Source organism: Chanodichthys erythropterus, chromosome 15, assembly GCF_024489055.1.
Source record: "Chanodichthys erythropterus isolate Z2021 chromosome 15, ASM2448905v1, whole genome shotgun sequence".
Taxonomy (NCBI): domain Eukaryota; kingdom Metazoa; phylum Chordata; class Actinopteri; order Cypriniformes; family Xenocyprididae; genus Chanodichthys; species Chanodichthys erythropterus.
The window spans coordinates 23,370,930-23,443,018 of NC_090235.1; the positions used below are offsets into that span (position 1 = coordinate 23,370,930).

Genomic DNA, 72,089 nt, shown 5'->3' on the forward strand with positions numbered 1-72,089 from the left:
CATTTTTGACATCAGCGTAATTACCTTTACAAAAACTGACTTTCAAAAGTAAACCTACACTGAGAAATAATCAGTGGAGTAAAATTAGTTGCAGTGTGTGTGTGTGAAAAAAGCAGAAAGAAGAAGAGACCTCAATGAATATAAAGGAGATCAAATATTCCACAGCCTCAATCCACTAGACTTCATGCTGCATTCCAAACCGTACTAAACGGCCTAGTGGCTTTTTAAAACCTCGTCTCTACATCTCCATGACTGTCAGTAACTGGCAGTATTAATTACCAAGGAGCTCTCATTGGTGCATGAGGCACAGTATGCTTAGGGCAACTAAAAAGTGATCAACTCCTTTATTAACAAAACATCTTTTCACCTGAAGAACCCGCTAGGAAAACATGAAAGACATAAAATCCAAACAGCACCATTTTCATAGCTAAGATATTGCATAAACCAAAATGGAGGAGTCTTCCATTACATCAATATTGCAAACTTGATAGTTGGCGTATGTCACCAGTGATGCCGCACAACAATGTCTTGAGGTTCCAGTGAATAATTCATCAGCCAACAACCGTTAGGCCGCCATTATCTATTTAAATCCCAGTGCAAACTCATCCCAAAGCCTGCATGTGGTGCTGTCATGGCCTGGTTAGAAAACACGGAGGGAGGCCAAGGGAAAAGACAGGAAATTAAATGTTGAGCGAGACTGCAGCAGGATCATCTTGGGTCTGCTCCTTTCGATCATTTTTCCCATCTCTCCTTGTGCCCTCTCTCCCTGCTCTCCTCAATCATTATTCATCTTCTTCAACATGTCATTCCTTCATCCTGAGTCATTGAGGCAATCTTTCTCTTTCTCAATCCATCCTTTTCCAACCCGCTCTTGTGTTTCATCTCCTGCGTACCTCCCTTTGTTTCCACTTCCCTTTCTTTCTCTGATCTTTCCAATCATCCCTGTAAACAGCAGGTGAAGAACCTCCATTGAGCTTTAGACCACAAGCATGAGAAAATCATTGATCATTGTAGCCAATCACAGACATATGTTGAGCATGTGAACACAATGGCCAATCAGAGGTGTTTAAGAATCCACCCAACAGCGCTCAAAGCATCACATTTTTAAAATTTCAGTACCAACTTGATACCGAAGTTTTGACAACACTACAACACCATCACAACTAATTTAATGAACAGTTATGCAGAGCAAGATTTCAGACCAATGAGATTTCACTGTGGGCGGGGCTAGATTTTTTTGTATTTTATGAAAAGTGTGGTTCTATATGGAAGAAGATTAGGGCCAAGCAATAATAAAAAAATAAAACCATCTTGAGATTAAAGTTGTTAAATTTCGAGAAAAAGTCGAAATAAAATGTTGAGAATAAACTCATTAAATTATGAGAAAAAAATTGTTAAATTTCGAGAAAAAAGTCGAGATAAAATGTTGAGAATAAACTCGTTAAAATTACGAGAAAAAAACTTGTTAAATTTCAAGAAAAAAGTCGAGATAAAATGTTGAGAAAAAAGTTGTTAAATTACGAGAACAAATTCGTTAAATTATGAGAAAAATGTCGTTAAATTTTGAGAAAAAAGTTGAGATAAAATGTTGAGAATAAACTCGTTAGATTATGAGAAAAAAACTCATTAAATTTCAAGAAAACAAATCGAGATAAAATGTTGAGAATAAACTCATTAAATTATGACTTTATTCTCAACATTTTATCTTGATGTTTTTCTCGAAATTTAACACGTTTTTTTCTCGTAATTTAACGAGGTTATTCTCAACATTTTATCTAGACTTTTTTCTCGAAATTTAACAAAATTTTTCTCGTAATTTAATGAGTTTATTCTCGAAATTTAACAACTTTAATCTCGGGACGGTTTTCATTTTTTATTATTGCTTGGCCCTAATCCTCTTCCGTAGTTCTACCACATATACATTTAGTTTTTTTTTTTTTTTTTTTTTACATAGATTCAAATATTGACGTATTGAACGAATATATTATATATATATATTATATATATATATAAATGTATATACATACATTTCTGAATATATTTTTACTAGTGGGTGCAGGACACTAGTTCATTTATGTAAGTGAGGATAGCAAAATAAAGTAATCTGTGACATATTATTACCCAAAATTTGGACAGAAAATCCTGTTGCTTGTCATAACTGCTTAGGACAAAAACATGGAAAAGATAGCTTTCGTGTTAGTTTTTTATCATTGTGCATCTTAGACATTTGTGTAAATAATTTTTAATGTATTAAATTCTAAATTAATCTAAAATGCAACCATCTTCACTAGTAGTCTCAGACTTTTGAACCCTACTGTGTATTAACAGACGCCAAAGAGCCCTTTGGGACAGTAATAATCATATTTCTGAGCTGCAATCTGAGATGCAGGTGAAAAAGGGTTCAGACCATAAGTGCACGGCAGATCTCATAATAACAACATAATTAGAGCGATGAGCATATCATCTCATAAGTCTATTGATCCATGATTAAAACCATTTATAAAATCCAAACCCTTTGCAGAGCAAACACAGAGAGAAGGTATAAAACCCCACACATGCATGCACACAAATGAACAATCACTCTCAATCAACATAATTCAGTGAATGCAAATATGTTAATATGTTTAGAGTATGCAAAGCTTGTGAAACAGCAATAACAATCATGCAAAGCCATGTTTCACTATATTCCCCCACCCTTACAGTTCCTCCCCTCTACACTCTCTGCACTCGTTCTCCATTCACTTTGCTCTTGTCTTCCTATGATGTGTGTGCTTCTCTGCACTGTGCTTCAGGAGCACTGCAGTACTCAGTTAGACCAGCTAAAGGCTGCTAGGTTTGCTCGCAAACGTCCACTGCTTAGCTGGGACTAGGGTCGATGGGGTGAAAACTAAGGGCCGATGCAGAACCAGATCACAGAGAATATACAAAATACATGGGCAAAAATGTAATTTGTTTTATCCATGCAGATACATTTGTACCAATTATCCACTGCGTCTTTAAGCTTCTAGCCTTGTATTGATGTACCCTGATGTATTGGACTCGTTTGATGCTTACAAAAATCTTTCCACATATTACATCATTATTTTTTTTTTTTCTCAAGTGGATCATATGTGCTTCGCTTTTTCCTTTTTTTGGAATAGATAAATAGGTTTTGAAGACTACACGGTTGTGCATGATCATTTCTGTTATGGATTATCAATTAACCTAATCAGGATCTTATATTTTTAACATAGGGAGCTTAAAAGTCTTGGTATTTTCTTTAGAGGAATCAAAATATTTTTTTCTGTCTTTTCTTGATTGACCTTTACAACAAACCACCATCGTAATTATAATAATTACTTACCACTCAAACAATGCCTGCCAACTCCTCATGTGTCTATGAATGGCACTTAGTCATTGGCAAAGCTGATCACAGCCATTCCCACCACCCAGAATAGCAAGTCTTAATCATACAGAAAAGCAACCACATCATCAGGCAAAATGGCAGCACCTTTCCTGTAAATGTTAACATTAGATCCTGACATCAAAGTTCCATAAAAAACTTTTCATGCTTTAGATTTCAAACTTGATGAATGTATTATTATTTTTAGTAGTTTTTTTGTATTGATGTGTACTAAAGAAAAATGTTACACTAATGAAACATTTTCCATATATTAACATTTGAATAATTTGTTTGGGCTTCAAAATAAAAGCTACTACATTTAATTCAATTAGGCTACACTTCATTAAACTACAATGAATTGTAGTTGCGTTGCTTCATTGAAGTTAAAAGCTATTATATGTCAAATTATTATGTAAAATACTTTAAAGCTACATGCTATAAGCTAAAATATTATGTAGGGAGTTTTATGAGGGAGAGAGAGAGATCGAATGAGCTAGTGTGATTACCTTCATCTGATACAGCATTCATTCTTCAGTTCAATCTCAACACTGGTCCGTTTAGTTGTGCTTTACAAGGTGTTTATTGAAAGTATAGCCTAAAAATAATGTCAGTCCCTTTCAAAATAAAAGTCTTTGCTGCTGACTCACCCATAAAAGACAGTCTCATTGCCATCTAATGGTGTAACAATGTAACTTTTACTGAAGTCAAAATCACAGGTCATTCACTACTATTATTCACATAAACTATTATTTATTCAACAACAAAATTTAATAAACAACAATAGTTTTTTATGAGCAAAAGTACAAAGGCAGTGTTCTGATGCAGCATTAAAGGTGCAATGTGTAAATTTTAGGAGGATCTATTGAGAGAAATGCAATATAATATATATATATATAACTATGCTTTCAGTGGTGTATAAAGACCTTACGTAATGAAACGTTATGTTTTTATTACCTTAGAATGAGCCATTTCTATCTACATACACCGCGGGTCTCCTTACATGTTAAGTCGCCGCTTTGCACCGGCATGTTTCTACGGTGGCCCTAAACGGACAAACTGCTCTACAGAGTGCGTTTGCTTGACTGGCTACTCTCTGCTGTCTCAGACGATGACATCTTTGTCCTGTGTTGGCCACCATAGCTTCTCTATATTGCAATTCGCAACCTAACCACTAGATGCCACTAAAATTTACACACTGCACCTTTAAGTTTATATAAAAATTAAATTGTGAAATTTGTGAAGTTATGAAACTTTGCCCTCAGAAAACTATTTTCTCTGGAAAAAGATTAATAAGACCAAAGACTGCCCTTTAGATATACCCAAAACTAATTATATCATGTTTAACAACTATAGAGACATCAGAGCCAGTGGAAAATTCCAGAAAAACTGGCCGAGGTAAGGCTATTCTTAGCGGAGTACGTGAGCATTGAACAGCCGCTGACACTCTGAAGCTCACATCTCCGAAAATGTTGATTTAAACAGACACTATCTTTATAAATAAACTGCATATTTGATGTTTAAACATCTAGGTTCTTGCCTAAAAAACTCTTAAAACTAGATTTACTAGGTTAGGTTTAGGTTAGGGTTAGGGTTAGCTAACCCTAACCCTGGATGGAAAGGCCTCTCAGCCAATCAGATTCTAGGACCAGAAGTAACTGTATAATATAATATAATATAATATAATATAATATAATATAATATAATATAATATAATATAATATAATATAATATAATATAATATAATATAATATAATATAATATAATATAATATAATATAATATAATATAATATAATATAATATAATATAATATAATATAATATAATATAATATAATATAATATAATATAATATAATATAATATAATATAATATAATATAATATCATTCTTGAGAAGTAGAGCATTCTTTATTGAACCATTATACAGTATAAGTCAAAGAAAATGCTCTGAACATATACTTTCCCTTCTATATTCAGTAATGGCTCATAAAGCACTCAGATCCCAGTAAATTTCTTTCAAGATAAGCAAAATGGTCTTTTTTATTACGGGATGCTCAATGTGGTTTATTGTGTGTCAGACAGAAAGCGGTTTTATGTGGCACAATAAGTACAGATCATTCTTTTCAACTTTTTTTTTTTTTTAAATGAGTAATTGATGTGTAAAATGGACTTTCCCTAAATCTATCTTCAGATGTTTTATGCACCATTATACACATGGTTGACACTAACAGTTTAAAAAAAACAAAAATTACAAACACTGACATGAATTTGCAAATTTAAGGCAGAGCCGCTTTTCGAATGATTCATTCTGCTCGTATTTGAGTCCCAACGTGTAAATCCACGACCTCACCGGAGAGAAGCTTCCTAATCAGTGTGTCTGGATACGGCTACAGCTTTCAGTGCTTGAGTTAAATCAAGAGGAATCAGGAGCTAAAGGAGGAATCTCTGAGGGGATAAGTACTCTCTGAATCCGAGTACAGATGGGGTCTTGCTTGAATATGTGTGAAAATGCTGAAGGAACTGTTCAGTGCCTTGAGAGCGTGAGGGAATGTCTGTTTAGCTGCTCCAAACTTCACAGTGGTGGTCAAAATAAAAATGGACATGCTGAGAGCCTGCAGTGTAATTCCCCAAAGGCTTCTCTTATAAATAGGCAGGGCAGTGTTAAGGCAATGGTCTATTGTGGAGGGAGGAAAAGTCTCCAGTCTCAAATCTAAACTAAACCTTTTTGCTCTCATTTATCTATAATAAAATGAAATTTAAAGGGGACCTATTATGCCCAAAGTCCAAAGAATAGGTTCTCATGTTTGAATGTTCAAACACACATTATTTTTCACGTTTTACATTATTGCAGTGCCTTTCTTTGCAGTCTGTCAATAACGCTCTGTTTAGTTCCGGTCTCTATGAAGCCCCTCCTCCTGAAAAGTGTAATGTGCTCTGATTGGTCGGCTGGACCAGTGTGCTGTTATTAGTCAACCGCTTCGAGCACGTTTCAGAAATGTCATGCCCCTTACCATAACCACCAGTTTCAACACACGACTAACGCAACCCAACCAGGCCTTGTCCCTTTTTTTTTGCGTATTCCTTGAATATTTAAATGAGGAATATTGTGAGGTGTGTGTTCCTGGAAGAAAACCCAAGACTACATTGAAGGCGTTTCAGGGAGTTCAGAAACAGTGGCTGCATCCGAAAACTTAGGCAGCTTTTTTTGCCTCTCCGCCCGATCAGGCAATGACTTTGCAGGCAGTGTTTGCGCATGAAGGCACCTCACTAAACTGATTTCAGACAGACTTCTGAGGCAGCATAACAGTTTCATGATCTACAGCAAAATAGCACGAACTTTGCTGATAATTAAGCAAATATTTAAGTACTACAATAGCAATTTCGCGCTAGAAATGACATCAAAAGTGGAACACAATGGTCAAAAAAGTACATTAACACACAAACTGACTACGCAACTTTCGGACGTTGTTTCTCTTTGTGAAGTTTGGTTAGTTGTGGCTAAAATGCATCTTTACGCACAACTGCCAGCCTGCATGGAGAGCTTCTTGAGACTCCAGAGATACCAGCAGCTTCAAATACCTGTTTGCTGCTCGACACTGGCTTTTTTTTATGGCTGCCCTTTTAATACAATTAATTTTTTCTGACAGGAACTTTCATTAATAAGCCTTTATCTGACCAAGTTCTGCTGTGCTCTAAATCACTCACAAATCTTATGAAAATTTGATAATCTCCATTCAGTTTCCACACAATATTAGCTGTTTTCATGCCTTTTGCACAACATTGGACCATTTCATGCTTTTCATCTTCAGAAAGAGTTTTCTTCCTCCCCATATTGCATGAGAACTGTGACTTGCTTAAAGGTGCCCTAGAACTTTTTTTTAAAAAGATGTAATATAAGTCTAAGGTGTCCCCTGAATGTGTCTGTGAAGTTTCAGCTCAAAATACCCCATAGATTTTTTTTTTTTTTTATTCATTTTTTTGACTGCCTATTTTGGGGCATGATTGTAAATGAGCTGATTCAGGGCTACTGGCCCTTTAATTCTCGTGCTCCACGCCCACGGAGCTCGCGCTTGCCTTGAACAGTGCATAAACAAAGTTCACACAGCTAATATAACCCTCAAATGGATCTTTACAAAGTGTTCTTCATGCATGCGTCGGATTATGTGAGTATTGTATACTGTTATATTGTTTACATTGATTCGGAATGAGTTTGAGGCTGTGCTCCGTGGCTAACGGCTAATGCTACACTGTTGGAGAGATTTATAAAGAATGAAGTTGTGTTTATGAATTATACAGACTGCAAGTGTTTAAAAATGAAAATAGCGACGGCTCTTGTCTCCTTGAATACAGTAAGAAACAATGGTAACTTTAACCACATTTAACAGTACATTAGCAACATGCTAACGAAACATTTAGAAAGACAATTTACAAATATCACTAAAAATATCATGATATCATGGATCATGTCAGTTATTATTGCTCCATCTGCCATTTTTTGCTATTGTTCTTGCTTGCTTACCTAGTCTGATGATTCAGCTGTGCACAGATCCAGACGTTAATACTGGCTGCCCTTGTCTAATGCCTTTCATAATGTTGGGAACATGGGCTGGCATATGCAAATATTGGGGTTGTACATATTATGATGTTGTACATAGGTTGTACATATTACATATTATGATCCTGACTGTTACGTAACAGTCGGTGTTATGTTGAGATTCGCCTGTTCTTCGGAGGTCTTTTAAACAAATGAGATTTATATAAGAAGGAGGAAACAATGGAGTTTGAGACTCACTGTATGTCATTTCCATGTACTGAACTCTTGTTATTTGACTATGCCAAGATAAATTCAATTTTTCATTCGAGGGCACCTTTAATAATGTGGAACAACCTCTTAAGGCCACGTTCACACTGTCAGTTTTTGGGATTGACAACCACATTTACTTACAGGTGTGAGTCTTGAAATGTCTCGTTCAGCAACTTACTGTAGTGTCTGGAACACTGTCTGTATGAACGTGCAATGAGAGTCAAACCCGTATTCTCTTACTAGTAACCATAACGATGGTGACCAACGTAATATTAAAGATGGTGACATCCATAAAACTGAAAAGTATTATCACTTTTCACATGACAAGAGACTAATTGAACCGCGAGTTCATCCATCAAAACTTGAGTAACCAACAGCAGCATGTAAACACGTGCTAGCCGGAGTCTATAACCGTTGCACACGCGTGTCACGTCGTTTGCATGAAACGGCATTTGAATTTGGAAAAGAAACACAAAACTGACGTGAGCCGCTCAGGTGGAGAACAGTGACTGGATCTGACACCTTAAGATGATGCACAGCTCATATCTCTGTCGCTGTAAGTTACTGAAAGCAAAACCACACACAAAACACCGGCTCTCTCGCTCTGTATGACGTGACAACTAGGGGCCAGTTGTTCAAAAAGTTTAATCTAGATCAGAATGATCTGGATTTGGAAATCCCATGTTTTGCTATCCAGGTAATCCATCTTACTTTTGTGCTGGTTTTTTAAAGAAAAATTGGATTGGATCACCATGATCCAGATACACTTTTCCAGATTACCAAATCTGGATTACCAGTGCTCTACGGAGCCCCTAAAGGGACATGATGATAGAGAGAATATGGGTTTTGAATTAAATACAATATTTTTGTTGGATATTTACAGCTGTTTGGGGATTGTTTTATGGCACCAAAATCCTTTTTACTTTACAGTAGGTTACCGAAAGGCTAAATATGTAGGTTAATGTCTACTTCTAATTTATTTAACAGTTAAACTAATCAAGAGCAAAATAAAAAAAAAAAATGTGTATGTATATTACATGATATAAATATTGTATTTTTTGACCAGTTTTAAAGTTTACTACATTTTCCTCCTGGAATCCATCTTGAAATCCTACCCCCTGTTGGGATCAGGATAATCCTGCTTTTTTTTGGATCAAAGTTATCCAAATCCTACTGACAAGTTTTGAACAACACAAACTGAAGGTTTGATCCCGATTAAAACTAGGATTGGATTCCGTGATCTAATCTGATTTCAGAATCCCTTTTTCCTTTTGAACAACCCATTTTCAAGATTTGATCCAATCCAATGGCCGAAATCCGATCAGATTACTTTTGAACAACTGGCCCTAGTTGTTCAGTGCCGTTCCGTTCACACAGCGCGAATATTCCGAGAATGCGGTTGTGAGTCCTGAAAATGTACAGGTGTGAGTTCGGTTATAGAATGCGGCTGTCACTCCCGTAAATAACCATACTGTGTGTGAATGCAACCGTATTAAGGACTCAAATATAAGACTGACAACCGTATTCTGCTGCTGTGTGAACATGGCCTAAGTAGAGTTTCCATAGACCTGGCAAATTATTTTGTCTGAGATTGATACCATTTATCTAAAAAGACATGGATAAATAAACAAACAAACATTTTCTTAGAAAAACTAAAATCTGAGTGTTTATTGTACTGAAATCTTACTGATATGTCACTTGCATAATAATTTGGAATGCGGTATATTTTTTAGCTCAACCATCACAGAATGGAAAGCACAGGATTGTGAGATATCAAAGGCAGAGAAGGATACATCTACGCTGCCTTTAAAAATCGATCAGATGAAGGTTTCTCATTAGACAGGAAATGAAGATATTTGGATTTGGATGTGCCTTGATGCCTTCCTACCTTTTAATGCACCTCTGAAAGCAGCATTTTTCAGTTTTCGGATGCAACCAGAGAATAACTCCCTTTGGAGTGATATTGCGCTTTGTAACTTTGCAAACCTTTTTTATGCCCAAACAGCAACATTACACCCTAAAGAAAGCTTAAAATGTAAACAAGCATAGGACCCATTTAATTAGCATGTATAAACTGAAAAAAACAGAAGGATTCCAAAGTAACCTCAGTGATGGCGAAAAATCCCCCCAGACTTTAACATTAAATAAAACACATAATCCCGAACACATAAATACATTTCATTATCTCAGTAATGTTTTGTGACAATGAGATGAATTAAACGGATTTGGAGGATATAGAAATAACCAAAGCATTTATCTTGGCATAATTAGCTCTGATCCCTTTTTTCTTTCCCAACAATTAGGTATGTCTTCTCTTTCCCCCCCAAGCACAAGCCATGCCGCCAGAGCGAAATGAATCAAACACAGCGGTTCACGTGTCATTTTTCTAAATAAGGGCGAAATATAATTGAGTCAATGAGCAGTTAGTTAACCTACTTATTCAATTCGCCTCTGCTCAAGCTGCACATGCAGAAACTACATAGCACTCTGGCAAGCCAGTAACATCAAGACATCAAACAACAGCAAGATCAATGCAAATGATCTTGTGACACACATGTATCATATTTTACCACACTTCTTACACTATATGTACCTATGATATGGAAATAGGCTGATGATAGCTGTGTCACATTGAGAATTTAATACTAAATACTTATTAGCAAAACACGTCTTGATGACCCTGATCATCACAGAAGCCTTTTTCTGATCCTATATCAAATGAACTCTCCACTTACACACCCCATGGCAGTGATCTTCCATGCAATGAACTGATTTTATATTTTAATCATTATTTGCTCCCAGAATCTGCTCTATGATTTTTGTCCTGCAGGTCACATAAGCATACGGCCTTTTTATGATGAAACCACAACTCTAGGGCTAAAGGCTTTTCATATGATGTGCTTTGTCAGTCTAGTTCAAACTGCGGACCTCTAACATCCATCTCAGACCGTAATCTGGTTCAACTGAGTGTGATGCATCCTTGCCCAGAACATGCTTTCACGGTCAGCAATCAATTATTCATTAACTTAAGTTGCTCCAAGGTTCAGAGGTCCCCGATCAGCCCTCAGAGTGCTTTGATTCGCAACGCGTCTGCGTGACCAGTGCTCCGTGACAAAACTTCCAAGTGCTGTCAAGTTGCACTGCTGCATTAAAACCCCTGTGAAATGAAGCCGGGTGGACCGGTTCATTCAGTACATGTACTCAAGATGACCTAGTCATCTTAAAATAATAAAACACGGGAAGGGTATCTTATCATGCAGTAAAAACCATGCTTCCAAACATGGGCAACATATCCTTTGAGACATAACCCTACCCCTAACATCAAAAGCATGCTTATAATGTGGGTAGATCATCCTAAAAGGTAAGTCACTGTGCACTGTGACAGCTTCCAAGCCATATTTGCATATTATATCCAACTTGCAGGGGGGAAAAAACAATAAAACACGCAATTCATGCAATGCATCAAAGACGCATTCTGCTTACCTTGCGTTTAAGTTAGCAGGTCAGACTCGCATTCCCCGTACTGAAAATATTCAATATTCCTCCAGGCAGATTGTTCGTTGCGCGTGCGGACGGTCCGTTTTACTCGCCGCTGTTTGAGATCCTGACAGCAGCGCTCAGGATTCCCTCTGTCCCAGCCTCGCGTTTCCATTGGTCCGCGCATCTCCCCGCAGCACCTTACCGGGAGGAGGGGCAGATAGAGATGCGCTCTTGCGCGCGACAACATGCAAATACATCCGAAGAACGAATCTGCTTCTTAATGAATGAATATGCTGGTATGTTATAGTGGTTTAGGGATTGTAAAATGAAGGAATAAATTCAGCGCGTGCAATGTGATGACATACGGGAATCTACAGTGCTTTGATACAAAGGAGCACTGATGCTACTTTTTGTCCCCTTACAGTGTATTTTGGGGTCAAATTGACATTAAACAGAAACGAATTTACTAGAATGGATGCTGGTCACATTTCTGAAAAGGGCATTATAGTATAACACACGGATAAAGCTTCTGTAATATATGCTTAATTACGTCAGAGGGTTATATTAAAGGATATAAAAGGGAAGAAAGGAGATTAATAAAGGCATTGTCAACAGAACATGAGGGTTATAAAAATAGTTGGTATTCAGTGGATTAAAATGATACATGTGGTGACGTATCCGCAGTGTAATAAAAATTACAGGGTTATACAAGACTGACTTAGTTTTGTATAACACAATGCATCATTACGTAATTTTTCTGTGGAATCAATACTGCTAGGTAGCCTCTTTTTCTGTCATAACAAATTACTGGATAGATAGATAGATAGATAGATAGATAGATAGATAGATAGATAGATAGATAGATAGATAGATAGATAGATAGATAGATAGATAGATAGATAGATAGATAGATAGATAGATAGATTTTTAAAATACTCCACACAACCACTGGTTTGCATCCTTTATTTTCGATTATATTTTACAGTATAGCATATTTTATATCATTTTTTAATACATATTGCCTACATTTAAGCTCATTTAACAAATATTTGAAGTAAAAGTGAAACATTTAGAAGTAATTCAAGTGTAATCAACCAGTCTCTGTTGTCCCGTTTCCACCGTAACGGCGCTGGATCTCGTGCCGGAGCTTGTATCATGTTCGGCAGGTGAACTTCTAACTTCAGACCGCCGCCCTGCGTTTCACTCGTAGCCGAGATATGCTGTGACTGACCCCATAACCTGTCAATAAACAAACAGTATAAAGTCCTGAGAACATATTTTAACATCCTAAGTATTTTTATTCTGTATATTTTTGAATAAAAACTAAATTTTATGCAAGGCATCAGGCGTTTCCATCACGCGAAAAGACCGACGCGACACTCGTTTAGGCTTATCGTATAGGCCTACAGTACAAAAATGAAATTATAGATAAAATAAAATATACACAAACTTATTTTACTGAAGACATGCACCAATTTGACGGAGCTACACTGCTTTCTCCTGAAAAGGTCGAAAAAGCCTGCGATAAATATCGTTATGTCTGACCCAGGATCTGAGTAACACAAAATCTACCCCCAAACTGGGTTGTTACGTCTGACCAAGGAGCTGGGTAACACTAAAACTACCCAAACACTGAAGAAAAAAAAAGGGACCCAAAAGACAACCCAGGGCTTGGGTAGAAAAAATAAAAAATGTTTTGCAGTGGACATTGCAAGTGCACTGTAAAAAAGAATCGTTGGTTTAACTTTAAAAAAGTAAGTTGGTTGTCTTAAAATTTTGAGTTCAGTGAAATAAAAAATTTGAGTTAATACAATGAAGGTGTTCGATTTAATCAACAGAAACTCAAAATATGATGTTATCTGAACCTCATTAATTATCTAAGTTGATTTGACAAAAGAAAAAATAAAAAAAAAATATATATATATATATATATATATATATATATATATATATATATATATATATATATATATATATATTACAGTGTAAATAAAAACAAAAAAGAGAACACTTATTTTAAGGTCAACACTTTAAACATTTGTATGAAACTGAATGGTTTTATTTTTTCCCTCATCCATTCATTAAAACACAGAAAACTAATCATTGTACCTAATTTTATGTTTTCAGCCTTGTGGTTCCATAGTGTGTGTCACTAAAACAGTGTCACCATCCATTTAATATTCCAAAAAACTGAATATCACACTTTGGGGGGTTCTTTTTTTTTTTATCTGGCTCAGAGACCGTTTTGGCAGCGATGAGTGTTATTTTCACAGCCTCTGGTGTCAACTCAGACTCTGTGCAAATGAATGCAGCGTAACTTTGTAGACTTTGCACACACATTAGCAAGCAGGCCTGCGGGAATATGACTTCTTCAAAAACTGCATAAAACATGCATGCCTCTCCAAATCTAAGACTGAAGTAATAAACGGCTACATATCCATGGAAACAATTACACAAAGGAGGACGCTATAGATGTGAATTCCTGTTTCTGCAGCATGAGATTTAATTATGTTCAGCACCTTGGCCAGCGACCACAAAAAACCATTACAAAGCAACTGTGCTGCAGTGTATCTCAGATCATCTTGAGCAACCTCATTACAGAGCAAGTTCCACTGACGTATACACTGATAAAACATGGCAAATCTGACAGCCAACAGTGATGTCATTGTAATATTTGCATACTGAATAGTGATTGGTAGATTAAACATTCGTATGACATGGATCTTATCAACTGTAATTGGGGAGTCTCGCTCTCTCTCTCTCTCTCTTTCTCGTCAAACTTTACCATATACAGTAAATATATTCACTGAGGTCAATAAGATTTCTGATGTTTTTTTTTTTTTTAAGATGTTGTTTCTTTGATCAAAAATACAATGAAACAATAATATAAAATAAACTAGGCTTCTTTCTCTCTCTCTCTCTCTCTCTCTCTCTCTATATATATATATATATATATATATATATATTATTTTAATATATTTTGAAATGTAATTTATTCCTATGCTAAATTTTCAGCACCATTACTCCAGTTTTCAGTGTCACATGATCCTTCAGAAATCATTCTAATATGCCGATTTGCTGCTCAAGAAACATTTCTTATTATTATGTTGAAAAGATGTGCTGCTTAATATTTTTGTGTAAACTGTGACACTTTTTTCTGGATTTTTTGATGAATATAAAGTTCAAGAGAACAACATTTATTTGAAATATTTTTTTGTAATAATGTAAAAGTCTTTACAGTCATTTTTGATCAATATGTCAATATTAATGTGCATCCTTGCTGAATAAAAGTATTAATTTCTTTAAAAACTATGGAAAAAAACTTTTGAACAGTAGAGAGAGAGAGAGAGAGAGAGAGAGAGAGAGAGAGTGAGTGTGTGTGTGTGTGTGTGTGTATTTTATATATATATATATATATATATATATATATATATATATATATATATATATATATATATATATAGAGAGAGAGAGAGAGAGAGAGAGAGAGAGAGAGAGAGAGAGAGAGTGAGAGTGAGTGTGTGTGTATTTTATATATATATATATATATATATATATATATATATATATATATATATATATATATTTATATTTTATAATGTTACATTTACAAATACAGACCCTGCTGACTAGGTGCAAATGACTAGTGCACTATAAAAAATAATAAATATTATATTATATTATATTATATTATATTATATTATATTATATTATATTATATTATAATATATCATATTATTAAAATTTAAATTTTTGGGTCATTGATGAATAAGTTTTTTTTATATATATATATATATTATATATATATGGTTAATTTTGAAGTTTTATTAAGTGTTTACAATGAGATTATGTGTCTTTTTTAATCAATTTACACTGCTTTTGTCATTTTTTTTTTTTTTAAGTTGGACAAATTTGTCACCAGAAAAGTCATTTTGTTTAACCAAAATTTTGGTTTTACTGAATGACACTTTTGGTCCTACCGAATGACAATATTTTCAAACAATGCTAACAGGCTGATATCTAGATAGCTAGCTAATTAGCTTGCTTGCTAGCTAGCAAAAGGACAATCAAACATTTTATATTTGGTACATTACAACATTTCCCATGTTTTATAGCGGTTGTACCGAATGACCTGATGTTTCGGGACATGCATATGAGCAAGTGAAAACTTGAATTTTTCAAATAGTTGAGAGAGTTAGTTATTTTGCTTCATGACCATGTGGTCCTTTGCAGGTGTCTGAATGACTTTCTGTCCTGTCATACCGCATGATCCAAAATGCTTCCTTTATATGGTTACTCCAAATGACATCAATGAAATTCATTTTTCCAGACATTCTTTCTTATAACAAAGCAACAACTTGTACACATCATTTTAATACCATTTTGCACTGTTATATGATGTTATAAACTCATGCCAGAATAAAAAATATATAAATTGATTACATTTTAAGATATTTTAATCACTAATGAAATGGTTGTATTGGCCTTTTGACACTTCAGAATCTTTAAAATACCTTTAGTTGTAGCAAAATATAATTAAAACCTTTTGGATTCAATAAAAGAGATCTAGTTGTACTACCTTACATACTTTGGATGTCAAATCTTATTATTAAAGCCTTTGGACAATGACGTCATTGACCCTTATACATTTACAAGAACCTTGCAAAAAATATATTATTTCCCATTATAAAAACTTCATTAAGCATGCTTCCCATTTGAATCTCTGATGTAAGCTTCAGCAACAGTGCTGGAAGCAGTGCATCCTCAATACTACGGTAATATTTTTGCATCATTCATTCTGTACAGATTCAATTAAGCACCTGAGAGACTGTCCCCCGCCACTATGCACTATAATTGCAGATGACAGTGATATAAGCTATGCATGAAAGTGGGGATTTGTGATGGGCACAACACATCTGGTGGAGGGTAATTTTAGTAAGTAAATGATCATTTAGAAAGGTATTGTGTGGTATCGATTTAAATTTCTCCTTTAGACACGAGTTTGTAGTTCAATATGATAGAGAGGGGACAGAGCAGCCCCATAATTACAGAAGAAGCCACATTTACCATTACATGTTTGAGTAATGACTGCTTAGTGTCTGATGCGGTACTAACATAAAGAGCCTTCAACCTCACACAAGGCTCCACACCTTCATAATGCAAATTTCATCAATCAGCACAGTTTAAAGCACATCTCTAAATCACAGTCAGGCTTGTATGGCACTGGTAAGCTCCAAGCTATTTCATGATTCATAAACATGGTTATTTTTTCATATCATGCTCGCATGTTTGTCTCATGCGTTCATAATTCGCACACTCTGGGACAGGCAGCAGGGACATTGATATTTACTCAAGCTATCACATGGCCTTGTGATACACAAGGCACATCACAACACGTCCTGGCAATAGCAGGACTGAACAAAACCGAAATCAAATTTCCACTGAGGCTTGTGTCACATCACAGCTAAAGGTCACCTCTGAATTCAGTGTGCGGTCACAGCCTCCACCTCCCATGTGTAGTCTGAATCAGAGGACAGGAAAAATGTGCTAGTTATTGAATCCCGGAAATGTGCCCCCACACAGCTGTCCTCTGCCACTCTCGCCTGGGCCTGAACGATTCTCCAAAATGATTGGTTAATTATATAATGCTTACAGCATTAGTGGTTAATGCATTAGTCATCACTGACTCTAAACCTTCGTGACTTTCTTCTACAGTGCACAAAAGAACAAATACGGATCATTCTTGTCCACACAATTACAAACGCATCATTTTTATTATTGAAATATTATTTTAAAACTGGTTCATATAAATTGTGCACTAGATAAGGCATTTTAAGTCAATCAATTTTGTGTGAGGAACACACAAATTCACAGAATTAGTTTTAAGTGAAATGACTTTTGTGACTGAGGCCCTGTCCCAAATGGCACACTTCATGTGTACTTACAATGGTCACTACGTGCGTGTGATCGCGAAGTCCGCGAGACTGTAGGGTGTTCCATTTGTCATTTTAGGTTTTGGAAGGGTGCTCATGAGCGCCCCCTTGTGGCCAATATGCACCCTTGATGCACACTTTTCTGAAGCGAGCTCCGCAGCATACTTCTTCCTCACAACTGAAGCAGCATTATGTCACGAAAGTGTGGACTCGGAGAAAGACCGCGAGGGCTTAGGGTTCCATTTGGGACAGGGCTCAAATAATTTGCTGCGTCCAAAATCGAATACTTCCCTACTATATAGTATGCAAAAAACAGTAGGCAAATGGATGCTGCCTTATTGGGAGAACAAAATCCCACCCAACACCTTCCCCTAACACTATCCAATAAATACTTTTAATATTATTAAACACTCGTTAGGCATACAGGTTATTTCCACTTTTAGAACATTATTTTCAATTTTATTGAAAATAAATGCCTTTCTGATGTGATGGGAAAATAGAGAAGAGCGAGCTCGGCAAAAGGCGGATTCGAAAACATGGCGATCGCAGTAAAAGCTTGGATTGTGAGCCAACACGCTACTGAAGATGTTGCGCGTTTCTTTTATTAAACTTGATATACAACGAGTTATGTCGAAATAACGTTTTAATATCTCAAAATAACGACTTATGTTGAAATGACGAGATATTATGTCGAAATAACGAGTTAGGTCAAAAATAACGACTTAATATCTTTAAATATCTACTTCTTATGTCGAAATAACGACTTCTTATGTCGAAATAACATGATAAAGTTTTGTTTTTGTTTTCCTCCCCACCATTCGATTTTGTAGTATGTTAGTATGTTGAAAAAAGTATGCTAAAAGTCACCAGATGGTCTACAGTTTCCAGTATTTTCAAAGTGTGGATCAGTGCACACTATAAAGGCTAATATTGCCCACAACCTATTGCACTTTAGAGGAGGATTCGGTTCAGAACTATAAACACGTGTAAAAAGTGTTTAAAAAAATTACAAAACATGGCAGATATGCGCGACTGATCGTGAGAGTAATTAATGACAGAATTTTCATTTTTGGGTGAACTATCCCTTTAAGAACCTGATTGGTCTGATTTGCAAACAAATAAATTAATGTTTTGAACTTTTCTCATGAAAAATTTTCAGTGAATAAAGTAAATTTCAGGCTTCAGAAAACTTTAAATATATGAAGTTATGAACCATGATTCTTTTTGTCATATTGATGCTTGACAGCCCCAGCTCTCATTCACTTTCATTAAATTCTATTTTCTTCAAAAATAGAAAAAGTCAGACAGGTTTGAAACTAAAAGAGGGCCAATGAATTACTACATAGTGTTATGTTAACAACAAGTTTATATTATAAAATACTATTTATGTAACCATAAAATTTATTATTAAGCATTATTAAAGAGTAGTCTTTATGACACTGTTAAATGCCTAATAGTAGAGAAAAAATGTGTTCCAGCATAATTGTTGGGTATCATAAATGTTAGCAGCTTTTACTGCTCGAAGCAAACATTTATGAGCTTGTCAGGGTGATTCACTGTCAGTTTAACCGGCTTTTAGAAATGCTTTCTTGCCTGTAACCTGCTGGCAGATTAAACAGAAGTCTTTATGTCAGTAACCTATCAGCATATTGACAGTTTTTATGGTGCAGCACTGATTGGAATGGTTCACTAGAAAACTGTTTTTGCTTTCTGCGATGCTGAGTACAAGGAAAAAACGACCATGGGGAATAAACACTCAGGTCGTTAGTTCATATAAAAAATGGAGGGACTCAAGAATAAGAAATAATGCGCCAATATTTCACAGGGTTATCTAGGAATTACCAAAGGAGTTCATCAAGCTTTAGATTTCCCCGCTATGGCCTGTACTAACTGTAGCCAACTAAAATGTTTTCAAAATGCAGTAAACAAAGGAAGAGGATGAAAAGCATTATAAGAATGAATATTTCATATGTGCATGAATTATTAATATTATTCCTCCAAAAATTTCATAAGCAGACTCACAACAAGCTCTTCGCTTCAAATTAAATAATCACTTTAAACAGATTGTTTATTCCCAGAGCTATAAACTTAAGGATTTAGTCAAGGAAAAAACTAAATCCATGGGGGCATGATAGTTACCTCAGTTAAAGGATAAACTAAGGATAAACTAAATGCACTGTGTATTAAGAAGAGTGGAACGTGGATTCAGCTTACTGTCGATATGAGATTGTCGACTTTATGTCAACCATCTGAAACACTCAACAACATCTCATTTCACATTGGTTTTTAACCTGCGTGGGGAAGGATAAAGATCAGTTCGTGCTAAAATTAACAATTACAGTACAGTAGTGGCCTAAATTGATGTCCGATTGACATCTTCATTCAAATATTTTTAAAATTTTGACATACAAAGAAATTATGAACACATGCGTGATGACAAGAGAAAACCAAAAAAATATTAGTAACTGTTTATGGTGTAGTCTATGGAAGAGGATTAGGGCCAAGCAATAATAAAAAAATAAAACCATCTCAAGATTAAAGTTGTTAAATTTCGAGAAAAAACTCGTTAAATTTCGAGAAAAAAAGTCGAAATAAAATGTTGAGAGTAAACTCGTTAAATTACGAGAAAAAACTCGTTAAATTTCAATAAAAAAGTCGAGATAAAATGTTGAGAATAAAGTAATTAAATTACGAGAAAAAATTCATTAAATTATGAGAACAAATTCATAATAATTTTATGAGTTTATTCTCAACATTTTATCTCTACTTTTTTCTCGAAATTTAACGACATTTTTCTCATAATTTAACAAATTTGTTCTCGTAATTTAACGACTTTTTCTCGTAATTTAATGACTTTATTCTTAACATTTTATCTCAACTTTTTTCTCGAAATTTAACAAGTTCTTTTCTTGTAATTTAACAAGTTTATTATCAACATTTTATTTCAACTTTTTTCTCGAAATTTAACGAGTTTTTTCTCATAACTTATGGTTTTATTTTGTTATTATTGCTTGGCCCTAATCCTCTTCCGTAGTAGTCAATGTATGCTTTTTTTGTGCATAGTAAAATAAAACATGTAGCTGTAGACTTTTTTTTTTTTGCCAAATAATTTTGTCAGATAAATACCTTAAAGGGTTAGTTCACCCATTAATCATTAATTACTCACCCTCATGTCGTTACTTTTTGTGCACCAAAAAACAAAATAATGACTTTTCAAAAATATAGTGATGGGCGATTTCAAAACAATGGCCGATTGCTTCGGAGCTTTACGAATCGAATCAGTGGTTCGCAGCACCAAAGTCACGTGATTTCAGTAGTTTAGCCGTTTGATAGGAGATCCAAATGACTAATTTGAAACAGTGTTTTGAAATTGGCCATCACAAGATATTGTTGAAAAGTCATTATTTTGTTTTGTTTTTTTGGGGCGCACAAAAAGTAATCTCATCGCTTCATAATATGTATTTAGTACCTTTATGGATCTTGAGAGGTTCGGTGGCTCACTGAGCCATTGGATTTCATCAAAAATCATCAAAAATCTCTTAATTTGTGTTCCAAAGATGAACAAAGGTCTTACGGGTGTAGAACGACATAAGGGCGAGTAATACATGACAATATTTTCATTTTTGGGTGAACTAACCCTTTAACCTAGTTTAATTTGTTGTTCTCTCATATTTAAAATCTAAAAAAAAATAAAAAAGTATGAGGAATATAGGGTACAACGGGGCTAAAGGCACACTGGGGTAAAAGGCACATTTGATTTTATTTTCCTCTAAACCATTAGATGGCACAAAAACTTGCTGCAGGACTTTCCAAAACATCCGCTTTTCAAGATACACATGGAAATTTGGCTGAGCCTTGACATGATCGCGGGCAGCAAAGTTGTGCTAATTTGATCTATTTTTTTTTTTTGTTTTTTTTTTAAATGTTGAAGATTTAAGTAGCGAATGAGAATCTATAAAATTATTGAATACATTTTGAGACAAAAGTCTTGTTAATGATTTTGTTCAAGGTAATTAAAGCAATAGTTTTTCAATAACGGAAGACATGGTTAGATTCAGATGGTAAATATCATATTAAGTTGGGTGTCGACCTTAGAGATAATCTCCATATTTATAATATTTAAAAATATGATATTAATCATATCATATAGTAAAATATACATTATAATAAATATTAGTAATAATAATACTACTAATAATAATAATATAGTAATATAATAATAAACATTAGTATTAACTTATTCAAAACATATTATTAGCTAAAGTATTTGTGTAAATACTTTGTGGCTTTTGCCCCATGCTGTTGAGGCCCACCTTGCCACCTCATACATTTATAAGGTTTTTAAACAAACAAACCACTTTAATTATTCATTTTCACACAAAATCTGTTGCTCCATCAATTTTCAATTATTATTTTTTTTCCTGCAATCATACAATATGGGAGTAGTGAAAAGTACCTTTTTCTTAAGGTGTGCTGTTAGCCCCATTGTACCCTACATATTTTGTACTTCATATTTCCCCTCTGAACATCACTTTTGGCCACTATTCTACATGAATAAATTTAAACACCTTTAGCATGTATATTCCTTTACGCAGCCATCAACCACTTCACCACTAGTCTATAGGGCCTCCCTGTGGTGAATACAGAGAATACACAGACCTAATTCTCCATTAATTTTGCTGTCAGTCTCCTAGAAATTAAGTTAAGGTTAAATGGAGAAGCAGAGTTACACACCAATTACATCATTGCTTATTTAATTATTTTAATCTGTGATGTTGGCTTCTGACACACACACACACACAAAAAGTGTTTTTTTTTTTTTTTTTTTTTTTTTTATGAGCCAATTAAAAACAATCTTTTGCTTTTCATTAAAGGGTAAGCTTAAAGATATATGTATATAAATATACAATACAAGTTTGAAACAGGCCAGACTGCACTATGCATGTTCAAACACTGTAATTCTCCATGACGAAATTGGCCTTTGAAAGGCTCAGCACAGACAATCTATTTTTGAATCCATCCATTCCTTTTCCTGCACAGAGTTCCTGTGGGAGGGCCACTGTAAGGCATGGGAAAGTTTCCTTTCCCTCACTTGTTTCTTTTTTTTTTAAATAAGCGGCTGTGTTTCGACCACAAGTGCTTTTAAAACTCTCAGCGGCAAAATCTCCTCACACGGATAACAGAAGATAAACATAAAACAGGGTTGACAGGTAAGACAGCTCATATCTGCGGTAAACTGTGTTTTAGAGATTACTGTGACTATGTAATGAGAGAGAAGCTACTTAATATATGAAATTCTAATACAACAATTTATTTTACCTGCGCTGCCACAATATAGCCTTTTTTTAATTACATCACACGTTAATTGTTGACATATCTGTGTGTATCCATGTGAAATGTTTAGAAATGTTAAGTTTGAAAATGTTATTTTTAACCATATTCATATTTGAACTTCTGAACTGTTGTATAAAATGTTTTAAGTGACTTTCAACACTTTTTGTGAGTTTTAGCTCTGGTTTTAGAAGTGACATTTTTTTTTGTACATCTCTTACTGTGAAAAAGAAAGAAAGAAAGAAAGAAAGAAAGAAAGAAAGAAAGAAAGAAAGAAAGAAAGAAAGAAAGAAAGAAAGAAAGAAAGAAAGAAAGAAAGAAAGAAAGAAAGAAAGAAAGAAAGAAAGAAAGAATGTGTAGTGCTGTTTGATAAAGATGAATACTGATTTTTGGCAGTGTTCTTTCTGAATTCATATTTCTTTATTATAAAAGACATAACAGCTTTAGACAGTTCCTCGGGCTAAAAAGTAAAAGAGCAAAATCTGTTTAAGATAACCCTTGAGCCAGGACACAGAAGAATTACTTTTTAGACCAGTTTTAAAGTTTAGATCTGCCTGGTGTGCATGCAAGCGGATGCAAACAAACCAGGCCTCCAGCCAAAAGAAATTAGAAAATAAACAAGCAAACAGATAAGAAGTTTGCTAACTAGCAATGGGATGTTTACACAAATGCGAATCATTTCAAGAGGGAATGCTGCGGCCAGAGTCCCATGGGCTTTCTGTGGAAAGTGACGGGCTTTCTCGTTAGAAGTACATGCTTGATTACACATGATTAAACTCTCTGTCCATGATAATTTTCATTGCACAGAGGCCAGAGCTGGTCATCCATGCTTTATTCACGCTAGCATTGTTTTGAGGTTCATTTAGCCTCTATTGCTGGTGTAGCTGGAGTTTAAAACACACATACATACACACCATATATATACACAGTAAAAGTTTACATACACCTTGCAAAATCTGAAAAAGGCTAATTATTTTAACAAAATAGGAGGGATCATAAAAAATGCGTATTGTTCTTTATTTAGTACTGTCCTGATATTTTACATAAAGATGTTTACATACAGTCCACAAGACTAAATAAAAGTTGAATTTATAAAATGACCCCATTCAAAAGTTTACATACACTTGATTCTTAATGTGTAAATGTGTACATTTGAAGTATAATTGTATAATTACAGTGTAACAAAGACACCTTAAAATAAAGTGTGAATTCTATGAATTGTATATGTAGGGTGTTCAATGTTAAAATTTTCCTCACTAAAAATATATATACACTCTAAAAAATGCTGGGTTGTTTCAACCCAAGTTTGGGTCAAAAATGGACAAACCCAACCATTGGGTTAAATTTTTAAATGCATTTTTTTAACTCAATGGTTGGGTTTGTCCATATTTGACCCAAATTTGGGTTGAAACAACCCAGCATTTTTTAGAGTGTGTGTATATATATATATATATATATATATTTATATATATATGTATATATGTGTGTGTGTGTGTATGAAGAGTTCAGATGCAAAAGCCTCAAAGCACCATCTGAAATAGAATTAGAATTTTTATCAAGCTTGTATATTTATGTTCAGTTATTTCACTTAAATGGCAATGAAGATGACTTATTAATTGCCATTAAAGTGAAATTATTGAACCTAAACATACAAGCTTGATAAAAATGCTAATTTTAGAAGAAAATTTCAGATGGCACTTAGAGGCTTTTGCATCTGAAGTCTTCAGCCGATGGCAGATGACTTAAGAAAATTTACTGCCCATAAATATTTTTTACCAGCTATGAAACTGTTTTTGCAAAAACAGGCAGTTATGACAGCAACATTTTAGATACCCGAAAAAATCAGAATTTTTAGGTACAGACATTTAATAATCAAATGTTAAGTAACACTGCATAGACTTTACTGAAAAAAATGAAACAGATGAATCCTTATTAAAGTTACAAAAGTTATTCAGTCAAGAGCAGTGATTAATTTTCTCTGCCAGCAGGTATATATAAGGCTGCTGTCACTTTAAGAGCTAATGCACAGATCCAATAATACTAATACACGTTTTCTTTCTCAACTGTTTATGTTCACTTGAGACATGACTGACTGTTTATGAGGATACTCACCAATACAGGCTTTTTCAACCACAAGTTCAATTGTCTTGAGTATTTGTCTTGAGACATGAGACTTTCTGGGCGCACGCTTCACATGTTTGCGCACAAAACTTGCCACAAAGCGAGTAACGAGTAATGAGTTCTCTTTCGTGTTTGCTTGCACTTGAATATTTAAATTGGCAAAGCTTAAAGGGTTAGTTCACCCTAAAATAAAGATTCTGGCATTAATTACTCACCCTCATGTCGTTCCAAACCTGCAAGACCTTCGTTCATCTTTGGAAAAGACATTTTGATGAAATCTGAGAGTTTTATTTATTTATTTACTTTTATCTCTAATAGAAAGCAACAAAATTACCACTTTCAAGGTCCAGAAAAGTAGTAAATACACTGTTAAAATTGTCCATGTGACTACTGTGGTTCAACCTTAATTCGAGAATACTTCTTGTGTGCAAAAACAAAACAAAAGTAATGACTTTATTTAACAATTTTTACTCTTCCCTGTCAGTCTTCTACGCGGCTGACGCAGTGAACACAGTGCAGAGCTTCCGTGTTTACATCCGAACGCCGGCTCAGTATTGGCCGACGCTGTACACGTGAGCAATAATGAGTCAGCATTCTGATGTGGAAGACAGAAGCTCTGCACTGTGTTCACTGCGTCAACTGCGTAGAAGACTGACAGGGAAGAGGAAAAATCATTGAATAAATTTGTTATTTTTGATTTGCTTTTTGCACAAAAAGTATTCTCGTCGCTTCATAACATTAAGGTTGGATGGGTTTGGGACGACATAAGGGTGAGTACTTAATGACAGAAATCTCATTTTTGGGTGAACTAACCATTTAAACTTTAATGATGATGCAGCACTGGCCCGTCAACTGTCCTCAGGAACTCACTTTGTTACTTCTTACATCTCAAGACATTGCGAATACTGAATTGAACTCTCTTCTTGTGCTTGAAAATGCCCGTATTGGCAAGTTCACGTGAACATGAACAAACGTTCACATTTGTTCATGTTCTCAAAACATTGCATTGCTACAATTGATACAAATATTACCAGCCAATGGTGATTGACATCGTTTCACATACTCACCAACACCGATTTTTACTTGCATTTGGTGCTTGGCGAATGTTAATTTGTTTGTATGTATGCATCATAAAAGCTGATTAATGATTACAGCTTGGCATAAAAAGGCTATACTAACAATGTGTGAGGACATTTTAGCATGGGCCACACTTCTCGATGGCTTTTGGAATCACTTCGCTATAGTTTGCAACTGATCATTAAATTGTCTCACCTCGCCAATGTACAAATTACCCATGCAAAATAAAAATAAATAAATAAATAAATAAAAAGACTAATTAGCTAAAGTTTGTTGCCAGATGCAACCTGCTATATTTACTGCAGGAAAAACAGTCTGTTCCCCATTAAATCTGGACAACCTGAATGATCAGAGACATTATTCTATGAGGTGGTCTTAAGAGTGACTCATGCCTTTTACTGATTAATTTAGAAGAAAATCACCATGTGTTTCTATATATGGTGCACATACTCAAGCCTGTATTTCTGCTTGTGCAGAGGATGTCCAGAGCTGATTGGGGTTTTCTGGAGCACCTGCTAGAGGAAGGTCAGGAGTACTCAACGGGCGTGGGGCGTGTGTGGCTCACCGTGCTCTTCCTCTTCCGCATGCTTGTGCTTGGCACGGCGGTGGAATCTGCATGGGACGACGAACAGTCTGACTTCGTCTGCAACACCAAACAGCCTGGCTGTGAGTCCGTCTGCTATGACAAGGCCTTCCCCATCTCCCACTTCCGTTACTTCGTTCTGCAAGTCATCTTCGTCTCAACACCGACCATTTTCTACTTTGGCTATGTGGCCTTGAGGACTAGAAATGAGAATAGGCAAGAGGAGAAACCGGAGGAGGAGGGCAGGAAACAAAGACAGAGAAAAAACAATGAGTGCAAGTTGGAGGTAATACAGGAGGAAGATGAAGGGGGTGAGGAGAAAGACACGCATAAGAACCGCAAAGCTCCAGGACCTCTAAAACTCAAAGGGAAACTGCTGTGCGCTTACGCGACTAGCATAGTGATAAAGGTTCTCATTGAAGTTAGCTTCATTTTAGGTCTATGGTTCTTTTACGGGTTTGTGATCAAGGCCAAATACGAGTGCGAGAGGTTTCCCTGTCCTCACACGGTGGACTGTTTTGTCTCACGGCCCACAGAAAAAACTATCTTCACCATATACACGCAGGTCATCGCCGCAGTCTCGGTTATCCTCAACGTTGTGGAGCTTTTCCATCTCCTTCAGCTAGCGATAACACATCGACTAAAGAAGAGATATCAGGCAGAGGAGGAGGTTAATAAACTTATTAGATTGACTTCTTCAAGAACAGCACCAGCTAAAGAGCAACTACCACCATTTGAGGAAAAAAAACATCTCTTTCTTCCTGTAGCACAGGACGTTTACCCTGCATCAGAGATGGACTGGAACAAAAGAGCTTCTCCTTTAGTGGAGGACATGCTCCCTAGTTACTCAAATTGCATAAGCGATGTGAAACCTGCCGTAAACAAAAAACATCTTCATAAAAAACACAACAAGACAGAAGAACACAACAAACCGAGACATTATGTATGAAGAGCACAAAATGAGAACCAGGGCTCCATTTTGAGGAATAGACATGTGTAAATGAACATTAGGGGTTTACTGTGCATTCGAGAGCCATTTCCTTTGTTTAGATAGGAAGGGAAATGGGCTGTGCTTTGGGATGAACTGTCTTTTGTGATCTGTGGCCAGATACGGGAGCCTCTCAAGTAGTGATTATTTCTGAGAGGCTCAAGGCCAGGAAATACTTAAACCACTGAGCAAGAAACAAGCACAAAAAATGTCAAAAAATGCAAAAGCGAAAGGTGGGTTTAAGTCAAGTGCTAAACTGAATGATTGAAATGGTACAGATAAGGTACCGTAGTACATAATGTTCTGTACTTGAGACCAAAATCAAACTATACCAACCAAATGTATTTAAGAATTATTTTATATTTCATTCAATATTTATTTTCATTACTTTCATTAAAGGATTTGTGTTTTTACTCCACTTTTTGACTACTAAAAATGATTAGCTCTTTGCTAAAGAGGTTGATAGGCCTATATATGTTGCATTGTCGGCAATTGCACTTGGAACCATGTCATTGGACTCATAATTATGCTTCTCCCCACGTCAACACTATAACAAAAAATGACTGTAATTCAAGTAACCTTATTTCTCAACAGGAAGTAAGATATTTCCTGTGAATGTGCGAGACTTCCGATTACTCACTAAATAACTAGAAGAACAAAGTGCGGTAAACAGTACAACTGTGCTAAAAACCAATGTGAGTATGATCACATAACATCAAGCAGTGTGATTTTGTACAGATAAAATAACTGGAAAATGGTACGTTACGTTAAAAATAAGGTTGATAGACAAAACCATAATATAATTCAAATACATTATTAGATAGGGAGTAGGGACATTAGTTAGCCTATTCTACGCTATATCCTACTTTAAAGGTACAATTTGTAAAATTTTTGCAGTAAAATATCCAAAAACCTATAGGCTAGTGTTATATATTTTGTCCAGCTGATTACTAACAATATCTCTAATGTTTTCAACTACTTGTAAATCATGAGAAAATTCCCATTCTAAACAGTGACACGGGGCAGTGCAGTCGCCTGTCAATGACGTCAGTTACCTTTGTTATCGCCTTTACTGACGTAGAAACCACATGACAACAGTGCCGTGGACAAATGCGGAAGTAGAGTCTAGCGTCCAGCAAACCACTAGCTTGCTTCAAGCAGTTCCTTATTTACTTCTTGCACGTTTTATGGTGGATTGTGTTACTTATTTATGGAACATAATTACTGTTTACCATCTGCCGCTGGTTCTGTCGACAAGGACAGCTCCCGTAAACTCATGACCAGAAAAGTGGAAGCGGCGCCAGCTACTGTGTCATAATAAAAGTCCCGCTGCTCGTGAGGCGTGTGTTGATCAATTGCTCCAGCTCCTCGTTCAGCTCCCGCAACACTCGGTCCTGCTCTGCTTCATACTACAGTAACGTTAATAATCGCATCCACGAACATGAGTTCTTCCAGACTCCAATCCCTATTCTTTTGCACCGTCCGTTGAGATGGAGACTACATGTGCCAAGTTTCCACTCTAAAACTTTACGTCATCAAACTACGCCTTTGTTTTGAATAGGCTTCTAGCGACCTCTAGCGGAAAAAAAATATCACAAATTGTACCTTTAAATTGAATTGTATGTCTTTAGTTTATTTTCATAGGGTATTATTATTTATTTATTTATTTAGACTAAAGGGTTAGTTTAACTCAAAAATGAAAATTATGTAATTAATTACTCACCCTCATATAGTTCCAAACCTGTAAGACTTTCGTTCATCTTCAAAATATTAAACTCCAACACGCATTCACGCAAAAATGTCGCGTCAACACAACACGCATGCATTGTGGTGCTCTGGTGAACGCGAGTAGAAGACAAAAGTTGCGTCCCAAATGATGCACTACACTATGCACTTACGCACTATGTACTCATCCATATAGAGTATAAATTTCATACGTTTATTTTGTCATTAAACATCAGAGTCTTATACCCCCTTTTCTGTGTGAACGCACTACTCACACTATTTGTACTTAAAAACGTCATAGAATAGAGCATAAGTACACAAATTGTGATTCATCTATAGACTATAGATATAGAAAGACTGTTCATTCCTATTACACTCTAAAAAATGCTGGGTTAAAAACAACCCAAGTTGGGTTAAATATGGACAAACCCAGCAGGTTGGGTTAAAGGGCACCTATTATGCCCTCTTTCACAAGATGTAATATAAGACTCTGGTCTGGTCAAGTTTCAGCTTAAAATACCCCACAAATTTTCCCCTATTTGGGGGTGAGCAAAAACATGCCTTTTATTATATTACTATATTGCTGACTAAAAAAAATAAATCCAAAATTGATTGAAAAAAAAAAAAAAGGCTGGGTGAAAACAACCCAATCCCTGGGTTTGTCCATATTTAACCCAGCATTTTTTAGAGTGTAGTTACGAATGTGAGAAATTTCAACGTGCAATATGGCTGAATATGTCCCGCCTTCTAAGTAAAAAAGCCAATCGCTGATTGATAAAGTCCCTGCGTCACTGCAGCTGTCGTTTGAGGCTCCGGTTCCCATAGAAACCTGAGACTCGCGCTTAGGACTGCACATGCGCATTGGCTCATCTAGCCTGAAAAATAAGCTTTTTAATGCTATTTGAACATAAGAAACAACATTTATGGGACAGTTCATGTCAGATTTTGTTGCCAAGCAGATTTTTGACAGTTTTTGAGATTTCAGGATTGCCCCATTCAAATAGGATGCCCGAAATAGCTGCCCGGAGGCGTTGCAAATATGGCTGCTGCGTGAACAGACTTTCCTGGAAAGGGACTTTGTTGGAGATTAAAGGGGGGGTTACATGTTTTTTTTCTAGGCTTGATTGTGTTTTGGGGGCACAGTTTAACATGTCTTAATGCTTCGTTAATGCTTCATATATTATATCTTAATTCTACACCTCTGTTTCCACTGTCATATGAACGGCTCGTTTGACTTCCTGCTTCTATGAAGCCATTCCCTCCGACATACGCAATGTGCTCAGATTGGTTAGCAGGTTGGTTACTGGCCCAGTCTGTCGTGATTCGCTGAAGCGTCCGGAAACGCCACGCCCCTTACCATTCGTAGTTACGCGCTTAGGTGGAAAGTAAATAATAGCGCCTACATTGCTGTATCAAATTGAGCCGAATCAGACCCAGATGAAGAGGAAAAAGTAGAACCTCTGCAATCGCAGCTTTTGAAGGATGTTTATGAATGGTATTTCATTTAGTATTTGTGTCAAAGTGTTTAGATAAGCTGTCACTGCTGTTTGTTAGCTTTCAATATACAGTTTTATCCTGATTAAAGCTTTCCTGTAGTAAATACATGACTGAGTAGTCGCATTTTTGTAAAGGTAGCGTTTAATTTATAGCATGAACAACTGTTTGTCTATGAACATAGAAGTTTTTTGTTGTTTGTTGCACTAGAATTTAGCTAACTGGCTAGCAAAAACGAGTTGCTCTTTGTATACGTCCTAAATGCATTAAAAATAGCAACAGAACTATAACATTACGTTTAAAAGACAAACAATAAAACGTACTTATACTCGTGTAGATTCAGGGAGCTGTCTTCAGCACCGCATCCAGTGTAGAAAATATCACAGATAATAATGGGTTCTATATCTTTTGACGCGTCGCACAGCTCGCGTTCGGTGTAAACAACTCTTCCGCTTTCATTATGCTCCGCCACATGGCCTCGCCCACTTTGTTGCGTGTTCCCGGGGGCAGTGTTTATGTTAATAGCAAGGGTTTATGATGTCACCAACCCGGGAAGAAGCTCGTAGTCCAAACCGCCCGTTTTTGTAGGCAATAAAATGCCATAACTTTAAAAGACAATATCTCTGTTTGAATTGAACTTTCAGCGCTGTAACTTTGCAGATACTGTTTATGCTCAAGCAGCAACATTACACACTAACTAAAGTTAAAAAAGTGAAATCACATGCAACCCCCCCTTTAATATTTTTTAGCTAAATAAAGTGATAAATTATGTTTTTTTTCAATGGAGGGACAGAAAGCTCTCAGATTTCATCAAAAATATCTTCATTTATGTTCCAAAGATGTACGAAAGACTATGGAACTACATGAGGTTGAGTAATTAATAACAGAATTGTCATTTTTGGGTAAACTAATCCTTTAACAATAGTCAATGATAAGAATTGTTAAACAGAAATATGACAAAATAAAGGTGCATTCACACCACCTCGTAATTCCTGTAGTTATGAGATTCTAGCTTGTAAAAAGCGTTCACGTCCTCGTAGTGCTCGTAATTACAGTTTGTAAGCTGGGAGTTTTCTGAAAGCTCCCAGGTGTACCGCGTGGCCGCTGTAGATTCATTTCGCCATTGATAGTGGTGCCACGCATAAATTCCCAGTCCGAGGACGTGAACAGCTCCAAATATAACTTCACGTGTTATCATCTCAAGATTCCAGTAAATACGAGGTGGCGTGAACGCAGCATAACTGCATGACTACATTTTGCTGCTGGAGCCACTGCCATTTTGAGTGTCCACATGAGTTGCAGTGGTCAAGTGGTACAAGTCAAAGAAAATCCAGAGTTTACAAGTTGTAATTACAAGTTCTAACAGGACGTGGACACTTTTTATAAGTTGGAATCTCGTAATTACAGTAATTTCCGACTTGACACGAATGCATCTACAGTATATAAGTTTATTGGAAAAAAACGTGCTTCTACATTTTTGCAAAACTCCAAAGATGTATATGCATATACATACAACCAATGTAAACAGTTCATCAGTTTGGTTAAAACTAAATATGCTTGTAAGTGCAACTGACTAGATATTTCACTTTGAAAGTGTCGCAAAATGTACAAGAAGAGTAACAAAAATTTCACCCCAATGAGCCTATATAACTATATCATACTAGATTAGCAGTTTAGCAGTCACAAACTGTGCAACTGCCTACAAAGTTATACATACACACTGAGCGGTTCCCTGTTAACCATAAATGCACTGAAAACATTTTAAAATGTTTAATACAGTATATATATGAACAAACTGCTTCATTACCTCACACTAAAGTTATTTGTTGGTTGTTTCAAACTATTTCAAAACTATTTGGAGTAGATAACCTTTCTATATAAAATCAAGACCTTCACTTTCCTGTTTTGCCATGAGTACAGAACATTCCACAGCAGTAATTTTTGAGCAATTTTGAGCAGTCTCAACAGTGATAAGCATTTATCTGTAGCGGGAAAAGGGGAATGATGGGTACTTTACAAGGTGGGGCAGCTTCTTCTGGAAAGGGTGGAATCAAAACAATACAATAATAAGAAAAACAAAACCGTGCTCAACAGTGCCTCAAAAGGTATGTTTTGCTGGCTAATGGAAATCGTGTTTTATTAGAGGGTGTTATCTGCACTGTTGGGCTCCAGTCTATGAAAGATTAATGAGTCTTGTGCTTGTGGGGTTGCCAACCATAACCTGAAGTCTTTGGCCAATGCATAGTTCTCTCTATCGCAGCTGGCCTGCACTAACAGTTAGTCTGTCATCTCCTGCCAATACAAGGCATCAGAGGTGCTAAACAAGATGTGTAGGTCAGCAAACAGCTGGTGAGGACTGACCTCTTTAGTTCCTCTCGGTTTCCAAGCAAAAAGAGAAAGACAGCGAACAAGAGACTGATTGACTATCAAACTCTCTATTAGGGTAGAAAAAAAAAGCCCTTGTTCTGGAGTGTTTCCTTTTGTTTTTCTTCAGCCTACCGCATAAAAGTTGAATCGTAGAGTTTCTAGCTGCACTTTAATATGCCCACACATGCATCAAATAGACCAGCAGGCTCATTTAACTAGGCAAACAGATGTCTGTCATTTTAGATTTCAAAACTCATAGCCCTGCTCTCTTCAAACCATTAGTTTGCTGAATACACTCTTTTTTTTTCAGACAAAGGTCATTCTATTTGTGAAACCCAGCAGGGACACTGCCTGCCAGCTTGCCCTTAGGTGATTTGCACAGAGTAGCGCCAATGAAAATGAGCTGCCACTCTTGCAGGCTGCTTCCTGCATCCTGATATTGTTGTTCCAACTGCTGATGTGTTCCCCTTTCCCTGCTTACCAACCTCACACAGGACGTGCAAACAGGATTTAAAGTACTCTATGAACTGTACGTACCTTAGAAGCTGCAGTCTGTGCTATGTGCCGTGTGTGGGAGTTTTCTGGATGAGAGGTGGCTTCGAGTGGCCAGTCAACCTGCTTCCCATGGGGACTTAAGAATGAGTGCCAAACTTCTGTCTGTAGGGGGGCTGAAGGCCGCAGTATCAGGCATATATGCCAGTTTATGCGGTGCAAAGCGGTCACGTGTACTTCCTGCCAGCTGAGCTGATTAAAAACCATGTCTTCTCAGTGATAGCCATAACAAGAAGTTAAAAAAAATCCACAAAGGAAAACAGAAGCCTAAAAATAACAAGAATGCCACTGAAAATTAGTGTGCTTGCTCTTCCGTGAAATGTAAAGAAATTACACTACCGTTCAAAAGTTTAAGGTTGGTTAGATTTTTTTAAATGTTTTTGTTGGACGTCTCTTATGTTCACATAGACTTTATTTAGTTGACCAAAAATACAGTAATACTGCAAAATATTAAAGGGTTAGTTCACCCCAAAATTAATAATTTTATTAATTACCCCGTTCCACACCCGTAAGACCTTCGTTTTGAAACACAAATTAAGATATTTTTCATTAAATCAAAGTTTTTTTTTTAATTTTTTTTTTTTATCCCCCACAGAAAGCAACATAATTACCATCATTCAATGTCCAGAAAGGTAGTAAAGTCATTGTTAAAATAGTCAATGTGACTGCAGTGGTTCAAACTTAATATTATGAAGCGACGAGAATACTTTTTGTGCACAAAAACAAAACAAAAATAACGACTTTATTAAACAATTTCTTCTTTACACTAAAAAACCTCTTGGATTTCATTAAAAATATCTTAATTTGTGTTCCGAAGAGGAACGAAGGTCTTAAGGGTTTGGAACGACATGATGGTGAGTAATTAATGACGGAATTTCCTTTTTGGGTGAATTAAAAACATGATTTATTCCTATGATGGCAAAGCTGAATTTTCAGCAGCCATTATTCAAGACTTCAGTGTCACATGATGCTTCAGAAAACATTTAATATGCCGATTTGGTGCTCAAAACAATTATTGAAAGTTTTGCTGCTTAATATTTTTGTGAAAACTGTGATACATTTTTTTCAGTATTCTTTTATGAATAGAGAGTTCATATAACATTTATTTAAAAAAAAAAATAGATTTTTTAAATATTTACTGTCACTAAATTTAATGCTTTTGTTATTGCTGAACATTTTAAAATAAATAAAATAACTAAAAAAAAAAAAAAAAATACTACCCCAAACTTTTGAACATAATACAGATTACACCGTGTGCAGAATTATTGGGCAATCTGATTTTCTGATCATTTTTTTTTCCAAGCAAATTTTACCAATTCCAAACCACATCAATCTTTATAATTACTATTAATATTGTTTTTAATAATTTATTTGTGATATATAATTGTTCATGAAGGCTGGAAATGAAAAATGCTGAATTATTAGGCGCAGAATTATTAGGTAGGTTTTCTTTTACAGGCAAAATGAGCCAAAAAAGAGATTTAACTCAGACTGAAAAGTCAAAAAATATTAAATACTAAGTTAAAGCATGACCAAGGGACAGCAAAATGCTCATTGGGTCAGCGGGGTCATACAAAAACAGGTGGAAAAGAAAAGACACATGTTAACTGCAAAATAATTAAGAATGAAGGTGAAGAATTAATTGTGAAACCATCAGGAACCCTTTCAGTCTCCAGCGCCACCATTTCCCAGAACTGCAACCTACCTGGAGTCTCCAGAAGTGCGAGGTGTCAGGATCTCAGAGACTTAGGTTAGCTAAAGAATCCTAAAAAATGACCCGCTCTTAATAAGAATCACAAGCTGAAGTGTTATAAAGTACATGAAGACTGGGTTTTTATAGGCCTTATAGACAGACAGCTTGAGAGTGACTCCTGAAGGACCAGCACCACATCCTCTTGTACCACTGTTTGAAGAATTTATCTTCCAGAATCTGGCAGTAATTTTTGGAAGATCATTTTTAGTCTCTGTAAGACGGACATTTCAGGATAAGAGATGGACTAAAAGTGAACTCCCACACCTTACTGCCAGATTCTGGAAAAAGTCTTCGAGTAGGTTGCAGTTCTGGAAAATGGTGGCGCTGGAGACTAAAGGGTTCCTGATTAACAATTATATATCACTTATAAATGATTAAAAACAATATTAATAGTTATTAAGATTGATGGGATTGATGGATTGGAATTTGTAAAATATGCTTGGAAAAAAAAAATATAATTAGAAAATCAAATTGCCTAATAATTCTGCACACAGTGTAAAGGGATAGTTCACCCAAAAATGAAAATTCTGTCATCATTTATTCACCCTCAGGTTGTTCCAAACCTGTATACATTTCTTTGTTCTGCTGAACACAAAAGAAGATATTTGGAAGAATGTTTGTAACCAATTAATTGACTACCATAGTAGCCCCCCATTGAGTATGGAAAAAAAAAAAAAAAGAAGATCTGCTTGGTTACAAATATTCTTCCAAATAGCTTCCAAAGAACAAAGAAATTTATACAGGTTTGAGGGTGAGTAAATGATGACAATTTCCATTTTTGGGTGAACTATCCCTTTAAAGTGTCTTTTAAAAAATTGTAAAAGTTCAGTTGGGTTCAACATTAGTTGAAGTGATAGTTCACCCAAAAATGAAAATTCTGTCATTATTTGCTCACCTTCATGTTGACAAACCTGTATATCATTCTTTATTCCATGGAAGATATTTTGAAGAATACACACAATTAAAGGTGCCATTGAACGTTTTTTTTTTTTTTTACAAGATGTAATATAAGTCTAAGGTGTCCCCTGAATGTGTCTGTGAAGTTTCAGCTCAAAATACTCCATAGATTTTTTTTTATTCATTTTTTTTTAACTGCCTATTTTGGGGCATCATTAACTATGCACCGATATATAGGTTGCGGCCCCTTTAATTCTCGTGCTCCCCTGCCCACGGAACTCGCGCTTGCTTTAACCAGCATAAAAACAGTTTACACAGCTAATATAACGCTCAAAATGGATCTTTACAAAGTGTTCGTCATGCATACTGCATGCATGCGTCAGATTATGCGAGTATTGTATTTATTTTGATGTTTACATTTGATTCTGAATGAGTTTGAGGTTTTGCTCCGTGGCTAAAGCTAACATTTCACACTGTTGGAGAGATTTATAAATAATGAAGTTGTGTTTTTGAATTATACAGACTGCAAGTGTTTAAAAATGAAAATAGCGACGGCTCTTGTCTCCGTGAATACAGTAAGAAATGATGGTAACTTTAACCACATTTAACAGTACATTAGCAACATGCTAACGAAACATTTAGAAAGACAATTTACAAATATCACTAAAAATATCATGTTATCATGGATCATGTCAGTTATTATTGCTCAATCTGCCATTTTTCGCTATTGTTCTTGCTTGCTTACGTAGTCTGACGATTCAGCTGTGCACATCCAGACATTACTGGCTGGCTGCCCTTGTGTAATGCCTCAATCATGAGCTGGCATATGCAAATATTGGGGGCGTACATATTAATGATCCCGACTGTTACGTAACAGTCGGTGTTATGTTGAGATTAGCCTGTTTTGAGGTCTTTTAAACAAATAAGATTTATATAAGAAGGAGGAAACAATGGAGTTTGAGACTCACTGTATGTACTGAACTCTTGTTATTTAACTATGCCAAGATAAATTCAATTTTTAATTCTTGGGCACCTTTAAAGTCACAGGTTTTTTGTACCCCACTGACTTTCAATGACTTTATGTTTTTCCCAGAAAAAAATAAAGTCATACGGATTTGGGACAGCATGACGGTGAATAATGAATGACATGTTAATAATAAGCAAACTGTTAAGTCAGAAAAATGTAAAGTCTACAGCATATTGGTTTATAGAACAAATGTGCAGCTGTCAGGTGGCCAAATAAACTCCTAGTTAACTGGATCCTTAACTTAGACAACCTGGAGGAAAAAGGCTTATCTGCTTCCTGATTTTTCCATTGGTCACTCCAGGCAATGGCCAAAAGGCTTGTTCACCCTTACAATGGACCAGCGGTGGGCATTGTTACATTGTTTTTAGTGAAATCCCACCTGCAGCGTTCCAGGATGTCATCATGACCAGCTCCTATACACAAGGACAATACTAAATGCAAGAATTTGACACCGATTTTTTCTTTCTATACAGGGATATTTACCCCGATAAAATTGCCAATACAACATGTTGCCAAGGTGCATTGCTTTGCTATATGGGTGCTGGGGTGTTCTAAGCAGCCCACCACCAGTCTCGATTTTTATTTTTTTACCCAGTCTATTACCATATGAACAGCTCATCTCAAAGAGAGAAACGGATGAGTCAGAGTACATTGCTTCTTAATTTAGATAAGGAGCTGATCAGATTTACAGTCACACAGAAGAGACGTGAGTCATTGTTAAAATAACATTTTGACTATAAACCATGACTAAGTTTTCAAGCTTAAAAAAATTCACCCAAAAATGACATTTCTGTCATTAATTACTCACCCTCATGTCATTCCACACCCGAGACCTTCACTCGTCTTCAGAACACAAATTAAGATATTTTTGATAAAATCCGATGACTCAGTGAGTGTTTTGTTTCGAATCAGTGGTTCGGAGCATGTATCAAGCTGCCAAAGTCACGCCCCCCAGTGGTGAACCATTTAAATTTCAAAACACTTATGACATAATGAAACCTCATTTTCTGAAATCATGTGACTTTGGCAGTTTGATACATGCTCCGAACCACTGATTCAAATCAAAAGATTCGTAAAGCTTTGACGCTTCATGAAATCGCCCATCACTAGATACTGTTAAATAAAGTCTTTTTTTTTTTTTTTTGGCGCACATAAAGTACTCTCTTCATAACATTAAGGTTGAACAACTTTAGTCACATGAACTGTTCTTTAGTAGCTTTCTAGGCATCTGAAAGTGTTAATTATCTTGCTGGCAATGGAGCCATTGGATTTTTTTTCCAACCTTCAATATGCCATTCTTTTTTTTTTATTGACAATGTTGTGATTAATTCAATAAATGTAAGTATCTGTATTAATAATCAATATTTTTTGAAAATAATAAGAACCATAATATCTCTGGGATGAGAATTTTTTCTTACAAATTCGCCAAAGTGAGTGGTATCAATTTCACTTCTCACAGCGTAACATATAGCACATTTTCTGGAATGGGACAATGGGGTATTGATAAGACTCTAGGGACCCATACTGAGGGAAATGGAAGTCAGTCTTGAAACTCTCTAAAAAAGTTCAAAGGGGGACAGAGCAAACTGGTTGTGGGAACTGAACAGTTGAGCCCATGGGAAAGGGGAGGATTTTGAGTGTCTCTCCATTGTTTTTTGTTGCTGATTGGAATCTACAGTGAATAATTATACTGTAATTGTGCAGAGAGGCTGTACACATCCTGACTGAAGGGCTGAGAGAGGACGGCAGGCGTCGTTCCTTCTTCCTATCACTCAGGAACAATAGGGCTGTTTGTCCTCTGGGACAAACTAGCACCTTTCCAGCACCAAACCCACAGTCTCCTACCTGGTTAGGCACAAACAAAACGGACAACACATCCTCTCTCACACAACTACTGGACGTACGGGAATAGGAGTACTCGTACAAATACAGCAGGGCATCTGACCTACATATGCATGACATTCACGTAAGGCTGCATATTAAAATTAACATCAGAGAGGTGTCGAATGCAGTCTGAGCAATCACAAAGATTGCTTTCGTTGGCCAAAGGAAAATGAAACATTTCAGAACAGAATGACCCAAACAGTCCTCTATAGTTTCTGTTTTGTCCAATTAGCTCACATAGGTCAAATGTTTTTTGTCAAAAGTTCTGCTAGAAAGAATGCCATGTATGACAGATAAAGCAGTGGTTTCCAAACAAGGATCTGGGGCCCACTAGGGATCCTCGGAAAACTTCCATGGGTGCTTTGTGATGACTTAACATGATTTACAAAAAGACAAAACAAGAATTAAAATAGGCCAGAAATTGTGAGAAAAAATACTTTTAAAAGGTCTTAAAGTCCCCTGTGGTGAAAATTAAGCTTTTAATGTTGTTTATATGTCTATGTGTTTATATGTCTATTATTAACATGCTTTAAGACAAACCATGTGCAAATTCATAAGTCAACACCACTGCTGAGTATTTTTTTTCCTTAAAACTGCAGTGAACCAAAGACAGTCTCAAAAACGTGGTTTGAAATCGCTGGTGTTTCTGATGTCACAAACTACCTTGTGACCAATCATGTCAAAGTGTGATTGTCAACGAGTGGATCTCTGAACTGGTGTGAGTGAGAGGAGGCGGGGCTAATTTGCATATTCATAGAACCGCGTATACTAAATGAGGCAATGGTGTAAAGCTATTTTAAGTTTAAATGTGTCATTTTGATGATCAAATATGAGTTTTAAGGGATACAATTTTTGACTACAGAGCGGGTGTGCCTCATATGTCCTGAAAAGTGAAGCTGCGGGCTCTTTGATTGCAACCTGGAGGCTGGATGCAGTACAGTTTATAAACCCCGCCCGCTCAATGCAGACGAATGAGACTTAAGTTAAAACATAAAAATAAATTATGCTTCAAATAAAATTTTCCGAAAGATGGTTCTGGTCACTTAAGGTAGTCGTTATCATGCTGATTTATATTCAATTGTTCGTTTTTGTGATAGGTTTGATTTTAGCTAGAAATTTGGTGCTATAGAAACGGGGCGTGTCATCGTGATTCACAGTTGATTGACAGCTTGTCTGAGGACTGTCGGGGCTTCGAGGGGAGAGTAAAGATAAATAAATAACTATTAATTTTCAGTTTCTGTGTTATTTCACACCGACAAAATGAGCTGTTCAGCAGTAAACTGTATTAACCGACCTACAGGAGCTGATGGATATCTGAGCTTTTCTCGGTAACGTTAAATGTGGACTTCATAAGCTAAACGTTATTAGTTAAGATAACACGCCTAACGTTAGCCATGACGGAAAAAAGCAGGTGATCGTTATCTGGCAGTAACTAATTATTTTTATGGGTATAAAATGATAATTAGCAGGATAAAATTAATGATAGTGCTCTATAATTAATTAGAGTAGGCTGTCTACAGCAATCGATCTCCTGTAACGTTAGTTTAAACCTTTTATTTAAAATGGCAGGACCATTTCTGACATTTTAGAGTTGTTTCTAGTGGCAAATTATATTGAGTTTATCTACTGAATTTGCTGTTTCAAAAATATTATTGCTCTAGAAACAGAATAGCCTATTATTTTATAGGTAGAATTTTAAATTACGTATAATTTATATAGCCTATTTAAAATACATCAATGATGACGCAGCCGTCTGGGCGGAAATTTGATACCGCGACTCCGCCTCCGGGCTCCACTGATGATTCCTTCTGCGCATGCCCAGGTTCCAAACTGACATTTTTGAGTAACATGTCAGCACCCATTGGCGTCCGTTTTGGCTTCAGTTCAATACAATGGAAGGAAGCGGCGTCGCATCGCCCATCTTTTTTTACAGTCTATGCTACAGAGGGACTTTAATCATGAACATCCTATGGATACTGTTGTGTGGCCTTGGAGTTAAAAAATTTGAGAACCACTGCTTTAAAGTGACACACAATTTCCCCCCAAATCAGCAGAAAATAACACCGAACCTGTTAAATGTGGAATCAAAACTTGCATTAAGTTTATGGTGATGTAAATGTTTAGGGACGTCTTGAAGCCATTCACCGAGTTCAACTGCAATATTTCTTCAAATATATAACCTTTTTTAATAGAAAACTGTTTTGAGCAGATAAGCTGACGGTGCCTGGTATCAGCATTTATGCTGATGTAAATCTAGATCAGCACTCATAAAGTTTCACTAGCTTGTTGGCAGCAGTGAAGCAAAACTTATGCTGGAAAATGTTAGGTTTACCTCTAATAAGTACACTCGGGGGATTTTGTGAAGTCTTGCTCTTCTGGTTTCTATTAATCAAGATGTGTGCTGAAAGAAAGAGAAAGTGCAGCACAGCAAACAGACAATGCATCAGTCCTATGGAATCATAAAAATGTTAATCGATCTAAATCGGCAATTTTATTTGGTATCGCAAGGGGTGCGCCAATTACAAATTCGATTTTGATTATGGAATTAACTGCTCTGATTATGCATCATGATTATAAAAGTGAAAGTATTTAATGATTAGGGGCTGGGTAAAAATACAGATTTTCTGATTATTTGCAATCTTAATTTTAATAATACTGAATTCAATCCTAATAATACTTCAATTATAATGGGATAGTCACCCAAAAATAAAACACCTGTCATTAATTACTCATCCTCATGTTGTTCCAAACACGTAAGACCTTCGTTCATCTTCAGAACACAAATTAAGATCGGCCAGATCCTGCGTTAGCAGCACACGCATGCATCATCGTGCTCACATGTACAGCATCGGCCAATACCGAGCCGGCGTTCAGACGTAAAACCTGGAAGCCTGCACTGTCTATACAATGTAAACAGCATAAGAGAATGACAAGGAAAAGATGAAAGAGATTCACAAAATCACAATTTCTTTACTACTTTTCGGGACCTTGAATGTGGTAATTACATTGCTTTTAAAGGGGGATAAAAAAAAAAAACGACTCGGATTTCAACAAAAGATGAACGAAGGTCTTATGGGTTTGGAACAACATGAGGGTGTTTAATTTTTTTTTTTTTTTTTTTTTTGGGGGGGGGGGGGGGGGTGAACTAATCCTTTAATACGATTTTAATAAATCCTGAACACTGAAGAATGATCAGCAGCCTCTCTCTTAATATGAATCTAATTCTGCCACATTAGTAAAATCAGGTTGTAGCTTATAATGCAATGCAATAAAAAGGATATGTCCCACAAAATAAATGTATGATATGTCTATTGGGTAATCCAATTCACAAACAACTCTTATGACCTGATTCTTTTAAGTGAAGCAAAAACATACAGCACAGCTAGTTTAATTTGATTCATAAAAAATAAAAAAAATGACTCTTATGATCCGGCTCTTTTATAGTGAGTCAAAAACATGTATAATTTTTTTTCCCTGAAAAAAGAAAAAAAAAAAAACTCTTACAAGTTGGCTCTTCATCCTCTCCTCCTATACCTGTAACAAATCCTTCCCTTATGGGTAAGAATGACCCGAATCTCTAAAATTATACTTTTTGTTTGGTGTCATTTAATTTTGATAATATTTTTTTCTATTTTCTGTTCTGCATTGTAAATGTGTTCAAATCTAACCACTTTGTATGTGTGCAGTCTGCATTGCGACTGATTGATTTTTATATTTACTTTTTTTATCGCAACCACAAATCCACTAATTTTTGTGTATTACAAGTTCAAGTGTGACAAAGTCACAAAGTCTTGTACCACTCCGATAAACATTCTTTTTATTTAAATAAATAAAATATAGAAAAATACTTTCGGGTCAAAACGACCCGAGGAGAGGATGAGGGTTGAATAGTTAAAAAAAAAAAAAAAGAAGAGTTACTGGTCTGCATAAATGAAACTGACCTGTGCAGAGAATTAGAATTTTTTTCCCCACATGTAAGCAGCATAGACATTATAACAGAAATATAGCCAAATAATTTGAAAAGGAACTGAAAGGGATCAAGACATTGTGAATAGGAAACTGAAACGAATCAATAAACCTATATCAGCAGCCATATTTATTATTTCTGGCATATTCAGGGTAGCGCCATATTTAATTTTTGACTGGAATGAAAACTATGATGTGAGGGATAGAAGCACAGTGCGTTCAATAGATTTGGATTGTTGACAAACAACGGTACATTGTTCAGCTAACGAAACCTCTTTTCGGAAAGAAAAAAAATAAAAAATTACCCTAGAAAATCTGTGAAACAGTTTTAAAAGACGTGTGTTGTGAAAATTACGAGATCTAGGACCTTTACACAGTGCATGCCATTGTAAAGTCTATACTCTGTCCCACAGCCTTGTTTTCATCTGCATTAAATTCAATATGGTGTCTGGTCTATTGTGCAATGTAATGCACAAAATTCATTTTAGCTGAAAAGATCATCCGACAAACAGTACCAAAAGTGAAGTGTATCTTTACATTTATTACGAACACAAGGCAGCCTCCCACACACTTCAGCACAAAAGTTAGCAGTGCAATTATCATTGACATTTAAGCCGTAATGATGCTTAGGAAAGCACTGCATGCATAATGAGCCGCAATAGTACAATTTCACTGAACTGTACATGTAAATGGACTCAAAATGTACAGACAATTGGTTTAAAATATGAGCTCAGTCTTCTTTCATGAACCGAAAAGATGAACACTGAGGCAAAACTTCACTTTCATTTCTCACTATCCACTGTGTCCATGATTACTAATTAGCTGAAGTCACAATGACGGAGCTTATATGCATTTCTGAGCATTCTGAATCCGAATCACTTCAGCCACCCAAAGTTTAAACATCTCAAACATCGTCTAGTCCAACTCATTTATGCCTTGCATAAATGCACTTTTATTCACGCAGACAAACTTAACAAAGGTGGTCTTTCTTTGAGCTTCAGTCTCATGAGCATATGACAGGGAGCACAAATGGAAAACTTATTAAAGCCTTCCAAGTTAGGACTTATAGTCATGTGTCTGCATGCCTAAGGGCAGAAGATGAATATTAAGAAGTCTCAAAGAATGAAAGTTGTAAAAAATTCTCTCAGCAGTCAAGTTCCACCAGCAGGCCTGGTAAATATTACAGAAAGACTCCATGTAATTAGGGTGGCAGAATGAAGTGGCAAACTGTAGGATAAAGTTCCCGTCCCTGGGGCCGTGAAGGGTGACAAATGAGTCCAAAGTTTGAGAAGTTGTACATCATTATATAGTAATCTTGCAGGACTTCATGACATTTAACAAAACTTAGTTTTTTTCCGGTCGGTTTCTTTCCAGCACTGCTCTCGGTGTGAATTCCAGTTTGTCCTTCAGGCTGAGGACCTGTGTGCTGTCCTTACCGGTCAGTTCCTCTAATTTCCTATCCTCCCGTAGCTCTGCAATGCCTCTCTCTTCTCCGGGGGCATTTGGGGTGCCCCTGATAAACCACTCAAGGTGGTATCCAACAGCTCCCACCACAAAGGCCACCGGGAAGGTCACATAGGGCGCATAAGTGCGCATGGCAGTCAGGATCACTGGCCACATGGTTGCACACACACCTGAAAAAAAGCAATTTCTAGAAGGTTATTTACCTTTGGCAAGCTGACAGTGTAACATTACTCTAGTAACCGGTGCAAAATAAAAGGATTATACACATGCTTTCATACAACCAAGGAAACGATAATGTAAATATCTTTTTATAGGGTAGAAGGAATTTAATGACATGGATATAATGTTAACGTGTCCAACTACACACATATATAAACATCACACTTATATCACAAACAATTTGAAGTAGAAAAACGAAAAGAGTATTTTCTTGCAAAGCGTTCTTCAGTAATCTTTGTTTTATCTACAAACTCGGGGGGAAAAACCGTGTTTTATAATGTATGTGTGTAAGAACCTGATTATAAAGTCATGTAACTGTTACAAGGGTACTGGTGTCAGAGCATGAGGTGAGAAATGGCGCAATAAAAATACAATAATACGACATATCTTTAATTGTAAAGGTTCCTGAAAACACAATGAGTGTCCCTCTGACGATTTAGAGCGTAATATTTCATACATTCGTTAAAACATTCGCGCGTGAGTTTATAAAATCTCATGACTGTACATACCTCTTATCTCTAGGCGATTTCACTTCCTGCCTCGTTGCGTCACCGTAAGCAGCAATGTGATTGGTTATTTGTGGACGTCAGAATGACGTTATTAAGTCTCATTCGTTCAGGGAGGGAAAAAAGTTTTATATATGATGTCCTGGTAAAGCAATGCTGACACCCAGTGACCAATGCTGAAAGACGTTTGTCTTGACAAACAGCTTATTCTTATTTTTGAACAAGTACAAATATAACGATCAATTTAATTATATATATATATATGTATATACATTTTTTTATATTTGTTTAAGACAAATGAGAGAATACTTCACAAATACAACAAAATGCATTTTTTTATTGTAAGTTTTTTTTTTAATGTAAGCAAAATAACGGGAAAAAAATTAATTACCTGTTTTCATCTTATAGGAAATAAAAGGCAGGTAAGTAGCGAGCATAAATATTATCATACAAAAAAAAAAAAAAAAAAAAAAGCTTTGGGGAGGGAGCTAAACAAATTTCAATTTTCAAGCATTCATAATCATAAGCTTTCATATTTTTGCTAACATTCAAGAAGCACAGAAATGTTAATTTTTAACAAAAAAAAAAAAAAAAAACTCCAAAAAAACAAATGTATTCATACTTTCATGATATACTACCATTAATACGTAAATAGTGCTTGTTGCATAGCTAATGGCATTTTATTCACATGTACCACTGATATTTTGGCATTAGTTCAGCCTTGAATAACTGCATTACATATTTGTCTAAAGCAGACAACCATATCACAATGGTTAAGTCTTGCGATGAGTGCAATATTTGGCTAGTTGGCAATGTTTAATGAACATAGTTTTCAGCTCATTGTGGTGAAATCAGGGTGAGCTGCAGTGAAAGGCACTGTTGAGAGGGTGAAGTGTCGTGCCACACATTCAGAGTCAGGTCATCTGAATTGCTGCAGCAGTGCTTTACATCAGTCTGGTAATGGCACCAGACAGGAAGTCTTCATAACTCAGCCTCACATTGCCAGTCATGCTGGTGTCTTTCTCGCGGAAGGCTTGGGTCATGCTCTGGAGCTGCGTGCACACCTGAATGAAGCGGTCCAGCTGGAGAACCCCGTTCACACCACTTTTAGAATAACGATTCACCAGTTCCTGAATAAACTGAGGACTCAGATTGTAGCCCATCTGAGATAATGCTGGAAAACAAGAACACATGGGTGAATAAAAGCATTACATTTACACTATACCAGTTAAAAATTTGGGGTCTATAAGATTTTTTTGTGCGTGTGTTTTTGAAAGAAGTCCCTTATGCTCATCAAGGCAGCATTTATTTAATAAAAAATACAGTAAAAACTGAAATATTGTTGTGCTGCTTAAAATCTTAGAGGAAACTGTGAACCATTTTGTCTTTCAGGATTCTTTGATAAATGTAAAGTTTAAAAGAATTGCATTTATTTGAAACAGAAATCTTTTGTAACCATACATTTTTGCCCTCACTTTTGATCAATTTAATATAGAAGCTTGTTTCCACCCCTAAATAAAAAATAAGAAAGGTAATTGTAACTTTTTTTCATCTCACAATTCTGGCTTTTTTCTCAGAATTGCGCGATTTAAACTTGCAAATGGGAGTTATTAAGTCAGAATTGTGTGATATAAAATTGAAATTGACTTTTTTTCTTGCAATTGCTAGTTTTTATCATGCAATTCTGATTTTATAACTCGCAGTTCTGACTTTTTTCTCACAGTTGCGTGATACAAACACAATTGTGCATTATAAAGTCAAAATTGAATGAGATAAACTCGCAATTTCATCTCATAAAGTCAGAATTGCCAAATATAAAGTCGAAATTCTGACTTCTCAAGTTATCACGCAATTCTGACTTTATAACACAATTCTGACTTTACAACTCACAATTGTGAGTTTATACCTTGAATTGTGAGATATAAACAATTCATGTTATAAAGTCAAAATTACATGATATAAACTCACAATTGTAATCTAATAAAGTCAGAATTGTGACTTTTTTTCCTCAGAGTTGTGTTTATATCTCACAATTCTGACTTTATAAGATGCAATTGTGACTATCACGCAATTTCTGACTTCGAATCTTACAATTCGGAGAAAAAAAAAGTCAGAATTGTGAGATAAAAAGTCACAATTATCTTTTTTATTTCATGGCAAAAACAAGCTTCCATAATTTAATGCATCCTTGCTCAATAAAAATATTAATTTCTTTAAAAAAAAAAAAATGAAAATAATAAAATAAAAATTTTACTGCACCAAACCTTTGAACAGTAGTGCAGTGTACATAAAACAGGGAATTTCTTACATTGCTAATCTCTTGTTTTGACACAAAAGTTTATGCTTTTTATTGAGCTAGCAACAAAAAAAAAAAAAATAGAGGAGGTTTGAAAATGAACAATGTTAGAAGGATTTTTGTCCAACAAAGCCTCCAAGGGTCACAAAATCCCAATTTTTCTCTCCACAGGCCCCATTAAACCATTCTTCTGTTGTTTTTGTATATATCATATTTTCAACACACTGTCACTCACCAGTAATCAAATGCACTTTCAGACCTATTCACATCTTTATAATGTCTCCAACTATATAGTTAGCCTGAGGAGCTGACTCGGCTAATTATAGAACAGCCTTGTTCATACAGTACAAAGTCAATAAGTATAAAAAAAAGACACTGCAAGATAACGGCTACAATTTTTCATGACGTCTCAACAATGAAATCAGCCCAACAAATAATGCTGCATTCAATCGCACAGGATTAGACGGGAACAAATGGGTTATAGCAGACCAGCTCAGCAACTGTCTTTTCCTTATAAACTTGGTTCTGTGACTGCCACATCTTGTGTGTGTGTGGTCCTGGTAAACTGCCCCCATTATAGGGACAGAATGTCCCCACAGACAAGGCAATAACAAAAAAAAATTAAAATTCTTGTTGGGATATTTTTGGTCCCCATGACGAAAAGAGCCTACAAGTTATACTTAGTGCTGTTTTTTAATAAATAAAAATGCAGAAATTAAGGGCATATTAAAGTGACACAATGTCCCCACAAAGATGGCAATATTCGAAATCCTTGTTTTTGAAAATGCAGAAAGGTGGGTAAGATTAAGGGATAGAAAATATAGACCATAGAAAATATCATTAACTAATATAAAAATCAATGTCCTCACTATTATAGTAAAACAAACGTGTGTGTGTGTGTGTATGTGGGGCTCAGGAATACCCTACGTTATAGTGACAAAATATCCCAACAAAGATGGCAAACCTTTATGTATTTAAATGTCCACAATACCAGTACTTTACTAAGTGCCAAATGTGAGTAAAATGAATTTTCACAAGTAAATAAAACTACTGGCAAATGGCTGGCAGGTTTATTAAGAACTACAACAATATGTGTGGTCTATATCAAACTGTCAGGATGACTTTCTTTTTTTTTGTAAAGAATTTTATACTTTTATTCTAAAAATGTTATTCTAATCTGTGCTGCTTAGTGACTAGTAGTGACCACAACTGTTGTCATAACAGTGTGACCGTGTCCCTTTAACTGCAAACATGTTATCTTGGGTGCTTTTTGACCTCTAATTTACTCACCCTGGTGCATCTCATTGCTGTTAATTGATCCCGATCGGTCCCGGTCAAACTGTTGGAACATTGCCCTCCACTGCTGCAGAAATACCCACAGTGCAGAGAAACCAAATACATCCACACGTCCGGATTTGGTCTTGTCAAACATATCTGGAAATGAAGACAAAGCACTGATTCCTGCTTCAATTTCCTTTGTCATCAGATGACTTCTATTTCTGTATTGTTTTTTGACATTGCAGCATTCTGAATTTAGCTATATGGTGATACAAGCATCCATTCAATCACTTAAACGCAGGAGAGTTATAGTAACAATGGCAGCACTCACTGAGCATCATAATGCAGGTTTCGTCATTGAAAGTGGAGTTGTTGGAATTCATGAGTGCTTGCTTCAGCTCTTTTGCGTTAATGAAGCCACTATGATCTGTATCCACAGAAGAAAACCACTGGTAGGCCTCAGGGTTCACGCCGGGGGGAATGTTACCTACAAAATGAAAACGGCCGACATTAGTGAGTTAGATGCAAATGAATTTCCAAAATATTCCAATATGATATAATTAAATCAGTTAAAAACATAATACTTAACAATAGTTAACCACAGGTCAAAATTATATTTAGGAATTAAACTATAACTTCAAAAAAAAAAGAAAAGGAAAAAAAAAAAAGGAAAAAGTGCAAGACACTACTGCGTTGTTCAGACAGGCAGAACACTTTTTATTTACATTTTATTCAAGTATTATTTTTGGTGTATACTCAAATCCCTTTAGTTGTTTTTAGTCTGACAAGACTGTTTTTGTCATTTGTCATACATGTTTAGCTTATGTAGTTTTTATTTATTTTAGTACATCAACTTAAAACTAAACGAAAATGAAAAACGTTGCCTTTTTATGGTTTTAGTTTTAGTTAAAGGTGCCCTAGAATTAAAAATTTAATTTATATATTGGCATAGTTAAATAACAAGAGTTCAGTAATCTCAGCGAATCTCAACATAACACCGACTGTTACGTAACAGTCGGGGTGTACGCCCCAATATTTGCATATGCCAGCCCATGTTCAATGCATTAGACAAAGGCAGGACGTCTGGATGTGCACAGCTGAATCATCAGACATCAGAACAACAGCGAAAAATGGCAGATGGAGCAATAATAACTTACATGATCCATGATAACATGATATTTTTAGTGATATTTGTAAACTGTCTTTCTAAATGTTTCGTTAGCATGTTGCTAATGTACTGTTAAATTTGGTTAAAGTTACCATCCTTTCTTACTGTATTCACTGAGACAAGAGCCAACATTTTCATTTTTAAACACTTGCAGTCTGTATAAATCATAAACACAACTTCATTCTTTATAAATCTCTCCAACAGTGTAGCATTAGCCGTTACCCACGGATCACAGCCTCAAATTCATTCAGAATCAAATGTAAACATCCAAATAAATACAATACTCACATAATCCGATGCATGCATGCAGTATGCATGACGAACACTTTGTAAAGATCCATTTTGAGGGTTATATTAGCTGTGTAAACTTTGTTTATGCACTGTTTAAGTCAAGTGCGAGCTCCGTGAGCGGGGAGCGCGAGATTTAAAGGGGCTGCAACATGAATCGGTGCATTTCTAATTATGCCCCAAAATAGGCAGTTACAAAAATGAAGAAAAAAAAAATCTATGGGGTATTTTGAGCTGAAACTTCACAGACAGACTCATTCAGGGGACACCTTAGACTTATATTACATCTTGTAAAAAAACATTCGGTGGCCCCTTTAACAATAATAATCTTTGTTTATACAGCTGGGACTGAATTACCTCATTTATATTCACATGCGCCGTCCGCTATTTACTGAATGAAGCATTTTCGGATGCAGCATATGCATAAATGTGCAAAACATTGTTCATTACTTGCAAAATTGACAGTAAGACGATGATAAGAACAAGCAGTCCTATAGGTCGGATTTGAAAAACATATTGGAAATGGGCTCAGTCCGAAAAAACCTAGGTTGTCAGTGATATGTCATCTTGATCCCAAGAGGGACAAGAATAAGTTGTGCAATTTGGTGAAGCACAGACGGTCACTGTATCCCTTGGGAGGGATAAGCACTGTTCAGAGGACAGTCTTTGAATCTGACAGCCTTTCCCACAGGACATTATAGAATACTTACCGACATAAACGCAGACGGACACATACACACGAACTCCTTCGCTCAGCATTACCACACTCATCACTCTAATTCTCCTGTGAGCACATTCTGTACCAGATCAGTACAAGCTGCTTCTGCCATCCTGCAGTGTAACAGCATCACTCATTCAGTGAGGGGCATATGACACAGCTGCAGTGCAGGAGGATCAAGGACCTTGTCTGCAGCACCTTCATAAATTCCTATCTTTCGTATTTTATTCACAGCCCTCGGCCACGGCATGCCTGATGGAACGGCAGCGACTCGCGCTGTCTTAGCTGCCAACCCTGACACTCAGACATCATCAGTCAAATCAGCCTGGAGCTGCTGCCTACCACTCCTGAGACCATGTTGAAAAATTCACCTGCTGGACCAACATCTATTATGGTGCATTTGCAGATGTATTATATAATAGTAATATATTCCAAACTACATTCATTTTTCTCCACAGTCTATTAAAATAAATTAACATGACGTGCGCTACCATTTAAAAGTTTAGGGTCGGTAAGTCTCTTGCTATGCTGTACTCACCAAGGCTGCATTTCTTTAATTAAAAAATACAGCAAAACAGTAATATTGTTAATATAATTACAATTTTAAAAAGTGTTCATTTAAAATATACAAAATAACTTTTGATATTAATATTAAAAATGTAAATAATATATTTTTTTATCTGTAATATATTTTAAAATGTAATTTATTCCTGTGATGGTAAAGCTGAATTTTCAGCATCATTCCTCCAGTCTTCAATGTCACATGATCCTTCAGAAATCATTCTAATATTCTGATTTGCAATATGGACGCAAAGAGGTTGAAACTTCCCAAAATTTCCCCAAAGTTTCCAAAAATCCTGGAAAGTTTTCGCAAATTCTTCCGCTAAAATGGATCATGGATTTTAATTACATCACTGCGGACTTCAGCTTCTCATCAAATCTTCTGTCCAATCAAATGCTCTCTAGAATCTGAAGTCCCGCCCCCTCCTTCACTATAAACAGACACTGAAGCTGCGGCTGAAATCTAAACTAGTTTCTATATGGAAACATTATAGTGCACTATATAGAAGATAGGAAATGATTCAGACAGTGTAAATAAGCTTTCCATTGTGGCAAATTAAGTTAGGGTTATTATTTTCAAGTAATATGGAGGAGAAAAGGTTAGAGATTATGAGGAAAATGGGGCTTTACGAGCTCAACGGCTCTGATTGAGCTGTGATCTTGGTAAACACTATTGGCTATTTTGAAAAAAGGTAGAGGAGCTTCTTGATATTTCCCGCCCTGTCTTCCTGTTCCATTGGAAATTACATCAACACAATGAATAAAGCTGCGTGTTCCAAGGCACTTCAGTGGAACTTAAAGTTTCCTTTTTGTAATTACTCACACACACACACACACACACACACACACAAATGCACACACATGTAATTTAGTAACATATTTATATATGCTCCTAATATGATACTCTGCCCAGCTAAAATGAAATAGAGTTACAGGTCTCTAACCTGCAGGTGCCTGCTGACTATATGGTCCACTCTGGGGTTGTCCATAACCTCCATATGGACCACCTGGAGCTTGGCCCCCACCGTACGGCGCTCCTGGTCTGGGTTGACCATAAGACCCATATGGAACCCCTCCACCATACTGTTGCCCTGGAGGGGCACCGCCATAATGTGAACCATACTGTCCGGCAGCAGGACCTCCTCCATAAGGCGCCCCTGGAGGCGGGTGGCGTTGGGGAGCGTTACCACCTGGTCCTGGATAACCCTTCGAAAAGCAAACAAGGAAAAGTTTGTATGAAACATCAACAGAGAATCAGCTGTGGTCCATAACAAAGGCAGCTATGTCACCAAAACAATAAATAAAGGATTATAATCAAAATAAAATAAATGTTTAGGTAAATATGTAGATTATGTCATCATTTGCTCACCCTCCAGTTGTTCTGTATGACTAAATTTTTTATTATTATTCTGATTTTTATCATATATAGGAACTATTTTAGGAAGAATTACATATTCAGTCACCATTCACTTTCACTGCATTTTTCTCCATACAATGAAAGTGAATGGTGACTGTCGGACACCTCTTGTGTTACGGAAGAAAACATACAAGTTTGGACCATAACATGGTACTGAGTCATACTGGTAACCTCATATTCTTTTATTGCGATTTTACACTGGTAACAATACCTGTAAAAACTACAGTATATTGGAGGATGGTGGTAAAGGGTGGCTAGACCCAAAAGTGACACATTTCTATTTTGCATCTTTGTTGTATGACATTAATTAAGAAAAATATGTAAAATACATAGTCATTTTATATAATAAGTGATATGTGATAAACGACTGACCAGCACGCGATAAACAGACACAAAAACATAATTTTAATGTATTTCACATCAGAGTAGCTACAGGCTAACTGACTAGCCTGTAAAAGGCTGTTTTTACAAAGTTTGGACGATTACGCGTTCAGAGTTATGAAAAATGTTGCCTGTACACCAACACTAAGAGTTTAGACCGTACGACAAATACTTAAGAATCATATAAACATAAAACACACATAAAAATGTAAAATGCTAAACCCGGAAGACAGACTTTACCTGTCCGTATTGATAACTCATTCCGCGGAGGATCTTTAGCAAATGGAGCGATCGGGATGTATTTAATAAGTCCCGCCTTCCGAAGCTGATTGGTTGGTTATGACGTTTGTCAAAGGCGCAGCCTCATATTTTCCATTTGATTGGTTAAAACAATGGAAAACTGCTCATTGTAGAAACTTTGAGTCACTGTTTACATGGTGTGAAATTTTGTTTTAGTAACCATATTTATGGAAGCGGGTGGATAGAGTTAATCTATTGAGCAAAGAGCGTGATTTATTTATTCCTTTATTTCTGGCAGTTTCTGTACAAACATATACAAATGGGATACAAAAAATGTTCCATTATTGGACAGAGAGAGAAATTAATATTTGATAAATATATTGTTATACTCACATGTAGATATGCTAATGCTGAATTTTAATAATTCATTTTATTAGTTAAAGTAAACTTGCTACACGATTTCTGTATAATAATAGTAATAACCATCATTATTATCCTTATATATTTTTTTTCTTTTCTCAGTATTTTCCCTTCTATGCTTGTTCAAATGCTATTTCAATTGTTTAGTTGTTCTAATCTAAACTATTTTCAATGTCGTTTTAATGGTGATGCAAAAAGTACATTCGCCATGCTAATAAATCTATTTGAATTGAACTGAGAGAAAGAGAGAGAACTTTTGTGACAACAGTCAAACTATGTGGGGTTAATATTGTCATAGTGGAACCTGCCATTAAAGGGATAGTTCACTCAAAATTAAAAATTCTGTCATCATTTTCTCATCCTCAGGTTATTCCAAACCTGTATACATTTCGTTGTACTGCTAAATGCAAAGGAAGATATTTTGAAGAAAGTTTGTAACCAGGCCGCTTTGGGCCACCATTGACTTCCATAGTAGGAAAAAATATACTATGGTAGTCAATGGTGGCCCAAAGCAGCCGGGTTACAAACTTTCTTCAAAATATCTTCCCTTGTTTTTCAACAGAACAAAGAAATTTATACCGGTTTGGAACAATCTACGGGTGAGTAAATGATGACAGAAATTTAATTTTAGGGTGAACTATCCCTTTAAAAGGGGAATTAATATGCAAAAATCACTTTTGTTTTTGAACATATTTATGTGTACAGAGTGTGTGTACACAACTGTCTCAAATGAGCTGTTCAGGAATGTATACTCCTATTTGACGTCACATGTTGAAACAGGCCCTGCCCACAACTGGCGATGGAATCTGCTTGAAAATCCTTGCAATGTTTCAAAACTTTATTCATCAACTGGATAATATTTGGTTGTGGGAAATTCGCCTCGTAACATGAGAACACTTAACATAAAATAAGACTAAATAAAAAAATTAAAAATCGTTTTGGTTTGTCTTTTTATTGCAGAAGACATAGAAATATACAGAGGATTTAAAGGGATAGTTCACCCAAAAATGAAAATTCTGCAATCATTTACTCACCCTTAAGTAGTTCCAAACCTGTATAAATTTCTTCATTCTGTTGAACACAAAGGAAGATATTTTAAAGAATGTGGGAAACTGAACAGTTCTGGGGTAGCATTCACTTCCATATTATTATTATTTTTTTTCTACTATGGAAGTCAATAGTGCGCCAAAGCAGCCTGGAAACAAATTTTCTTCAAAATATCTTCCTTTGTGTTCAACAGAACAAAGAAATTTATACAGGTTCGGAACAACTTTAGGGTGAGTAAACAATGACAGGTTTTTCTTTTTTGGGTGAACTATCCCTTTTAACAGTGTACTCACTGTTAGTCATAGCAGCATCAAATTAAATAAACCAAATAAATTATCCATAGAATAACATTAAATGGATGAACATGTGTTCTATACTGTTGGTCTTTTTTCTATTTCTTACAATTTTAGAAAAGTAATATAATGCATCAGTGCAGTTAATGTAATGGTATGTAAAATTATCTAAAATCTTGACACCATTAATTGTTCTGAGTATATATGGATAATTTCTTTTGTCCATTACAGTTAAATAACTGTCAGCAATACAATATATATATATATATATATATATATATATATATATATATATATATATATATATATATATATATATATATATATATAGTAGCCTAATTAAGTACTCATACACTCTCCAAATTAAGAGTCATAACTGATTTAACTAGTCAAACTACCATGATATGGGCACCATGAAAGTTGTAGGCTATTTAGTAATGTTTTACTTTGAAGCATGTGCAGCTACAATAAAGGGTGTTGTTGAATTGGGATATTTGAAAGTATGATTTCTACTTAAACACAGAGAATGTAGGTTATAGCAAGTATGTTTTTGAGCAATTCATGAAGGTACTAATGTAGCCTATAATGTAAAGACTTCCCAATGTGCCTGGCTTTTACGAGTGTCTGAGTTTAAGTGTGCTATAATGCCAATGTTTTGTAGACGATCTCAGACTTAAATTTGCTGTATTAGGCCAGGGAGAGAATGCTTGTGGTCAACTCCCACCACGTTGTTCCGTAAAGGGGTTATATTTTCTGTACACTAGGGGGCAGTGTGTTCCTCTAGTGAATGAGACTCAAGAATACCATCCTAATAACTGGTCTCTGAATCATTACATACAAAAAGGACACTCAGAATTAGTTATAGATAAGGAAAAAGTCATTAAACTGTTTTAAATACACCTTTGGTGTATTGGCGTGATTGGATTATCTACAATATTAGCCAATTTCTTATACTGTTTATTATGCTTGTTTGTTCCAGAATCATAATTAGGTTGGCTCTGACTCCTTTTCCTCTGCTGCGGCCTTTGCTTTTTCCAAGTTGCTGAGGTTCTGGGTGGATGAAGCTGTTGGATCCACCCGTCTGTAGTTGGAGTCTGTAATCCGGTCTCTCCGTTTGCGAAGGAATTTGCGAACTTTTTTGTTAATCAGGTAGAATATCTCACAGATACACATGAAGATGCAAACAGAAGAGGAGACCACCATAAAGAGGGTGAAGATTTTCTTCTCTGTAGGACGGGAGATGTAGCAGTCAACTGTATTTGGACAAGGTTCTTCTGTGCATTTGGTAACATTTGGCATGTCGAAATGATAAAGAAAGTACAAAATATAGAGGAATCCTGCATCGAAGCCAGCTTTGAACACCAGGCTGAGTATGTAGGTGTACCACAGGCCTCCACGCTTCTTCCCTGGGTTGACGTACAGATGATCACCCTTGTGAAGAGTGATGTACTTCTCATCCTTCATTTCACGATACTTGACGTGAGCCACCACCATAAGAGATGGGCAAGTGACAAAAATGATCTGGAGAGCCCATAGACGGACGTGGGAGATGGGGAAAAATTTGTCGTAGCAGACGTTAGCACAGCCCGGCTGGGCGGTGTTGCAGATGAAGTCTTTCTGTTCATCATTCCACACCTGTTGAACAGCCACCACAAACACCAGGATTCGGAAGATGAACACCACAGATAGCCAGACGCGGCCAAACGCAGTGGAGTATTGGCTGACCCCGCCGAGCAGGACTTCCAGGGACATCCAGTTCATGTTTGCCACCACAAACAGCAGGAGTTACTCATACCAGGATATTGGTCCTACAAAAAATAATATCAGTGCATCAATAACCTGAGACAAGGTTGACTGATTTAAAGGTGCCCTAGAACTTTTTTTTAAAAGATGTAATATAAGTCTAAGGTGTCCCCTGAATGTGTCTGTGAAGTTTCAGCTCAAAATACCCTATAGATTTTATTAATTCATTTTTTTAACTGCCTATTTTGGGGCATAATTAGAAATGAGCCGATTCAGGGTGTGTGGCCCTTTAAATCTGGTGCTCCACGCCCCAAGAGCTCGCGCTTGCCTAAAACAACATAAAAAAAAGTTCAAACAGCTAATATTACCCTCAAAATGGATCTTTACAAAGTGTTCATCATGCAGCATGTCTAATCGCGTAAATACAGTGTTTATTTTGATGTTTACATTGATTCTGAATGAGTTTGAGGCTGTGCTCCGTGGCTAATGGCTAATGCTACACTGTTGGAGAGATTTATAAAGAATGAAGTTGTGTTTATGAATTATACAGACTGCAAGTGTTTAAAAATGAAAATAGCGCCGGCTCTTGTCTCCGTGAATACAGTAAAAAATGATGGTAACTTTAACCACATTTAACAGTACATTAGCAACATGCTAACGAAACATTTAGAAAGACAATTCACAAATATCACTAAAAATATCATGATATCATGAATCATGTCAGTTATTATTGCTCCATCTGCCATTTTTTGCTATTGTTCTTGCTTGCTTACCTAGTCTGATGATTCAGCTGTGCACAGATCCAGACGTTCTGCCCTTGTCTAATGCTTTGAACATGAGCTGGCATATGCAAATATTGGGGGCGTACATATTAATGATCCCGACTGTTACGTAACAGTCAGTGTTATGTTGAGATTCGCCTGTTCTTCGGAGGTCTTTTAAACAAATGAGATTTATATAAGAAGGAGGAAACAATGGAGTTTGAGACTCACTGTATGTCATTTCCATGTACTGAACTCTTGTTATGCTGAGGTAAATTCAATTTTTGAATCTAGGGCACCTTTAATGCTGTGTATAAAATACAATTTAATGAAAGTTAATTTGATGATGCAAAGTTGCCTAAGTTAAATGAATGCTTGTTTTACACAATACATTTCGGAGAGGCTAGCAATAGCGAGCTAGTTTTGAAAGAATAAGATGACACACATGAAAGAGTACAGCAAGGAGCAAACAAAAGCGTCATGAGAGTCGCCGTTAAACTACCTCATGTCTCAAAGCACATAACATTACAAAGATAATGAGCATAAACATCTTAAAGGTGGCCTGTACCACCTGACTGCTGCAGATTCATTTCAGCGTTGATAGTGTTGCCATTGAAACGCATAAATTCTGGTCACAAACCACTCTGAGTATAACGTCACGGGTTTCCATCTCTCCCAAATTATGGTAGTTATGGTGTGAATGGGTTATAGGTAGGTTATTTATATGAATTCATATGAATTTGGCAACTTGTAAAATATGTACGATTGAACAAAAAACGTACTAGTTCATACAAGTGAGGATGTACGAATTCGTACAAATTAGCCACCTCATAAAATATATTTCCATGAGATTGGGTTGGAAAATACATACATTGACAAGCAGGTATGACATCGTATCGGACCGAATGCAATGATTGGATGAACATTTTATGGTCCTACGCTTTCCACAGACCATATACATAGAAATACATTTAGACCACTTAACTTAGTGATTGCTAGCAAAAAAATATATAAATACATTTTTTTTTTATTATTATTTTTCTGCCTTTAACATTCATAAAAAAAAATTAAAAAAAATTATATATATATATATATATATATATATATATATATATATATATATATATATATATGTATTGACCAATGCCAGTAATCTCAAAATGGCTAAATACTTAAAAAAAAAATGAATCAGCCTTGGTGATATATCGCTCAGTCACTAATCCATTTAGTGTCTTTTTTTTTTTTCCTTTTGCTTACAGTTTGTACAGTATATGTATCTAATATACTTCATTTTGCTCATTTATAATAATAAGAACATGAGCTATAACCTAAATATTATAAGCAACATTGTTGTTCAGCTTTTTGAGGATTAACTTGAAGGAGCTGTAAATTAGGCAGCTAATATTTAAAGCTATTATTCTCCAACAGCCAATATCAAGCTGTTTTTCAGCATTTACCATTTAATGTGTCCTTGTTCGTTTGTGTGTTGAAAACACTGTCTAATTGTTTAGACATTAAAACAGTTGTCATCGTTTGGATACTTTGCTGTTCACTTGATGCATATTATTATTTCAGGAAACTCCACAGCACGAGTCTTACAATTTAGCAGATATTCCTGTCTAGCGACTAACAAAATGCACTTTAGTTTAACTTAAAGTTGAACTTACTAAAACAAATAAGCAAGCCATCAGTTTGTTTAAACAATTAGTTTGAGCAGATATAAATTGTATATATACTTACCTTTTAGTGGCCCGAAGTTACTGTATGCGGTGTTTGTACTTCACCGGAATCAAAAGTAAAAGTTCTGTTGACAATGTAGACAGACTTGATTTTGGCTGTGCCCAATAATATCTATGACTGGCTGTACACTCACCTGAGTTCACTTCAAATGAAACCCAATGAAACATCATTGAGCCAATTTCACTCTACACTGAAGGATTTGCTATTGTAAATTTGTTAAACACCAGGGGCATTTAATAAAGTTTCTCAGTCCGGTTTAACAGCTAGTCATAGTTGTTTAAAACTAAACAAACTTTAAAGCAGTACTTTGGATGGCAAATCTTTACTTTACTTATAGGCGTGTGTGGGTGTGTGTGTGTGTGTGTGTGTTTACTCACTACTGTATAAAGAGTGCTTCTTTGCACTGTTCTAGTATAAAAACGTATAGTCATATATTGCTGTGATAAATAAGCTCATAAAGCTAGACTACATTTTTCAGTATATTTTATAGGATATTTGAAATGCCACATTTATGGTGTATCTTGAATAAATTGGTTATTCTTGCTTTATATTGTCACACATAAAATACCCATGGTGTAAAAAGCACAGCAGAATTATATAGTACAAAATCAACACTAAACTTTCAAACTGAAAGTGTTTGATTAGCTTGTGGTTTTATCTAGAAACCTAAAAGCAACATTCCATCTAAGGGTGGATCGGATCACTTTGTTTGTTGTGTTTTTGTGCAACAAGATATGATGCTCAATGGCCTGGTTTCACAGACAGGCTTAGATTAAGCCAGCATAGGGCCTTAGTTCAGGACATTTAAGTAGCTTTTATAAATGTGAATTAAAAAAAAATAAAAATATTACTAGTGTTTATCTTGAGACAAAACAATGGCACTGACATATTTTAAGATATGTCAGTGCAAGTTGCTTTCAGTTACACTGTAAAAAATTCAGAGTAGGATTTACTTGAAAAAAGCATGGACATTTCTTTCACTCGGAAAAGGCTAGTACATTTACAAATTTATGCCATTTCTTTTACTTAAGAGTCCTAGTTATCTTTCTTAGTTATCCTGAGTAACCTTTACTTCAAATATTATTTAAACATTACTTAATATAATTTGTGATCTATTACTACTGATGTTTTCAGTAAAAAACAACACTAACAGACATTTCCTTGAGTACTTTTATTTGAATTAAACTCTTCAAAAAACAGATGAAACAAAGGCAATGAAAAAAACAAATGGACAAAAATTAATGGACACATTCATTAAGATTAACTGCTGTTGGCCAAAAACATGGCCAAAGTAGTTCAGCATCTTTATCCTATCACAGATGTTTCAATGTTTTTAACAGAACACAACAAATTAACATGAGATGCTTAACTGTGATCTTACATACAACACTGTGATAAAACAAATACACCTCTGCTTCTGTTTTCTTTAGCAGCACTGCATTACTTATACATTACACTGCATTATAATGTTTCTGTGAAACAGTACAGTACAGTACAAACTTAATTTACAATAACAAAGGGTTAGTTCACCCAAAAATGAAAAGTCTTAATTACTCACCCTCATGTTGTTCCACACCCGTAAGACCTTTGTTCATCTTCAGAACACAAATTAAGATATTTTTGATGAAATCCAAGGGTTTCTGAACCACACATTGGCAGCAACATCATTGCACGTTTTGAGGTCTGGAAAAAAATAGTCAACATGATTACAGTGGTTCAACCTTCATGTTATGAAGTGACAAGAATACTTTTTGTACACAAAAAACAAAACAAAAATAAAGACTTTAAATCATAGGTAGTGACAATGCAGGCTTCCATGTTTACGCCCATATGCTGACTCAGTATCAGCCGAAGCTGAACACGTGATCAGCACAACACATGGGTGTGATGCTGACGCAGGAGGCGGCCAATAAAAAGAGCTGGCGTTCAGATGTAAACATGGAAGCCTGCACTGAGTTCACTACATATGACAACGGTTCAAATTGTTGAATTGTTGAAAGAATACCTGTCTCTTCATAATATAACGTTTGACCCACTGTAGTCACAATGACTATTTTAACTATCTATTTACTATTTTTCAAGACCTCAAAAGGTCACATGACATTACTGCCTATGTGTGGTAATTTCAATGTTCTCTTTATGTTATAAGTGCCGCACACAGAGATCTGTTCTCATCATCGTTAAATCTGTTATTACATGAAGAAAGAGGGAAAGAGGGACTATGACAGACTAAATCCTGAAGAACTGTATATGCAAGTCGATTAGAAAATACCTGCAAAGCTACAGTACTGTAAAAGGTTTTAGGCACTTAAAAGGTAAAGTGAGGATGCCTTTAAAATGCTTTCATAAATTGATTTTCATTTACCTTCTATTGATTAAATCAATGTTTGGTGTGATCAGCCTTTGCACTTAAAACAGTTTTTGGTTTAGTACATTTGATATTGTTTTTCATGTAGCTTTACATGTTTTTTTGTTTGTTTGTTTTTTAACATTTTGCAGAGTTTTTCTTCATTTATGCATTTGTTCTCTGTTTAATTTCATTCTTCATGTTATAATAGACAGACTCAATGATGCTGAGACCAGATCTTCTGTGGAGCACCAACTGTTGTCAGACTCCCTGTGCATACAAAAATAATAGCAAAATTAATGTTTAGGAATATGAACTGATATTTCATGACAAACTACAGAACAAAGATATAAAAAAGTAAAAAACATTTTTAGTGATGAAAATACTAATGTGCCTTAGACTTACTGTATGCAGTACTGTACATATGCTAAGACAAAACGAAATTTGAATTAATCTATTAATGTACCTGGTAGGCTTCAATGAGTTCCTCAGATGATTCTCCCAGCGAATAGCAGCATCTCACTTATCTTCAATTTGCTGTTAAAAGCAGAAGTAAAAAATTGCAGCGAACATTAACAGTGTACACTTCCATCTAAATGCAACTATATACATGTCCTGGTAGAGTGAATACTGCAAGCTTAATCAGTGTTGCATAGGCTGTAAGAAGTATCGCCCACTTATCTTGCATGAGCTTGAAAGGTGAGTGCAATCTGTGGAACATATGTTAGTAATGTTAATGTCAGAAATAGATTTTTTTTCTCTTTATCTTATTGAACAGTTAATTTATTTTTGGAACAACTGCATTCAAGTAGCCTATCAACAATACATTTTCTATCATCTGGTAGAGTTAAAGGGTTCACCCAAAAATGAAAATTCTTTCATCATTTACTCACCCGCAAGATGTTCCAAACCTGTATGAATTTCTTTCTTCTGCTGAACACATAAAAAGATATTTAAAAAAAATTTTGATAACCAAACAGTTGATGGACCCCATTGACTTCTGTAGTATTTTTATTTATTTTTTTCAATGGGGTCCATCAACTGTTTGGTTAAAGTTACCCATATTATTCAAAATATTTTCTTTTGTGTTCAGCAGAAGAAAGAATTTTATGCAGGTTTGGAACAACTTGAGGGTGAGTATGACTCCTTATTTTTGGGTGAACTATCACTTTAAGGCTGCCTGAACACATACACTAGAAAATTAATCACTATTGTACCTTCAATAGGATATATAATCTCTGTTTTACTTGATTAATATGCATCAAATGCTTATCGATTTTATAAATAAGACAACGCAGTGTAACGTAAATTGATGTGGATTAATGGAGTATTAGTGGTTTCCTCAGTCAGGTTTAAAGTTAATGGCCCACCAATCTCAGGGCTCGGGTATAGAGGGTATGCAACAACGTCACTTTCCCACCGAAAACGCACTCCCTCAGCTGGACTGAGTGGCAAAAGAACCTGCTGCAAGACTGGATTTAATAGAGGAAACTGGGAAAACGCGAGTAAAACTAACGAATTACACTAAAGATTGGACTCGAAAGTGTTCCTTAAAACCTGTCAAATAAACCTAATCCATGGAAATTGACATGCAGCCAGGAATCGTGTTTCCTGACATTTATATGTGCCTGATTTGACGGCGGAGAAATTACATAAAGCAAATCTGGCTGTAAATATTTTATATAACTCCAATATCGGTAGGTCTAAATCCGCGTAATCACTTATATCAATGTTATATAGTCATATTGTCCAGCCTTAAAACATGTATAGTTTTATAGTATTTTTTGTCAGTGTTGTTTATTTAAAAACACCAAATTATGCAGAATATAAGATGGCAAATATTTAATTGATGAGTTATCAACATAATATATAACAATACAATGTACGATTTTACCTCAAAATCCAACAATTTGACACAAAATGATAACTGCAAATCCATGTTTCTCTGCTGGAGTCCAGTTGTTTCTGTGAATTTCAGTGATCCATTTGCTTATTTTTCTGTTGCTTTCTGCAGTTTTTAAATATATACCTCAGGTTTTGTGTCAAAGCTATTTGTACAGTCAATCAAAAAGCTCTTTCCCGTTTTGGAAGTGTTTTGTGCGTTTTTCGCGACATTCACGCTGAAAACAAACGTTGCCGCTCAGTCTTTTGCCACTCAGTGGACGTGACCGCAGTCATAACGGTCGACGGTGACGTCACGTGCATACCCTCTATAATCACGGGTTCGTAAATGTGACTTCCGATGCTGTACGTTACAGGTCCAATTTCTAATTAGAAAACTTGTATTATAATTCAGATAGCACGAGGGCACAATTATTTATTCACACAGATGAACAGACACCCTTCTATTGGCATTTGTCGCGACGCATCGCAAAGTTCATTTTAAACTTCACTGTACATTAAACTTCTCCGTAGATTAACGTTACATGTAAAATACAAGTCAGTTGTTTTCGACACAGATGCCGTTTGCTAATAACGGATGTTTGTGCTAATCGGTTCTTTAGCAAACTCAATGCATTTATTCTTTAACCACCCGAACTGTAGACAGCTTAATTGCTCTATACTTCTCTGGAAACATAATTAAATAAACAAATATTTTATAACTTACCGTGTTAAAATCACGGTAAGTTATAAAATATAACTTACCGTGCCACTTCAGGACCAGGGCGCATGCGCTTAGATTGCCTGGCTTCGTGGAGTAAAGGTGCGTTCACACGGCCTTGTACGTTAATTCCTGTAGTTACGAGATTCTAGCTTGTAAAAAGCGTTTACGTCCTCGTAGAGCTGGCAATTACAGCTTGTAAGCTGGGAGTTTTGAGAGCTCCTCTCAAGATTCCGGTAAATACGAGGTGACGTGAACGCAGCATAAATTTCACTTGCGTTTGTCATTTTTTTTTTTTTTTTTTTGCATTAATTCATTAGATGACAAGATACTAAGTAAGTGTTACTTGGGGATTTCCATTTGAATATACTTATTTATTTAAGACCAATAAAATAAAACGAGACCTCAAGTAGTTTATTGAATTAAACATGACATTCTGAAGTAAAAAGACAATAAGATTTGTTTGTAAAATATACTTAAATTATGCTATCTTTATTTACAAGTTCAAAAAAATCATTTTTTACAGTGTAGAACTAAGTCTAGCTTAAGTCTTATCTGTGAAACTAGATGAATAGCATACAGCTGGACAAGATTAAGTGCAGATATACAGGTAGACAGAAGATGGGAGCAGGAAAAAGACTTCTGTATCTACTTCAAAGACTGACAATGGACTTGAGGACAAAGTAGCTGAGGGTGTAGTGGGCTGAACCGCCATTTCCTCCTATAGGCAGGTTCTGTTACAGCCTATCTGTGGGTGAATATGCACGAATATTTGTTTCTGCAAGGCTCTCCGAGAGTAATTGGAAACAACTTTCACCTCCATGCTGTCAAAAGGAGTTTGTTTTCAAATATAATGCCTTGGGCTGTCAGCTTGTATTATGCCGTACCCATCTTTGAGAGTTTGCATGCAGATATACAGTATTGCAAGTTTGTTTGCCTATAATACATAACAGCTTATGCAGAACATGTTTCTGGAAGTCCTCACTGATTTGGCATGTTTCTACTGTGTGTAATTTCAAACAAGCCTGGCCTGATCTCCTCCAGCCTTCTTCCTGCCACAAATTTGGCCACAACAGTTGCATTCAAATCGATATCCTTGCACGATTTTTTTTTTTTTTTTTTGCCAGGCGGCAGGATAGTCCCAAGACCTATAAAATGTGAAGTATTTTAGATTAAACTTCTAACATTTTGAATATAGAGCAGGATTTGCCATGACTTTTTCATAACCCAGGTATAAACATTGTTAGCAAGTGCCCCTATTGCTTGTTTCTCACAGTGATACATAAAACATGGTATTACAAAAGCTGTACAACACTTTGTCCTACTTTGCCCTCGCTTTCTGTAAACCTGTCAGTCATTCTCTCTGCTTGACAGAAATCTTAACAGGCGAATCTCACGAAAACATGTCCTCCAGGTCGTATTTCACCCCAGAGTTAAAAGGAAGAAAAAACATTTTTTAAATGATAATTAAGCACATTCCCTAACCACCAATTCCCATTACTAAATATGTTTAGGCATTTAAGTAATCTTTTTTATTGCTAATTCCTGTTATGTTCCCATTCCCATTATTCTCAGTAGTGATGCTCGTTAGATTCAGAAAGCAGTTAAAAAAGCATTACATACACTGTTCAAAAGTTTGGGGATTTATGTTTTCAAAAGAACGTCTCTTATGTTTGCCAAAGCTGCATTATTTTGATTTAAAATACAGTAAAAAACGGTAATATTGTGACATATTATTTCATGTTTTAGAAAGATTTTATGCTAAAGATTAAAGCAGCGGCTGCTGAAAAATCAGTGTCATATGGTCCTTCAGAAATCACTCTAATATGCTGATTTGGTGATCGAGAAACATTTCTTATTATTATCAATGTTGGAAACAGGATTCTCTGATGAATAGAAAATTGTGAAACATTCAAAAGAGTCCGCACATGAGTAAAGTTTTGTTTTTTTTGGTCTCACATCTGATGTTTTTTCATCTTTGGTGTGTGGGGACTCTTTTGAAATGATTCACTTTTTGGATATTTTTGTCTACGCACCTCATTTGGACTTGTTTGAAGGCGCAATGAGTTCCTGACTACTCTTCAATGAATAGAAAATTCAAATGAACAATCATTTGTAACAATGTAAAAGACTTAACTGTCATTTGATCAATTTAATGCATCCTTGCTGAATAAAAGTACTTATTCTGAAAGCATTGAATGGGATCCCATAATAATTTAATAAAGCTTTACAGTAGTAACAAAAAATATGATATTTTATTATATGATATGATTAATAACAAATTTTTAAATATGATAGTTTCATGATAAATATAAGCAATATCTCTAAGGTCGACACCCAACTTGATATATATTTATCATCTGAATTTAACCATGTCATGTCAACAAATGGAAAAGTCAGCCAGCTGTTTATTATCATGTGAATTATTGTGCCTTTAGTTTCGTCCCAACAGCAGGGGCACCTTTTACCCAAAATAACATACTACATATTCTTCCATTATTGAAAAACTGTTTAATTAGGCTACCTTGAACCAAACTGAAGATCATTAACAAGTCTTTTGTTTCAAAATATCTTCAATAATTTTAGCGATTCTCATTTGCTACTTAAATCTACATTTTAAAAAAAAATAGATAAATTGCTTAATAAATAGCTTAAATTAGCGCAATTTTGTACTGTGACCTGCTATCGCATCAAAGATCAGCCAAAATTCCATGTGCATCATCAAAAGCGGTTGTTAAGAACTGAATTTTTGTGCCATCTAGTGCTTTAAAAGAGAATAAAGCCTGATTTATACTTCTGCGTTGTGTACGCCATAGCTACGGTGTAGGCTGTGTGTAGCACGCGTAGCCTACGACATAGCCTGATGTGCACCTCTTCAAAAGGATGATTTACACCAAAGACTATAGAATAACACAAGACATGTCACTCGTATTGTTTTGAATGGGGGAAAGTGTAACGCGCAATATGGCAGAATAAGTCCCGCCTTCTAAATAATCGCCAACTGGTAAAGTCATCGCGTCACTTCAGAGGCCGTTAGAATACGGCTCTGGTTAGAATCACCGGTTTCTATAGAAACAGTCAGACACGCGCCTCCGAAGAGACATTTAGGTCTGCGCATGCGCATTAGCTTGATCCAGCCTGAAAAATACAGTTTTTTTGTCATGATTCGAGCGTTTAGAAACTAAATTTTAGCCGGTTGTTGTTAGATTTCATTGGTGATTTCAAATATCGTAAGGTTGGTGAACAGTTTTGGAGAATTTGATGTTTCCCCATTCAAAGAGATTGCATGATGCCCAGGATGCCCGAGAGGCGTTTCAAAGATGGCTGCCGAGTGAAATGACTTGTCTTAAAGGGACTTTGTTTATACCTCAGTGTCAAATCTACGCCGGAGCCTCTGCATCGTAGGCTATGCACGTCTGTTATTCATTTATACTTCTGCGTCGTTGTCCACGTCGATGTACATGCAGACCACTAGGAGGCAGTATACGCGGTCATGTTGAGTATCAAAACAAAAGCCGAAGAGGAAGCAGCTCGTCACGTACGTTATCAGATAAACTTGCAAACAGAAACGGCATAGAAGCGGAAAATAGGTAACGACTTTTGTTGCAGTTTGACTGTATGTGTCATCTGAAACAGAGTGTTTTTTCATTCATATGGAAGTTGAAAGTGTTCACTATTCTATTGCTCCGCGCCAGTTTTTTGACCCCAGGGAGGGGTTCTAGCAGACCAATCAGAGCGCTTGTGGTCCGTGTAGAATTGACGCGTTGTTACATGTTTGAAGAGGTGCACGTCAGGCTACGTCGTACACTTGACGCAGAAGTGTAAATCAGCCTAAAAATGTAACAACACGTCAATTCTACGTGGACCACAAGCACCAGGGTCGCAGGAGACATTTTCAAAGTGGGGGGGACCAAACTGCGTTCCGGGGTGGGAGGGTGGGTGACTTTCACTTTCGTGATCAAAGTGCACTCCACTGATAAGCATTGTAAATGCAGTATTACAGTCTACACATAGCCTACCAATTAAACGCGCAGGTCTCGTCTCGTGCGTCCTCCCCACTGCGTCGCTGGTCAAGGCAATAATCACTTTCGTTTTGCTTTCAGATCTCTTTTATAGATGCCATCAATGCTTTTACCCTTCTAGATGTAATTATCGAAATCAAAACAATCCATAAACTATATCCTCACGAAAACTTCAGTCAAGCCAGCTCACGCGTCAACCTGAGAGATCAGCCTCCTTACCTTAAAGTGTCAAATTTCTTGGTTTCTGAATGGAGGGTTTGGCTTGCGGGGGTCCTGACCCCCCTGTCTCCCGTGTCAATGGCGCGCCTGGCAAGCACTGTGATTGGTCAGCTAGAACCCTTCCCTCAGGTCAAAAAACTGGCATGGAGCAAGTGGAGAAAAGCGAGCGTTTTCAACTTCCATATGAAAACTCACCCACGCCGTCTAACTGAAACAGAATTCGTTGCCTATTTGCTGCCATCACTGCTGAAGCTTCTCTGAAAATGTACATGACAAGCTGCTTCTTCTTCGGCTTTTGCTTTGATACTCAACATGACCGCAGACACTGCCTACTATTGGTACGCATGCATGTCAGTGCAGACAATGACGCAGAAGTATAAATAAAAACGCATAGCCTATGGCACAGAGGCTCCGGCATAGGTCAAATAAAGTCAAATGCACCTTTTACCCCAGTGTGCCTTTAGCCCTGTTATACCCTACTACACAATAATGCCACAATAAAATCAATTCTAAAGGGATCTAAAACCAGATTTTTTTTTTTTTCTTCTGATACTTTGGTAAAACATACAGTAATCTGAAAATGTTGTTGATTGGTTTCATGAGATTCTCATGAGAAGGGCACACCACTATAGAGTCTATCATCATCATGGAGATCATGGTACTGGTTGAATGAGGAATGAGAGAAAGATGGAAACAGTGGCCACAGAACAAAAAGAGTCTTTGATCATTTCACTAAGGCACCACTAGAGAGGGCTGAAGCTCCACTATCCTCCATCAACATTTTCTAGGATGCCAGCAGGTTATTGCTGAAGCTTTGGAAAAAAGCTTTACAACTCAGCCCATGCTGAGAGGAGAAGCAACACAGCTGCAGAGTAATTCTATATTTGTGACTCTGTTTTTAATTAAATTGTCAACTAGACGTAAATATTAATAATCCAAACCCCGTCGTCTGAAATAAACCTAAACTATTACCTGTTCGGCTTTATCTTCCCAGTGTTTCATTAGCACTATGTGACTTGAAGCCTTTACTTCCTGCCCACATGTTGTACTTATAAGAAGCTTTGGGTAAGAATTGAAAGTAGCTTCAAGGAACATGAATGTAAACATGAATTGCAGTACAAGATCTCTGGAGAGGCAGCACAATGCAGGCCATGGTCACCTTTCAAAAACTGTCTATATACCGAATCCTCCATCCCTGACTGCATAACGAAGGAGATTTACCAGAGGTCGCCGAGACAAAATGTAGCTGTGGGAGAAAGAGTTAAGACCTTGAGACTAGGATGAACAAGAATAAGGACTAGATATAAAGGGAGACCTGGCAAACAGGCTGTGAGAGAGAGACAGTGACTTAGCAGTCAAGACCTGTGCTCTTCTGAACCGGGGGAAGGATGGGGTTGTATCGAGGGGGTGAGGAAAGGAGAGCTGTCACGAAGCGTCTCAGCCAGACTTTGGGTGAATGTAGATGTGTCCTGCTCAAGCAGAGCTTCCGCTTGTCATACCTGGCAACTCAAATGCCAGCTGGAACACAGAGCTGTTCTTGAACCGCTATGACAAAGGGGTAATGTCTCTGCAGGCCTGTGTTATGACAGATCTGTGGCTCACTTTTGCAGGAGGCATGGACTGTGAGAGTGTGTTTTGCTCTAGCCTTCAGGACATCACCTAGACAGAACAGTGTTTGGACTCGACTCCAGTTACTGGAGTTTTTGTTTTTACTCTGAGAGAGTTTTGGTAGTTGAAGCTGAAGCACCATTTTTTGATTCTGCTGTTTTCAGTATCTTGAACATCTTTTAACAGTGCTTGCAATGAGTCCCTGTATTGATATTCCTCAGATATTTTGGTTACGGTTTGTTCTGAACCTCTAAACCCAAGTATTACACTTCAGCCCAAAGCGCTCAATGTGCAGACTCTGTTAGATAACTTTTATTTTTATTTGGTTGATTTAAAGTTTGATAGTCTCTCATTGACTGACATAGATTTTTTTTGTTAGATTCAGCATTCATTTAGAACTTTAGCTCTGTTTTGCTGTTGCCTCACTCTTTTACAGTACCTTTATATCTCATAATTATGCCTTAATATATCACAATTTTGACTTTTTATTTCATAATCAGTACCATGTCATAATTTTGACTTGTTTTTTGAGAAAAGTCAAAATTATGACATAACTCACAATTATGAGTTACAGAGATTAACAAAAAGTGAAAATTATGAGATAAAAAGCTCATAATTTTGACAAAAAGTAAACTTAAATCTTATAAGTTTGACTTTATATCTCATAATTATGCTTTAATACATCATAATTTATACTATGATTATCTCATAATGTTGACGTCATAATTGAGAGAAAAAAAGTAAATTATGAAATACCAACCAAGTTATGAAATAAGAAGTCCAAATTGGGTGACATAATTATGACATTATTAAACTTAAATTTCAACTTAACATTCAACTTAACAACTTAAATTTCATGATTTTGTCTTTATATCTCATGAAAATGTATATCATAATTTTGTCATTTTTTTACTTTCTATGTCATACTTAAATCTCTTAAAAATTAGAGGTGCCCTAGAATCAGAATTTGAATTTACCTCGGCATAGTTGAATAACAAGAGTTCAGTACATGGAAAAGACATACAGTGAGTCTCAAACTCCATTGTTTCCTCCTTCTTATGTAAATCTCATTTGTTTAAAAGACTTCCGGAAAACACTCGGATCTCAACATAACGCCGACTGTTACGTAACAGTCGGGATCATTAATATGTATGACCCCAATATTTGCATAATGCCAGCCCATTCGACGCATTCGACAAGGAAGGGCAGTATTAACGGCTGGATCTGTGCACAGACAAGGTAAGCAAGCAAGAACAACAGTGAAAAATGGCAGATGGAGCAATAATAACTGACATGATCCATGATTACATGATATTTTTAATGATATTTGTAAATTGTCTTTCTAAATGTTTCATTAGCATGTTGCTAATATACTGTTAAATGTGGTTAA

At 36.0% G+C, this 72,089-nt stretch overlaps 4 protein-coding genes across 4 annotated transcripts; 1 reads left to right on the forward strand and 3 right to left on the reverse strand.

The window, feature by feature from the left end:
* The first annotated feature begins 22,668 nt into the window (after positions 1 to 22,668).
* On the forward strand, positions 22,669 to 28,603 carry gja4 (gap junction protein alpha 4). Its single transcript, XM_067411090.1, has 2 exons — positions 22,669 to 22,806; positions 26,602 to 28,603. Exon 2 carries the CDS (start codon positions 26,605 to 26,607, stop codon positions 27,655 to 27,657), a length of 1,053 nt encoding a protein of 350 aa, XP_067267191.1. The 5' UTR covers positions 22,669 to 22,806; positions 26,602 to 26,604; the 3' UTR covers positions 27,658 to 28,603.
* Positions 28,604 to 43,470: 14,867 nt separating this feature from the next.
* smim12 (small integral membrane protein 12) lies at positions 43,471 to 45,623 on the reverse strand. Its single transcript, XM_067412008.1, has 2 exons — positions 45,554 to 45,623; positions 43,471 to 44,995 (listed from the first exon to the last, which is right to left on the reverse strand). Exon 2 carries the CDS (start codon positions 44,979 to 44,981, stop codon positions 44,706 to 44,708), a length of 276 nt encoding a protein of 91 aa, XP_067268109.1. The 5' UTR covers positions 44,982 to 44,995; positions 45,554 to 45,623; the 3' UTR covers positions 43,471 to 44,705.
* A 497-nt stretch (positions 45,624 to 46,120) lies between these two features.
* pef1 (penta-EF-hand domain containing 1) lies at positions 46,121 to 53,964 on the reverse strand. Its single transcript, XM_067411091.1, has 5 exons — positions 53,898 to 53,964; positions 52,804 to 53,065; positions 49,456 to 49,611; positions 49,137 to 49,280; positions 46,121 to 46,724 (listed from the first exon to the last, which is right to left on the reverse strand). The coding sequence occupies exons 1-5, from the start codon at positions 53,916 to 53,918 to the stop codon at positions 46,495 to 46,497; spliced, it is 813 nt and encodes a 270-aa protein (XP_067267192.1). The 5' UTR covers positions 53,919 to 53,964; the 3' UTR covers positions 46,121 to 46,494.
* A 2,680-nt stretch (positions 53,965 to 56,644) lies between these two features.
* gjb9b (gap junction protein beta 9b) lies at positions 56,645 to 57,420 on the reverse strand. The gene has a single exon (XM_067410983.1). The coding sequence runs from the start codon at positions 57,416 to 57,418 to the stop codon at positions 56,645 to 56,647; it is 774 nt and encodes a 257-aa protein (XP_067267084.1). The 5' UTR covers positions 57,419 to 57,420.
* Positions 57,421 to 72,089: the final 14,669 nt, after the last annotated feature.

Bases quoted from the DNA above. Each gene is read 5' to 3' on its own strand.
- gja4 (XM_067411090.1), top strand. From the start codon at position 26,605: ATGTCCAGAGCTGATTGGGGTTTTCTGGAGCACCTGCTAGAGGAAGGT.
- smim12 (XM_067412008.1), bottom strand. From the start codon at position 44,981: ATGTGGCCAGTGATCCTGACTGCCATGCGCACTTATGCGCCCTATGTG.
- pef1 (XM_067411091.1), bottom strand. From the start codon at position 53,918: ATGAGTTATCAATACGGACAG. The intron at 49,612-52,803 runs GTTAGAGACCTG...TTCATTTTGTAG, and splicing joins TAGTCAGCAGGCACCTGCAG to GTAACATTCCCCCCGGCGTG. The intron at 46,725-49,136 runs GTGAGTAAATTA...CTTGTTTTCCAG, and splicing joins CAGCAATGAGATGCACCAGG to CATTATCTCAGATGGGCTAC.
- gjb9b (XM_067410983.1), bottom strand. From the start codon at position 57,418: ATGAACTGGATGTCCCTGGAAGTCCTGCTCGGCGGGGTCAGCCAATAC.